General features: G+C 46.1%; 1 protein-coding gene across 1 annotated transcript; it reads left to right on the forward strand.

Moving 5' to 3' along the window:
• Window positions 1-43,861: 43,861 nt before the first annotated feature.
• On the forward strand, window positions 43,862-60,532 carry gstt2 (glutathione S-transferase theta 2). The gene is made up of 5 exons (XM_078227255.1): window positions 43,862-44,130; window positions 48,810-48,897; window positions 50,831-50,981; window positions 56,187-56,363; window positions 60,094-60,532. Exons 1-5 carry the CDS (start codon window positions 43,911-43,913, stop codon window positions 60,232-60,234), a joined length of 777 nt encoding a protein of 258 aa, XP_078083381.1. The 5' UTR covers window positions 43,862-43,910; the 3' UTR covers window positions 60,235-60,532.
• Window positions 60,533-60,948: the final 416 nt, after the last annotated feature.

Raw genomic sequence — 60,948 nt, forward strand, 5'->3', positions numbered from 1 at the left:
TCAAATAGAATCAATGATGACCATCTGAAAGGGCAGATTCGACCCTTATTTTAATATCATCGACCTAAATGAGCAGCACGGTGGCACAGTAGTTAGCACTGCTGCCTCGCAGATTCAGAGACCCGGGTTCAATTCCGGCCTTGGGTGGCTATCTGTGTGGAGTTTGCATGTTCTCCCCATGTCTATGTGGGTTTCCTCCGGGTGCTCTGGTTTCCTCCTGCAGTTCAAAGATGTGCAGGTTAGGTGGATTGGCCATGCTAAATTGCCCCTTAGTGTCCCAGGATGCGTAGGTTAGTTTGATTAGCCATGGTAAATGCACGGGTTACAGGTCGGGGAAAGGGCCTGGGTAAGATACTCTGTCAGAGTTAGTGCAGAGTCAATGGACTCAATAGCCTCCTTCTGTACTGTAGGGTTTCTATAACTCTATTTATTTATTAGTGTCATAGTAGGCTTACTTTCACTGCAATGAAGTTACTGCGAAAATCCCCTGGTTGCCACACTCTGGCGCCTGTTCGGGTACACTGAGGGGGAATTTAGCATGGCCAATGCATTTAACCAGCACGACTTTCAGACTGTGGGAGGAAACCGGAGCACCCAGAGGAAACCCACGCAGACATGGGGAGAACATGCAAACTCCACACCGTCACCCAAGCCGGGAATCAAACCAGGTCCCTGGTGCTGTGAGGCAGCAGTGCTAATCACTGTGACACCGTGCTGTCCTGAAAGGTTATGAAAGGTTAATTCTGTTTCTCTCTCTACAGATACCACCTGTATCTGTACCAAAACTGGTGGATGGAATCACATTACAGATCAGCAAATGATCCATGCCACAAAGGATTCACAGCAGGTTGTGAAGTCAGCCTGTCCTGGTCCCCCCATGCCCACACTATAGTTAAGAAAGCCCGCCAATGCCTCTACTTTCTCAGAAGACTAAGGAAATTTGGTATGTCCACTATGACTCACACCAACTTTTCCAGATGTACCATAGAAAGCATTCTTTCTAGTTGTATCACAGCTTGGTATGGCTTGTGCTCTATCCAAGACCGCAAGGAACTGCAAAGTATCATAAACGAAGCCCAGTCCATCACGCAAACCAGCCTCATATCCATTGACTCTGTCTACTTTCCCACTGCTGGGAAAAGCAGCCAGCATAATTAAGGGCCCCCATGCACCCCGGACATTCTCTCTTCCACCTTCTCCCCTCGGGAAAAATATACAAAAGTCTGAGGTCATGTACCAACCGACTCAAGAACAGCTTCTTCCCTGCTGCCATCAGACTTCTGAATGGACCTATCTCGCATTAAGTTGATCTTTCTCTACACCCTAGCTATGACTGTAACCCTACATTCTGCATTCTCTCATTTCCTTCCCTATGAACGGTATGTTTTGTCTGTATAGCGCGCAAGAAACAATACTTTTCACTGTATACCAATACACGTGACAATAATAAATCAAATCAAATTCTTGTTGCTGAATATCTCGAAGGTCGTTCTCAGGTGAACTTTGAAACTGAAACAGGCTGAGTACATTCGTTGCTTGATGATTTACAGTGATCTTCGGTGTCTGGTTCTCAGACAGGCTGTTGGCTGATGCTACTGATGAATCTGCAGCATCTTGGAGTAATAAGGATGCAGTCCTAGCAACCAGCTCCAATCACACATCTGCTGGGTTAACACCTCTGAGGATCACCCAGTCTAGTTTGAGTGAGGGAGGCCATTATAGTACAATGGGAAGTTGGTAATGACCAATGAGTTTTGATTCTTCCCTTTTGTCCAGTATGAAAAATGGAAATAGGTTGTCAGGAATCTCCGTACTCCTTGAGCGTCTGCCCATCCTTAAACAATGAGACGTGTGAATTCCACAAATGGCTGGGAGGTACCCTCCCCTTATGTCCATATTTAATTTGGTATTCACCAGAGATTTACAGGCGGTGGTCAAAATGGCAAATTTTGCATGATGTGCGGCAGCCATCTTAATAGCTTGTTTGTGTCCAATTTTCAGAATTATTGACTGAAAGTTCAGAATATCATGTGGCCGTACTGAGCATGACACAAGGTAGATATTAAAATGCAACATGAATGCTTAACATGATAGGAAAAAAACTGCTCCCTTTCCTATATTACCAAGGCACAAATCTATTTTGGGTGGCACAGTGGTTAGCACTGTTGTCTTACAACGCCAGGGACCCAGGTTCGATTCCCGGCTTGGGTCACTGTCTGTGCGGAGTCTGCACATTCTCCCCGTGTCTACGTGGGTTTCCTCCAGGTGCTCCGGTTTCCTCCCACAGTCTGAAAGACGTGCTGGCTAAGGTGCATTGGCCATGCTAAATTCTCCCTCAGTGTACCCGAACAGGTGCCGGACTGTGACGACTAGGGGATTTTCACAGTAACTTCTCTGCAGTGTTAACATAAGCCTACTTGTGATACTAATAAATAAACTTTAAATGCTTTAGCACCTGCATTAAAACAGTGGAAGCAATTAATAGCGGGGGAAATAAATAAACCTGTCCAAAAGAACTGAGCCAGATTTGAGCATTTTGAAATGGAATTCTGTTTAGTAAGGTGTTTACAATTGTGTTCCTGAATACTGCACTCAAAATCCCATGACTTTGTCATGTTAATATGTCTGTGTTAAATCCCCTCTCTGTGGAAAAGCAATGATCTTAAACAGCTACATTTAAATGGCCATTTTTGACCCAGTATTTTTCAAGTGGAGATAGTTGTGTTTTCCTGCTTACAAACACTGGGTATGACTGGAGTTTATTGGAGTGATAGTGCAGCTGCCTACACAGGAGCCAAGTGAACGTGGAACAGTTCCAGTACACATGATTCTTTCTCTCCTTTACTGTGTGAGTTCAAGGCTGCTCATGACCCGTTCAAACTGTTAGCAGAGCGTGCAGTTCCTCCATGCCAATAATAGCTTTATTCCATTTTTTGTAGCTGGGATAATCGTTCTGACTAAAATATGAATTACTTCCTGCCATTAATATCACAGCCATTCGTTTGGCAAGTGGGGGTGGCACGGTGGCACAGTGGGTTAGCGCTGCTGCCTCACAGCGCCAGGGACCCAGGTTCGATTCCCGGCTTCGGTCGCTGTCTGTGCGGAGTTTGTAGGTTCTCCCCGTGTCTGCGTGGGTTTCCTCCGGATGCTCCGGTTTTCCTCCCACAATCCGAAAAACGTGTTGGTTAGGTGGATTAGCCATGCTAAATTCTACCTCAGTGTACCCGAACAGGTGCCGGAGTGTGGCGACTAGGGGATTTTCATAGTAACTTCCTTGCAGTGTTAATGTAAGCCTACTTGTGACTAATAAATAAACTTTACTTAAAGTGCAAATGACAACAACATGTCTAACAATTGAAGAAAGCAAAATGCTGTATTTCTTAAGATGTTACAATGACCAAAAGCTCAACTATCCAGTGTAGCTGGAATTTAACAGCCATGCTATTGATTTATTTTCATTCTATCTAGGAGTATTGCATATACATCATCAGTCACTATCTGTTCATCAGCCGTTACGTAATTAGACTAAAATGCATTATTCATGACTTGATTCTTTATTTCTAGATTCTTGATCTAGATATCGATTGTTGTGTAATATTTACGGTGCAGTTATATTGTTACAGTATGTAATGACTCAGGAACCCTGAGTGGAAAGGAACATAGTTTATTACAGAATGCAAAGTTAAACCACCACCGTGGTGTACGCACTACCATTCAGCAGGCCCAGTCCTCGGCCTGCCTTGTAAAAGGTTCAGGTAATGAGTTCCAGTTGGGCAGGCCGCTCACTGCCCGTTACCAGAGGAACTTGTACCCACTAAGGGAGATTAATCAGTGACTCCCCATGAATTTCATGGGGGTTATCACACCACCACCCCACCCCACCGAGTCCAAGGATTCCCCCTCACTCCCATGATGATGGGACCTTCTCCATCCCTTTGCCTGTGGCCTCATCTCCATCGCTTGTAAGGTCTGGTCGGGGCAATGTGTAACAAGTAGGTGAATGCCTCTTCCACAAAGAGTGTCAAAGAGCCACTACAGGGGGCTCATCCTCGGCGACCTCTGACTGGGTGTCCAGCACTTCTGTCTCCATGTCCGAACCAGAATCTTCATCATCCAGATGGCTGGCTCTTGAGTTTTTAGAGGCTGGAGTTTCCCATCCACAGGCCGGCATGAAGAAGGCCGATGGTGGCACATCCGTTAAAGCCGTTGCCTCTGCGGAGGGTTTCCTGTGACGTAAGTGATCTTTAAGGTCTTCTCCCTGGTTTTTACCATGTAAGACACCAGCCCTATTTTCTCAAGAATAACTCTCAGAATTCACGGAGCGCCATCACCAATGTTTCTCACGTGGACTATGGGCCCACTTTTACCATCGCGTTGCGCCCATTTTTGGGCGTGAAAACTTGGTAAAGTTGGGCATGAGGCGAGTAGCGCGATCCGCGCCCACCTCCATGCCCATTCCCCCTTTACCAAGGCCCGGAAATGGCTGTGATCGGGGCCGCATCTGGAACGGGTATGACGGCCATTTGCATTCATTTAAATTGACTTAATGGGCTGCACGTCCAACTTTACCGGCACTTCCCCCTTTACCACCGTGTTCGCCCATCCGGAATCAGTGCGAAACAGTCATGCTCCATATAAGTCCGATTCGGGCGCTCCATCAGTGAGGGTTAGTGGGGAGGTAAGTGCCGAGCGTCCAACGGCTCTCTGCTTGAGATCGGTGGGGAGGAAGGGGGGGCGTCCGCTGCCTCTCTGCCTGTGATCATTGGGGGGGGGGGGGGAGGGGGGGAGGGGCCCACGATCTGCCTGGAGACAGTGGGGTAAGGAGATAAGGGGGTCAGTAATGTTGGGGGGGGTGGGGGGGCAATGTCTGTGGGGGCCAGGGGAAGGCATTATCCGGCCTGGTAGGGGTTCAGCCTTCTATCTTTTCTTTCTGCTAATGCGCAGTTGTAAGCACTGATTAGAGCTGCAGGGTTTTGGATGCATTAAGCCCCGCCCACAGGCTTGCGCAGCCCGATTCGGACGCGCTGATATTTTTGCAGGTAGAGTGCATACATGGGCACCTCAGAACAGGTCTAAAGGCCCTATTTTGCCATTTTGATTCTAAGTGTTGGGCGGACTTGAAACTAGGAGTGTTTCAGATCCGACTTTCAGACCCGTTCTGGCAAGTGGGCCACCCAACATCTTCACTGCCATGGGTAAAATCCCCATGGGGGTAGGCAGGGGTGCATAAACGGGAGGCACATTGCTGCTGCCACAGAGCCCAATTTTATACCCACCCTCCCTGCCATCTCACCTTCTCTGCCATCCTACCCTCTCTGCCATCCCACCCTCTCTGCCATCCCTCTCTGCAGTGGTATTTCAATGAGTGGGAGTTATCCCGGGTGTCCTGGGCAATATTTATCCCTCAGCCAAGGTCATTCAAACAGATCATCTGGTCACCTCACGCCTCTGCTTGTGGGAGCTTGCTGTGCATAAGTAGGCCGTCACATTTCTGACATTACAGCTGCTTTTGAAGTGTAATCGCTGTGGTAATGTGTTTTGTGACATTCTGAGGTTGTGAAGGACATCATATAACAGCAAGCCCTTTGTTCATTTAGAGTGGTTCATATACAATTAATTACTTTATGCTACAGTGGGTGTTTTTCTCAAGTGCAGCATTTTGTCCATGATGGATTATGTATTGGATCATTTCTTGCTGGCTACAACACAGAGAGGGGTCCATTTCATTACTGCCAGTTGTTTCTGTGACCTGTAGGGAATATATATTACATTTTGATATGCCAAGGACCTTGTTACGGAGGCTTATTTAAATGAGGCTCCCTCTTATTCATAGGGGTGCCCCAGTTCCCGGTTTTGAGGCCTACATGAAGGTTGGTGGGTTTTGAAGAGCCAGTGGATATATTTTTAAATAAATTATCATAGAATCATAGAATAATAGAATCCCTACAGTGCAGAAGGAGGCCATTCGGCCCATCAAGTCTGCACCGACCACAATCCCACCCAGGCCCAATCCCCATAACCCCATGCATTTACCGAAGGGGAAATTTAGCATGGCCAATCCACCTAACCCGCACACCTTTGGATTGTGGGAGGAAACCGAAGCACCCGGAGGAAACCCACGCAGACACGGGGAGAACGTGCAAACTCCACACAGACAGTGGCCCAAGCCGGGAATCAAACCCGGGTCCCTGGCGCCCTGGCACAGGTCATTTGCATAACCTGAATGGTTTTGTAAGCAAAAGTAATTTGTCCCTCCTTCTCTCACTCCCTCTTTCTTTGACCCATTACCCCCCCCTCCCCCCCCCCCCCCCCCTCCCCCCCCCCCCCCACCCGCCCCTCTCTCTTGAACCTTTCTCTCTCGCTCTCTGCCTCGGCTTAATACACTTTCACAAGCTTAAAGTGAAGGATACAAGACGTTTAGCACACCGACAATAGCCTGGCAAAGAGGATGACTCACCTGACCCGGCACATGCCTGATTTTTCATCACAGAATCACAGAAACCCACAGAGCAGAAGAGGCCCTTCAGCCCATCAAGTCTGCATTGACGCATGAAAGCCCTGACCTGCCCACCTAATCCCACTTGCCAGCACTTGGCCCATAGCCTTGAATGTTATGGCCTGCCAAGTACTCATCCAGATACTTTTTAAAGGATGTGAGGCATCCCGCCTCCACCACCCTCCCAGGCAGCGCATTCCAGACCGTCACCACCCTCTGGGTAGAAAGGTTTTTCCTCATATTCCCTCTAAGCCATCCTCCCTTGGCCTCTTGTCTTTCAAAATTACATGAAGAGAGGGGAATGGAGCAGGAAATATGAGAATGTCATGTACACATGGCTGAATGATGTTGATGCATTTTGGGGAATTGTGTACACTGTAAATATACAATCCAAATCTGGCTCACTGTGTGACGGATGTGAGCAAGAATTGTCAAAGTGCACGTTACTGGGACAACTTGGGGACTGACAAATAGATCCTTCTGATAATTTCCCATTGGCAATGGGGATAAAAGTGGGTTTTAATGGCCTCCAAGATGACTATTTTTATTCACCTTGGTGATATCTCTTAGTGTGCTCCACTGTATTCCGGGAGGGGTCCGAAACTTTGCATCAAACTGCTTCTAGAAAGAGCACAGAATATACTCCCAAATTGTAAATCTGGTTTAAATGCAGTCTGGGGACTTTGAGGGGGAGGTAGGTGGTGGCATCATAGAATTGCAACAGTGCAGAAGGAGGCCATTTGGTCCATCAAGTCCTCACCAACCACAACCCCACCCAGGCCCTATTCCCGTAACCCCACATATTTACCCTACTAATACCCCTGACACTAGGGTCAATTTAGCATGGCCAATCAACCTAACCCGCACATCATAGTGCTATCTTTGCTGGACCAGTAATCCAGGGGCCCTAGCTATGGGTTCAAATCCCACCATGGGTAGCTGGTAGAATTTAAATTCAATTAAAATCTGGAATACAAAGCTAGTCTCAGTAATGGCGACCATGGCAAAACCCATCTGGTTCACCAATGCCCTACAGGGAAGGAAATCTGCCGTCCTTGCCCGGTCTGGCTGACATGTGACTCCAGGATCACAGCAATGTGACGACTCTTAAATGCCCGCTGTTCAAGAAGGGATTAGTGATAGCTCTTGGGGCTAAAGGGATCAAGGGATCTGGGGGGAAGGCAAGATCAGGATATTGAATTTGATGATCAGCCATGATCAAAATGAATGGTGGAGCAAGCTCGAAGGGCCGAATGACCCACTCCTTCCTCTAGTTTCTATGTTTCTCTGTTTCTATTGATTAGGGATGTGCAACAAATGTTGTTCTTGCCGGTGATGGGCACCGTCAGGTCAGCCTGGATTTTGCAAGTCCACCCGTTGTGCTGTTCCAGTGCAATGCTCTGGGTCTCCTTCACTCTCTGTCAGCTGTGAGTCATACTCCCCGGTCTTATTAATTCCAGCGGCTCATTGTGATGCAGAGAACTGCTGCGGTGATTTTCTTTTAGAAGCTGCATTTACAAAGACATTGCAAATCAGTAAATCACCAGGTGCACCATCAGACAGTCACTCAGCCATCAAATTACCTTAAATCACTCTTCGGAGAAAAGTTAAAAGCATCTAATCATGATGAAGTCAACATGCTCTTCTCTTTGAGTTGGAAGAATCTGATGGGACGCAGAACTGGAAGCTACATCATATTTGTTTTCCAAGGAGTTTAACATTTGAGGGCGGCACAGTGGCACAATGGTTAGCATTGCTGCCTCACAGCTCCAGGGACCCGGGTTTGATTCCCAGCTTGGGTCCCCATCTGTGCGGAGTTTGCACGTTCTCCCTGTGTCTGCGTGGGTTTCCTCCGGGTGCTCCGGTTTCCTCCCGCAGTCCAAAGATGTGCGGGTCAGGTGGATTGGCCATGCTAAATTGCCTCTTAGTATCAGGGGAACTATCTAGGGTAAATGCGTAGGGTTATGGGAATAGAGCCTGGGTGAGATTGTGGTTGGTGCAGACTAGATGGGCCGAATGGTCTCTTTCTGCCCTCTCGGGATTCTATGATTCTGCGATCACCTATCAATTAATCAGTGAAGGAAACCTTCATGATTGGACTTGCAGACAGTTCAGTCAATTTTCAAAGACTTTAGATCGGAGAGAGGGGTGGGGGGAGCTTTCACCCATCTCCGCCGGCAGATCAGCTGCTGTTCAATGGAGTGCCGTTACCTCATTTGATTTGATTTGATTTATTATTGTCACATGTATTAACATACAGTGAAAAGTATTGTTTCTTGTGCGCAACACAGACAAGGCATACCGTTCATAGAGAAGGAAAGGAGAGAGTGCAAAATGTAGTGTCACAGTCATAGCTAGGGTGTAGAGGAAGGTCAACTTAATGCAAGGTAAGTCCATTCAAAAGTCTGATGGCAGCAGGGAAGAAGCAGTTCTTGAGTTGGTTGGTATGTGACCTCAGACTTTTGTATCTTTTTCCCGACGGAAGAAGGTGGAAGAGAGTATGCCTGAGGTGCGTGGGGCTCCTTGATTGTGCTGGCTGCTTTTCCGAGGCAGCGGGAAGTGTAGACAGAGTCAATGGATGGGAGGCTGGTTTGCGTAATGGACTGGGCTTCATTCATGTCCCTTTGTAGTTTCTTGCGGTCTTGGGCAGAGCAGGAGCCATACCCAGCTCTGATACAACCAGGGCAAAGATGTGCAGGTCAGGTGGATTGGCCATGCTAAATTGTCCCTTAGACGTGTAGCTTGGGGGGGGGGGGGGGATTAGCAGGGTAAATATGCGGGGCTATGGGGCTAGGGCCTGGCTAAGATGCTCTGTCGGAGAGTCGGTGCAGACTCAATGGGCTGAATGGCCTCATTCTGCACTGTAGGGATTCTATGATTCTATGAAAATGAAATGTTTTTAGCAGGGAGCACTGTGCGGGACTAATTCTGATTCATTCACACGGCCAAGCAGCCCACTGTCAGCCATAGGACTGTAGATGTCAAAAAGCCTTTCAGAAAACAGCAAGCAGCAAAGTGGGGGTTGGGGGGTGGGGGAGGAAGAGAAAATGCTGGAAAATCTCAGCAGGTCTGGCAGCATCTGTAAGGAGAGAAAAGAGCTGACATTTCCAGTCCAGATGACCCTTTGTCAAAGCTGGAAATATCTAAGCTGGACTGAAACCCACACCGTGCAATAGTATCAGCAAGAAAGTTCACACGGTCATAGTAAGTTGGTTTCTGCACAAGCTTTTGTGTGCAACCACACAGATATTGCAGAGCTTAGCCACATGCTGCAGAGCCAGGCCACCTCCCTTGGGAAGAATTTGCCAACCCGTTCCAATTTGGTCTGGAGATTCCCGAAATTCCTCGGCACTGCCACTGTGTCACCCGCTCGGGCAAGCTTGTCGATACTGCAGTCTGCCCATGTGCAGAGTGGGTCAACCTGCGGGGGGGGAGGGGGGGGGGTGGACAATGCTCTGCCAGCTCTTCAGTTTCATCCGGGTGAGGGTTAGTTGCACCGGGCTCCACATTTCCCATCTCGGGCCTGGTAACATCTCCTCTGTTGCCGGTGAGAGCTGGGATCGGCGGCTGAGGCAAGAACGAAGGAGGGGGTTGGGGGGTCTGGGATTGGGTGGTGGAATTGAGGGAGGGGATGGAAGGAGGGAGTGGGAGGAGTCAGCAATTAAAGGACTTTGGGAGTTGGGATTCAGTGAAAGAATGGGAACTTGGAAGGAGAGATGCAGTGGAGAACGTAGCAACTTTCATTAACTTTTTTTATTCAATTGTGGGACATGGGCGTCGCTGGCTGGCCGGCATTCATTGCCCATCCCTAGTTACCCTTGGAGGGCAGTTGAGAGTCAACCACATTGCTGTGGCTCTGGAGTCACATGTAGGCCAGACTAGGTAAGGACGGCAGATTTCCTTCTCTAAAGGACATTAGTGAACCAGATGGGTTTTTCCAACAATCGACAATGGTTACCTGGTCGTCATTAGATTCTTAATTCCAGATTTTTTTTTTCATTGAATTCAAATTCCACCATCTGCCGTGGCGGGATTTGAACCCGGGTCCCCATAACATTAGCTGCATTTCTGGATTAATAGTCTAGCGATAATACCACTAGGCCATCACCTCCCTTAGTATACTTCTAAGTATATTTGCAGTTTAGTCACTGTTGTACTGTAGCAAATAGGCAGTCACTGTCTACGCAGGAAGCTCCCACAGCAGCGATGTAATAATGATGATCTCTTTAAGTGATGTTGGCTAAGGAATAAATATTGGCCAATACTCAGGTGTCAACTCCTCTGCTCTTCTTCGAACAGTGCCGGGGGATCTTTCACATCCACCCGAGGGGGCAGATGCAACCCTGGTTTAACAGCACATCTAAGAGATGGTGCAGTGTCACCTCGGTCAACTTGAGCATCAGCCTAGACTTTGTGCTCAGGGTCTCTGGAGTGGGATCTCCACAACATTATGGCTCAGAGTCTTCCCTACTAAGGTACAGCCGACAAAGGAGATGAAAGTGCTGGCTTCATTGATTCATGTGTGGCCTACACCTAGTCTAGAGCAGCAGTGCTGGTGTAGAATGAGTTGGGAGTTTAGTACAGCAGTAATATTGTTTGCAATGCTGTGTCTGAGTTGCAGGTTGACTCCAGATACCACGCAGCATGTTGTCTAAGGGCTACAATTGGTTCCCTGCTAACTCCAGGCCCGCAGAAACAGTTATCCTCAGACATTTTTGTTTCTTTCTTTCTATTGCCAGACATGGGCATCACTAACAAAACTAGCATTTATTGACGAACCCTGGCTGCAGTGGTGGTAGACCTTCTTGAACTGCTGCAGTCCGCACGTTGAAGGCAGTTCCGCAGTGCTGTTCGGTAGGAAGTTCCAGGATTTTGACCCAGTGACAATGAAGGAGTGGGCAATATAAATCCAAATTGGGATGGTTGTAACTTGGAGAGGAAGTTGGAGGTGATGGTGGTCCCCACGCACCTGCTGCCTTTATCCTTCCAGGTCATGGACGTTGCCGTTTCAGGAGCTGCCGTTGAAATTAGCAGAGGGTTCATGTACCAAGGTTCATAGATATGGCTGGTGGCCTCATTATAGGAGCAGCCTTGCTGACTTTGTTGGATCAACCATTAGTCCCCCTTGTTCTCTCTACAGATCACAATGACAGGTTTCACAAAAGCAGGAAATATTTGATGGTGGCGTATATGGAACTTCATAGACAGACAGCATAGATTATCATCTGTGCTATACAAGGGAGCAGCTTTCAACTTCTCTCTCTTTCAAGCTCTACCACTCACCCTGGAAAAGCACTTTCCTTTAAATACATCAGTTTGCCTATTTCAAAGGCACATTTCAAAGATAAGGCCTCTTTATCTGCTCTGGAATCCTTTTAAGGACAGGCTATTTACATAAACTATTTCAGTTACTTCAATGATACTTTCAACAACCGAGACTTCCTGATCTATCCATTCCTGAATCCTTTGAGGAATAGTTCTATTGACAACATGCTCTCTATACCACGGTTAACTGATCTCCCTGCCCATGTTTTTGCACACTGGTCACTAAATTTACACATTCATCACTCCTGGTCGATGCCATCCCAGTCACTAATGTTCTTGCTGAGCCATCGCATTGTCCTCTGGTTTATCTTTGGAAAAGTATTTTGTTCTGAAGCAAGATATAGCAATGCAAGTCAGTTTAATTATGAACACTCAATTCGCCAACATGTCCAACAGACATCTCCGCCATGTTTCTTTGTCTTGTTGCAATTCAACCGTGAATTATTACATATGAAGCAACTCCCATTATTATCTTCATCTACCCGATCATTTTCCGATCAGGGCCATCATTTTCCGATCAGGGCCATTGTGATCTCCTGGACTCGTTTCGATCGCCTCAAGGGGTCGGAGAGGAATTTCCCAGATTTTTTTTCCCCATATTGGCCCTGGGGTTTTTCACTCTGGGTTTTCGCCTGTCCCTGGAGATCACATGGTCTGGAATGGGGGGGTGGGGGTGAGTTAATAGGTTGTAATGAACAAAGCATCGTAGCTGTGAGGGACAGCTCGGTGGATAGGATATTGGTATGTAGATAGGCTGGAAAATTGGGCGGGGATCCTGGATTCAGGATTCAATCCTGGACCGGGGAGCGGCACGGGCTTGGAGGGCCGAAGGGCCTGTTCCTGTGCTGTATTGTTCTTTGTTCTTTGTTCTTTGTACCCAAAGATATATGGGTCAGGTGGCTTGGCCATGCTAAATTGCCCCTTCATGTCAGGGAGACTAGCTAAATGTCTGGGGATATGGGTTATGGGGATAGGGCCTGGCTGGGATTGTGGTCAGTGCAGACTCAATGGGCTGAATGGCCTCCTTCTGCACTGTAGGATTCTATGATTTTATGATTCTATTCTATACGCTTGCCACTTGCCACTTTGTCACAGATGATTGTCACGGGGCGGCAGGGTGGCACAGTGGTTAGCACTGCCGCCTTACAGCACCAGAGACCCGGATTCGATTCCAGCCTCGGGTGACTGTCTGTGTGGAGTTTGCACATTCTCTCCGTGTCTGCACGGGTTTCCTCCGAGTGTTCCAGTTTCCCCCACAGTCCAAAGATGTGCAGCTTAGGTGCGTTGGCCATGCTAAATTCTCCCTCAGTGTCCCAAGATGTGTAGATTAGGGAGATTAGCAGGGTAAATATGTGAAGATATGGGCTGAATAAGGTGCTTTGTCGGACCTGCACATCTTTGGACTGTGGGAGGAAACCGGAGCACCCGGAGGAAACCCACGCAGACATGGGGAGAGCATGCAAATTCCACACAGTCACCTAAGGCTTGAATCGAACCCGGGTCCCAGAAGCTGTGAGGCAGCAGTGTCAACCACCCTGGGGTTTACATAACCTGGAAAACAAGAAGCTAGCCAGCTGAGCAATGGAAAAGTAATTTCATAGAGGAGACAAGACTTGGATGAGGGTTTCAGCAACAGCTGGGCTGAGGCAGTGGTGACAGCTGTATGTTATAGAAGGAATAGTTGGTGATATTTGTGACGGAGGATTTGGGGTCACCTAAGATGCCGAGATTGTGAATGACCAGGTTCGCCTGGCGACAGCAGTAGAGAAGGGGTGTGCAGTTGGTGCTAAGGTTATGGGAATTTGACACAAAGATGATGGTTTTGGTCTTCCTGCTGCTTAACAAGAGGGGATGATGCCTGAGCCAGGCCTGATATAAAGGAGGTGTTCTGGAGCACAGAGAGTGAAGGAGTCAAAGTTGTTGTCATCATTGCAGATGGGGATGTTGACTCCCATGGCCACCTGTAGATAAGGGAGAAATTGGGACAGAACAAAGAACAAAGAAAATTACAGCACAGGAACAGGCCCTTCGGCCCTCCAAGCCTGCACCGACCATGCTGCTCAACTTAACTAAAACCCCCTACCCTTCCGGGGATCATATCCCTCTATTCCCATCTCATTCATGTACTTGTCAAGACGCCCCTTAAAAGTCACTACCGTATCCACTTCCACTACCTCCCCCGGCAACGAGTTCCAGGCGCCCACCACCCTCTATGTAAAAGATCTGCCTCGTACATCTCCTTTAAACCTTGCCCCTCGCACCTTAAACCTATGCCCCCTAGTAATTGACTTTTCCACCCTGGGAAAAGCTTCTGACTATCCACCCTGTCCATACCTCTCATAATCTTGTAGACTTCTATCAGGTCTCCCCTCAACCTCCGTCGCTCCAGTGAGAACAAACCAAGTTCCTCCAACCTCTCCTCATAGCTAATGTCCTTCATACCAGACAACATCCTGGTAAATCTTTTCTGTACCCTCTCCAAAGCCTCCACATCCTTCTGGTAGTGTGGCAACCAGAATTGTACACTATATTCTAAGTGCGGCCTAACTAAGGATCTATAAAGTTGCAACATGACTTACCAATTTTTAAACTCAATACCCCGGCCGATGAAGGCAAGCATGCCGTATGCCTTCTTGACTACCTTCTCCACCTGCATTGCCACTTTCAGTGACCTGTGTACCTGTACACCCAGATCCCTTTGCCTATCAATACTCTTAAGGATTCTGCCATATACTGTCTATTTCCTATCTATATTAGACCTTCCAAAATGCATTACCTCACATTTGTCCAGATTAAACTCCATCTAGATTAGATGAAGTTTAATTAGTTTAATAAGTTAGACTAGGATAGATCCTAATCTAACTTATTCTTTTCCATCCACTCCAAACTGTGGACTTCTTCCCCTCCATTGCTTTTATTCCCTCTTATAAGCATCAAGCTTTGAACACCCAACCTTTGCATCATCTCATAGAACCATAGAACCAAAGAACCATAGAACTAGAACCCTTACAGTATAGAAGAGGCCATTTGACCCATCGAATCTGCACTGACTCTCTGACAGGGAATCTTACCCAAGCCCTCTCTCCCACCCTATCACCGTAACCACACACATTTCCCATGGTTAACCCTCCTAACTCACACCTCTTAGGACACTAAGGGGCAATTTAGTATGGCCAATTTGCCTAATCTGCACATCTTTGGAGTGTGGGAGGAAACCGGTGCACCCGGAGGAAACCCACGCAGACACAGGGAAAATGTGCAAACTCCACATAGACAGGCACCCAAGGCCTGAATTGAACCCGGGTCCCTGGAGCTGTGAGGCAGCAGAGTTAACCATTGAGCTGCCCCATGACATCTCATGATGGCTTCTCTCATCTCCCATTCCACACTTTCTACCTTCACTCATCACTTGTTCCATCGGTATTGGCCCTTCACTGAGGGAAATATACTGCAGTGACTGTGTCACGCTGTCTCCAAAGATCTCCTCATGATTCTGCACCTCACTCTTACTGCTTCAAACTGTCTGACTGACCTGACAAACACATTTTTCCAATATTGATTCCTATTTTATTCCTGTTTATGTTCTCGGTTTTATGTGGACTACAACGCTGAATTCCACACTTGAACACAAATGATCAAAACATACTTAATGACTCTCTTGATGCGTTTTACGGGTGCAAATCTTTTTTAAAATGGCCGTAATTTATCATTGTGGATACAAAGTTCCAATAAGTGCAACGGTAGTAAAATGTCTCACACTTAAAAGCAAGTGTCCATTTACCTTTAAGAGAGAGAGCTACAAAGAAGGGGGTATTACTTTTTAAAATATTTTGGGGGTTTATTGTGTTATTCTGTGAAGCAGCCATGTGTGTGAGGTGTGGGGCGGTGGTTTGTGTATTGTGTGGGCTGTGTCTGTGGGGGGTTTGTGTATTGTGTAGGGTGTGTGTGGGTGGGGGGTTGTGTACTGTGTGGGCTGTGTGTGTGAGGTGTGTGTAGAGTTTGTGTATTGTGTGGGCTGTGCCTTTGGGGGGTTTGTGTATTGTGTGGGGTGTGTGTGCGATGCATGTAGAGTTTGTGTATTGTGTGGGCTGTGTCTGTGGGGGGTTTGTGCATTGTGTGGGGTGTGTGTGAGGTGTGTGTAGAGTTTGTGTATTGTGTGGGCTGTGCCTTTGGGGGGTTTGTGTATTGTGTGGGGTGTGTGTGCGATGCATGTAGAGTTTGTGTATTGTGTGGGCTGTGTCTGTGGGGGGTTTGTACATTGTGTGGGGTGTGTGTGAGGTGCATGTAGAGTTTGTGTATTGTGTGGGGCAAACGATACATGGGAACACCACCACCTGCAAGTTCCCCTCGAAGCCACTCACCATCCTGACTTGGAAATACGCCGCCGTTCCTTCGCAGTTGCTGGGTCAAAATCCTGGAGTTCACTCCCTAACGGCATTGTGGATCAACCCACAGCACATGGACTGCAGTGATTAAAGAAGGCAGCTCACCACCATCTTCTCAAGGGCAACTAGGGATGGGCAATAAATGCTGGCCTAGCCAGCGACGCCCATGTCCCATGACTAAATTTTTTTAAAATAGAGGCTGGTAGAGCTCAGCGTCTGCTTCCTTCTCTCCCATCACTTTGCCTCATGGTAAAGATGCTGGAGTTCAAATAAAGATGCAGCTTGATAGACAATTTGTTGCCATTCTGAAAAGGTAACAGATTACTTTCAATCCTTCAGGCCAATGCAGTACAATTGAAGTTTAAAGTTTTAAGTTTATTTATTAGCGTCACAAGGAGGCTGACATTAACACTGCAATAAAGTTACTGTGAAAATCCCCTAGTTGCCATAAACCGACGCCTGTCCGGGTACACTGAGGGAGAATTTAGCACAGCCAATGCACCTAACCTGCACGCCTTTCAGACTGTGGGAGGAAACCAGAGTACCCAGAGGAAACCCACGCAGATACGGGGAGAACATGCAGACTCCGCACAGACAGTGACCCAAGCCAGGAATCGAAACTGGGTCCCTGGCACTGTAAGGCAGTGATGCTAACCACTGTGCCATTGTGCCACCCTAAAGGTTAGAGCAAGAAGTGACCGACTATTCTGAGGACGTTACTGAGCTAGAATATCAACACAGTAAGAAGTCTCACAACACCAGGTTAAAGTCCAACAGGTTTATTTGGTAGCACAAGCCACTAGCTTTCGGAGCGCTGCCCCTTCATCAGGTGAGTGGGAATTCTGTTCACAAACAGATAAAGACACAAACTCAATTTACAAAATAATGGTTGGAATGCGAGTCTTTACAGGTAATCAAGTCTTAAAGGTACAGACAATGTGAGTGGAGAGAGGGTTAAGCACAGGTTAAAGAGGTGTGTATTGTCTCCAGACAGGGCAGTTAGTGAGATTTTGCAAGCCCAGGCGATATTCTAGAATATCAAGCCAAAGAGGAAAGATTATCAATCTTTCCTACCTGAGCTTTTTTATTGGTTGTAAAAGTAGCCTTTAAATCTAGCCAGTGGAAACATAGATATACTAGATGTAAGAGACAGACACCTCAGACTTATTGTTGATTAATTGGGAGCAATAGATAGTCAGGCAACAAGTAAGAATGATGGAACTATTTGGATTCCTATTCAGAATACATAAACGTGTATTCCCCATGTAGCAATGGGCTTTCCAGTAGTGTCCAGTGATACACACAATGCAATATAGGCACTCATCCTTTTCAGATGTTCAAACAGCTAAATCTTTAAAAATTATGGTCTTGACTTTGATTGTATTTTTCACAGCCTCTCTGTCTCAAGTCGAGGGTATTCCATTGTTACTACCATTGTACTACCCTCACATCACACATAATATATATCTACCAGTTGAACGGGATAGATTTTTTTTTTACTCGTGCAGAAGAGTCAGTAACCAGAGGACGGAGATTTAAGGCAATTGACGAACCAGAGGCGATGTGAGGAACCATTTTATACACAGCAAGTCATTATGAGCTGGAATGAACACGGGAACACAAGAAATGGAAGCAGGAATAGACCGCTTAAAAAGCACCTCAGAGGCTGGGGTCCCATCACCAGATTCCCTTCACTCACAAACTCAATTCCACTCTTAAGAGTGCTTCAGGTGCAACTTATTTAAGAGACACCTGGATGGATACATCTGGGGCGGCACGGTGGCACGGTGGTTAGCACTGCTGCCTCACAGCGCCAGGGACCCGGGTTCGATTCCCGGCTTGGGTCACTGTCTGTGTGGAGTTTGCACATTCTCCCTGTGTCTGCGTGGGTTTCCTCCGGGTGCTCCGGTTTCCTCCCACAATCCAAAGAAGTGTGGGTTAGGTTGATTGGCCATGCTAAATTGTCTCTTAGCGTTAGGGGATTAACAGTGTAAATATGTGGAATTACAGGAATAGGGGCTGGTTGGGATTGTGGACGGTGCAGACTTGATGGGCCGAATGGCCACTTTCTGCACTGTAGGGATTCTGTGATACTATGATGAGTAGGGAGGGAATAGAGGAAGATGGGCTGAGTAAGCTTGGAAGGTTTTCTTTTAATTTAGTTAGGGAATCATGATCGGCACGGGCTTGGTGGGCCGAAGGGCCTGTTCCTATGCTGTACTGTTCTTTGTTATTCTTTAAAGTCAGAATCTGGAGTGTGACTAGCCCTGACACTCCTCAATACATATACAGGTTAGACTCCCTGATTGGGTAAGCAATCAGTTCCTCAATCAGGGAGCTCATACTCCAAGAAGCCAACCTCATGGGCCTCATTGAGGTCATTACAACCATACAGCTATTAAGCCTGCTCTGCCATTCAGTACAATCATGGGCACTCCTGGGCATCGCTGTTCATATCCCTGAGTGACCAAAAATCTGTCGATACAAGCCTTAAATATATTCAACAACGGAGCATCCACAATCCTGTGGGGCAGAGATTTCCAAAGACTCACGACCCTTTGAAGAAATTTCTCTTCACCTCAGGCCTGAATGGTAGGTGCCCTATCCTGAGAGTGTGCTCCCACCTTTAGGGTTCCCCAATCAGCACAAACCATCCCTCAGCGTCCATCCTATCAAGTCTATGGCCGAAGGGCCGACTACAACAATGATTACAGCAACAACTACATTAACCTCAGCTAAATTAGCTGTAAGGACAATTAATCTGAATCAACCCCTATCCTTTGGTTTGATGTTACTGAACTAAGTACCTGGAAAGAGATTTAGATTTAAGTCCTTTCAGAGTCTTGCAGATTTCAATGAGATCACCTCCCATTCTTCCAAGCAACAGGGAATATAAGCCCAATTTACTCAGCCTCATCTGAGGACAAGACGCTCATTCCTGGGACCAACTGAGGGAACCTTCTCTATATTGTCTCCAGTCCAAGTAGATCCTTTCTTAAATGTGGAGGCCCAAACATTGGCTGGAATTTTACCGCCACACCCGCCCCGGAATTAGGGCAGAGGCGGCTCGCAGAACAGAATTGTCCATTGGTCTTGGGCGGGATTTTATGAGCCTCGCCTGAGCGAGGTTGTAAAGTACCGGCCAGTGTTCCTGATGCAGTCTCACCAAAACCTTGTATTATTGAAGCAGGGTGTCTTTATTCCTGTGCCCCAACTTCCATGCAATAAAGGCCAACATGCCATTTTCCTTCATGCTGCATCTGTATGCTCACTTTCTGTGTTCCTTCTACAAGAACACTCAAGTCTCTTTGAACATCAACACTTACAAGGTTCTCACCTCTTATACAATATTCTGCCTTCCTATTCTTATCATTGAAGTGAGTAACCTCACCCATCCTTATGCTATACAATAAACTCCCACCATTCGCGGGGTTTCCATTCCCACAAATTCTCACAATGTGTGAAATCGCAAAAGGCAAACTTGCGCATGTGCAGAGTGAGTGCGTGCTTGCTCTGTGAGAATAGCGTAGGAAAGGTGAGAGTTCAGCATTTTAAATTGCGGTTGAGTGAGGTTTTGGGGCCGCAACTACATTGGTGTGGAAAACACGTTCGCGATAGAGGGGATCACGAACAATGGGAATTGACTGAGCTCCATCTGCCTTCTTGTTGTGCACTTCCTTAACCTGCTGTATAGAAACACAGAAAATGGGAGCAGGAGAAGGCCATTTGGCCCTTCGAGCCTGCTCCATCATTCATTATGATCATGGCTTTTCATCCAACTCAACAGCCTGATCATGCCTTCCCGCCCCATATCCTTTGATCCCCTTCATCCCAAGTGCTATATCTAATTGCTTCTTGATAACATTCAATATTTTGGCCTCAACTACTTTCCATGGTAGTGAATTCCACAGGTTGACCACTCTTTGAGTGAAGAAATTTCTCCTCATCTCTATCCTAAACAGTCTACCCTTTATCCTCAGACTGTGACCCCTAGTTCTGGACACCCCCACCATTGGAAACATCCTCCTTGCATCTACCCTGTCTAGTCCTGTTTGAATTTTATGGATTTCTATAATATCTCTGTGTCCTCCCAATGTCTTACCTTCCCACCTAGTTTGGTATGCATTACGTCTCAAAAAAGTGATGGAGGCAAATTTAATGGGATGTTCCACAAGAGAATCACATGGTTTTTGATTTGATTTGATATATTATTGTCACATGTATTAGCATACAGTGAGAAGTATTGTTTCTTGCGCGCTATACAGACAGAGCATACCATTCAAAGAGAAGGAAAGGAGAGAGTGCAGAATGTAGTGTTATAGCTAGGGTGCAGAGAAAGATCAACTTAATGCGAGGTAGATCCATTCAAAAGTCTGATGGCAGCAGGGAAGAAGCTGTTCTTGAGTCGGTCGGTCCGTGACCTCAGACTTTTCTGTCTATTTCCTGACGGAAGAAGGTGGAAGAAAGAATGTCCGGGCAGCGTGGGACCCTTAATTATGCTGGCTGCTTTTCCGAAGCAGCGGGAAGTGTAGACAGAGTCAATGGATGGGAGTCAATGGATGAAAGTGATGAAATTTACATTGCTATGAAGGAAGAGCAGGGGAATGGGACGAATTGAGTTAGCCAAAAGCCACAGACAGAATGTTTTGAATAGTCTTCTTCTGTGCTGTATCATTCTGCAATTCTATATAGTGACACACAATCCTGATCAATCGCATTTTCCATCAAACCTGGTGATTAATTGTTTTTAGAGTCTTGCAATTGATGTTTTTCATCAAATTGCAATTGAGCGTCACAACTTAAAACATAAATGAAAGACCTCTTCAAGACCTCCCCTTGCTTCACACAAAAGGATCTAGATGATCAACTCTCTGAGTAAATGTTGCACTTCTGAAATCATTGGGAGAGAAATGTAAGGCTTACCAAAAAATCTTTAAGTGTCCCTCTGTCCCTTTGACAATATAAATATTTTTAGAGATGATTTTTTTTTTAATACTGTGATCCTTTTGAAAACGACATTAAAAAAAAAATCAGTTGGAACAAATGATAGTGTACGTGAGAGAGTGATTGTTCGTGTCCATCACTCCAGCAATTGATTAGCTGATTGCATTGATCAGGCTGCAGGCAGCTGTGGGCCTATCTTTTTTCATCTAAATTAAGTGAGGAAAATGAGATTCGGACCGATGAAAACACGATTCCTCTGCCTCCCCCTAACACCGACACAAATCATCTTGAGAGAGCTCAATTTAGCTACGTGGAGATGTGTGAGGCAGGTTTTTTACACAGCGGGTGGTGGATGTCTGGAACGCGCTGCCCGGGGAGGTGGTGGGAGCAGGTACGAGAGCGACATTTAAGGGGCAACTAGACAAATACATGACTAGGATGAGAATGAAAGGATACGGACTCCATAAGTGCGTAGGGCTCTAATTTAGGCAGGCATCATGAACGGCGCAGGCTTGGAGGGCCGAAGGGCCTGTTCCTGTGCTGTACTGTTCTTTGGTCTTTGACTGACTACAAGGAGAGCACTGGAAAAGTAGATAAATACCAGATTAGATTATCCAAAAAAAATTTTTAATACACAAATTATCAAACATGCGTTGGAAGAGTGGCAAATATTACTATTAAAATATTTCTGAGATTGAGGTGGTGGTTTGAAAGGCTACATTTGCCATCATGTATTATACACAGTTAGCACCGTGAGGATTTTCAATCAGCCAAAAGGTATTTTGGAGAGACTTAGGTAAAGTTCATAATCTAGGGCACCAGCACTGTAGGGAGCATGGTGGCACAGTGATTAGCACTGCTGCCTCATAGCGCAAAGGACCCTGTTTCGATTCCGGCCTTGGGTGACTGTCTGTGTAGAGTCTGCACATTCTCCCTGTCTGCATGGGTTTCCTCCGGGTGCTCCGGTTTCCTCCCACAGTCTGAAAGATGTGCGGGTTAGGTTGATTGGCCGTACTAAATTGCCCCTTAGTGTCAGGGGATTAGCAGGGTAAATAGGTGGAGTTACGGGGAGAGGGCCTGGGTGGGATTGTGGTCGGTGCAGACCCGATGGGCTGAATGACCTCCTTCTGCACTGTAGGATTCTGTGATTCTTGAGGTAGAGCGGGGAGGGATCTTCCAGAGAAGTATAGGCAGATAGGACTTTAGGAGAAAAGTATGCCTTTCGACCCTTTGGTCCTGCGCTGCCATTCAATTAGATCATGGGTGAAGAGATTGAGGTCACAATTCCACTTTCCTGTCTGTCTCCATCGAGCCCCCTTCCCCACCCCTCTTCCACCCCACCTAACTTGGCCTTGAATAAGTTCAAAGGCTCAGCCTCTGCTGCTCTCTGGGAAAGAGAATTTCACATAATAAAGATCCTCTGAGAGAAAAGAAATTCTCCTAAACCCCATTTTAAATGGAAGAAATTTTATCTTTTAACCATGTCCCCCGAGGTCTAGTCTTCCCCCATAACAGGCTTCCACCTTATCAAGTCCTATCAACTCTGCTGGAATCTTGTGCGACTTGAAGCATATTTATACTGCCCTAAAGGCAGGCAGATGAAGGAAATTGGACAATTATTTGGCAAAGGTATAAATAGAAATGAGGGAATAAAGTTTGTTTATTAGTGTCACAAGTAGGCTTACATTAACACTGCAATGAAGTTATTGTGAAAGTCCCCTAGTCGTCACACTCCAGTACACTGAGGGAGAATTTAGCACGGCCAATGCACCCTAACCAGCACGTCTTTAAGACTGTGGGAGGAAACCGGAGCACCCGGAGGAAACCCACGCAGACACGGGGAGAATGTGCAGACTCCGCACAGTGACCCAAGCTAGGAATCAAACTCGGGTCCTTGGTGCTTTGAGGCAGCAGTGCTAACCACTGTGCCACTGTGCTGGAGTGCAAGAAGAGTGAGAGTTAAGTTGATAGCTGAAAGTCTCACAATGCTACAGGTATGATATGAATGACCACCCTGTGTCCTGTAGTTGCTGTGAGTCCATTCTGATAAAAACACAGAAAGTTTTTTTAAGTTTTATGTTTATTTATTAGTGTCACAAGTAGGCATACTCCGGCGCCTGTTCGGGTACACTAAGGGAGAATTTAGCATGGCCAGTGCACCTAACCAGCACGTCTTTATGATTGTGACAGGAAACCGGAGCACCCAGAGGATTCCCACGCAGACACGGGGAGAACATGCAGACTCCGCACAGACAGTCACCCAAGCCGGGAATCGAACCTGGGTCCCTGGCGCTATGAGGTAGGCAGGAATCTGTGATAGTAGGCAACCTTCCAAGTCATTGATCTGTGTCACTCTGGAATATTGCCACATGTTGAAAGAATTGACTAAGATCAATGTTCCAACGTTACAAGGAAAGCATTGAGATCTTAGCTTCGCACGAGCAAGTGATGAAAAGAGAAGAATGGGGAGCAAACTGAACCAGCAGCAAGGGTCAGTGTTACAAAATAGTCGAGGAAATTGTAAACCAAAGTCCAACAGTTTAACTATGAAATAAAATTGCACTGCAGTACTGAGGGAATACGGCACCGTTAGAGGTGTTGGGCAGGATTCTCCGGCTGTTCATGCCAGTGGGATTCTCTGGTCCCACTGCAATGAATAGGGATTTGGCTGAGAGCCAAATTCTCCATCTTCATTGGCACTGGCAGTGGGGTGAGGTTGTCATTTCAATGATGCCTGCTCAGATGTATGTTAAAGATCCTATCAGAGTCCAGTATCTCGAAGAAGAGAGAGTGAGTTATCCCTGGACAATATTTAGCCCTCATTCAACATCACAAAAAAAAATGTCAGGCCGTTATGGCATTGTTCATGGGAGCTTGCTGTGTGCAAATTGACTGTCCTGTTTTCTACACTACAGTAGTGACCCTGTTTCAGAAAGTACTTTATTGGCTGTAAAGTGCTTTGACATACCTGGTGAAAAGCGCTATATCAATGCAAGTCTTTCTGCCTGTAAGGATTTTAATCAGGCAATTGAGGTTGGCCTGGATGAATATGAACTCCCTGATTAAGGGCCCCCTAAGTTAATTTGATTTTGTTTATTTGGTTGGACACTAAAATATGTCCCTGATTTAGGGCCAAATTGATGGTCTAATCAGGTAGCCCCATACTCTGTACTAAAACAGCAGTGTCAGTTCCTCTGGCACTCCGGATGTAGACTGCACACTGAGAGCACTCTGTATAGCGTTATTGGATCTTGTAAATAAAGGAATTTTGGTGAAGGGACTTCCGCCTCCGAGGACTTCCTTTTAGTGTTTCTCCAAGCAACCAGAAAACACAAGGCAGATCCTGTTTCCTTACCATTCAGTGTTCCACACTCCCATTGGCTATCCTGATCCTGAAGTATTTGCTATTATATTTAATGTTTATAAATGTCCCACCAGGAGCTTTTCATTGATCTATGGCCCTGTAAATGCAACAATAATTATTGAAATTATTCCTGAATAATAATGAATGATTACTCCCAATCTGGGGGTAATATCATCAAGAAATTGGGTGGGATTCTCCGGCCGCGATCACCCAAAAACCGGAGAATCCCACCCGAGGTCAATGGACTTCTGCGTGGTCCGCCCCTCCGCCCGCTATGATTCCCGTGGCAGGCAGGACAAGAGAATTCCCCCAATTACCTGTGTGGCCTGTCTCTGTGTATAGGCCCTGATTTTAAGGTGAAGGGTGTAATGGGGAGGGCATAGCTTGTTCAAAGCCCAAAGCAAACGGCACACCCACAAACTATGAAGACGGGTGACTCCCTGATAGATGTTAATCAGCTTAAGGGCCACATTTGAATTCAAAGAACAAAGAGCAGTACAGCACAGGAACAGGCCCTTTGGCCCACTGACACATGACAGTTTTCTAAACTAAAGACCTTTTGCCTCTACGCGGTCTGTATCCCTCTATTCCCTGCCTGATCATGTATCTGTCAAGATGCCTCTGAAACGTTGCTATTGTATCTGCTTCTACCACCTTCTCTGGCAGCGCATTCCAGGCACTTACCATCCTCTGTGTAAAAAACTAACCTCTCTATAAATGTCCTTCAAACTCTCCCCCTTTTACCTTAAACCTATGCCCCCTAGTCATTGATATTTCTACCCTGGGAAAAAGACTCTGACTATCCAATCTATCCATGCCTCTCGTAATTTCCTAAGCTTCTATCAGATCGCCCCTCAGCCTCCGACATTCAAGTGAAAATGATCAATGTCAGTGGAATTTGGTATCAAGGTCACGGGAAAGATGCAGGAACCGAGGTGGTAGCTGGTCACCACCAGAGACCAAAGAGAGCTGACCCCGAGGTAGTAAGTGCTGGAAGGGAAATGGGGCAGCTGCCCAAACAGGTTCCGGCGTGGGAAGCAAATGGGAAGGCCAGGGCAAGACAGGCCTGAGGATTTCCTCCTGCTGCTCCCAAGATTAAAACTCTTGTTTATCTTGTCCTCTTCTGGCCAGTCTGTTGCAATCCACCAGGTTTCTCTGCCAGTTTTGACACTTTGGTTGGGCCTGCCGCCTGGAATCGTCATAAGAAATCTCACTGCAGCGACATTGAGGTCAGTGGGCCAGGACTTCTACACTTAAGCTTCAACCAATTTTACCTGGGCGGCATGGTAGCACAGTGGTTAGCACTGCTGCTTCACAGCTCCAGGGACCTGGGTTCGATTCCCGGCTCGGGTCACTGTCTGTGTGGAGTTTGCACATTCTCCTCGTGTCTGCGTGGGTTTCCTCCGGGTGCTCCGGTTTCCTCCCACAGTCCAAAGATGTGCGGGTTAGGTTGATTGGCCATGCTAAAATTGCCCCTTAGTGTTCTGAGATGCGTAGATTAGAGGGATTAGCGGGTAAAATATTTAGGGATATGGGGGTAGGGCCTGGGTGGGATTGTGGTCGGTGCAGACTTGATGGGCCGAATGGCCTCTTTCTGTACTGTAGGGTTTCTATGGTTTCTATGGTTTCTAATTTCACAATCCATGAAGATAAAATATCGTCGAAGATAAATAATCTGGTGAAATAGTGCGATGGCAATAATTTCTCCCTCAATGTTAGTACAACGGAGGAGATAGTTATTGACTTCAGGACATGCTCCAGTGTACATCAATCAGGATGAAGTGGAAATGGTCAAGAGTTTCAAGTTTCTAGGTGTCCAGATTGCCAACAACCTGTCCTGGTCCTCCCACAGCAACGCTATGGTTAAGAAAGCCCACCAATGCCTCTACTTTCTTAGGAGGCCAAGGAAATTCAGCATGACCGCTATGACTCTCACTAACTTTTACAGATACACCATAGAAAGCATTCTTTCTGGATGTATCACAGCTTGGAATGGCTTCTGCTGTGCCCAAGACCGCAAGAAACTACTAGGGGTCATGAACGAAGCCCAGACCATCACACAAACCAGCGTCCTATTCCATTGACTCTGTTTACACCTCCCGCTGCCTTGGAAAAGCAGCCAGCATAATCAAGGACCCCATGCGCATCCATTTTCTCTCTCTTCCATTTTCTTCCATCGGGAAAATGATACATAGGTCTGAGGTCACGTACCAACTGAAGAACAGCTTCTTTCCGGCTGCCATCAGACTTTTGAATGGACTTACCTTGCATTAAGTTGGTCTTTCTCTACACCCTAGCTATGACTGTATTCTGCATCCTCTCCTATCCTTCTTCCCAATATATTCTATGAAGGGTATGCTTGGTCTATACAGCGTGTAAGAAACAATATTTTCATTGTATACTAATACATGTGACAATAATAAATCAAATCAAATCAAAATTGTGACAGGGAAGTGGTAAGTGGTTCAGGCTGATCATAACCCCTCTCTCATGTATTATTCTCACTGGGAGGAGAGAGGCAGGCTAAAATCACCCTCATAATGTCTACATGTTTCTGTGCAGGCTGGGAATTGCGCAAAGGTAATACTGAGAGTATCATTCTCCATACTGTGCCGGAGTGGCACAGTGGCACAGTGGTTAGCACTGCTGCCTCACAGCGCCAGGGACCCGGGTTCGATTCTGGCCTCGGGTCACTGTCTGTGTGGAGTCTGTACGTTCTCCCTGTGTCTGCGTGGGTTTCCTCCGGGTGCTCCAGTTTCTTCCCAAAAGAAAAGCAGGTTAGGTGGATTGGCCATGCTAAATTGCCCCTTAGTGTCAGGGGGATTAGCAGGGTAAATACATGGGGTTATAGGGATAGGGTTTGTTGTCGCTACAGGCTTGGTGGGCCGAATGGCCTCCTTCTGCACTGTAAGGCTTCTATGATACCTCTTAGGAGAGGATTAGCTCTTTCCAGCACTATGTTGAAGCACAGAAAATCCCCAAAATGGATCAGCAGCAAATACTGGCTGGCATCACAAGCGATATTTAATGTCGGCGAAAGGGGTCTCACCCGTCAGGTTGGTGAGGCGGCGAAAGCTTCACACCACCTCCTTGCAGGAAGGTCTGCTGGGACTCAGAGCCAATCACTGTTCCAGCAACCACTGGACCAGAAAGTCAAACCTTCGAAGTTATGCTGCTAATAATTGACACGTGACGCTGTCCATTAATGAGAGTGGAACAGATCAGTACATGAAGTATGAAAAGTAAGATCTAAGCTTAAGAGTTTGCACTAATGGGTCATTCAGTTTAATTAGTGCATTTTTCCAGGGAATTCCTAAGCCAATGTACTTTTCTAATTATCTCTACCATTTATTCACCTAAATGCTGATGCACAGTTGCTGGTTTTAATACTCTTTCAACGCCTTGTATTAGTGTTTCATTTGCAAGTCTTCCATTATCGTGTTTTATTAGCATTTAGGCAGAATATTGTTAACCTTTTTCCTCCTCAAACAAATGGATGACACCCGCGAGTCTCTGCTCGATGGAACACAGAGCAGAGCGATGCTGAATTTATGGGCGGAATTTAATCATAAAAGGAAACATGGAGGACGGCTGCACTTAATTGTGGGAGAGGCCACGCATCATCCCCCAGTGGCAAGAAAGGCTCTCGCAATTAATGGAGGAAGGAGTCCATGTCATAGAGTCATAGGGGGGATTTTCCAGCCGCGTTCGCTCCAAGACCAGAAAATCCCGCCCAAGGTCAACGGACCTTTGCATGATCCTGTCCCGCCCGCTACGATTCCCGTGGTGGGTGGGACGGGAAAATACCACCCATAGAGTCATACAGAGCAGAAAAGGCCCTTCGGCCCATCGAGTCTGCACCGACAATAACCACCACCATAGTGCGCTAATCCCATTTTCCTGCACTTGTTCCATATCTTTGAATGTTATGATATTTCAAGTGCTCAGCCAAATATTTTTTAAAGGTTGTAAGGTTTCTGGTCTCCACGACCTTCCCAGGTAGTACATTCCAGATTCCCACCACCCTATGAGTGAAAACGTTTTTTCTCAAATCCCCTCTGAATCTCCTGCCCCTCACCCTAAAACTATGCCCCCTCGTGACTGACCCCTCAAAGAAGGGGAACAGCTGTTCCCTACTCACCCTGTGCTACCCCTCATAATCTTATACACTTCAATCATGTCTCCCTTCAGCCTTCTCTGATCTAAAGAAAACAATCCAAGCCTATCCATTCTCTCCTTGTAGCTCAAATGCTCCATCCCAGGCAGCATCCTGGTGAACCTTCTCTGTACCCCCGCATCACATCCTTCCTATACTGAGGTGACCAGAACTGCACACAGTATTCCAGCTGTGACCTAACCAACATTCTGTACAGCTCCAGCATTACCTCCTTGCTCTTACACTCTGTGTCCCGACTGATAAAAGCAAGTGTCCCATATGCCGCCTTAATTATGCTATGCACATGCTCTGCCCAATTATTCACAGAGATCTGTGAATAATTGCCTCACGATCCCTCTGTTCCTCTGAGCTTCCCAATGTTTTGCCATTCATTAAATACTCCCCCGTCTTGTTTCTTCTTCCAAAGTGCATCACCTCGCACTTGTGGAACCTTGCCCACTCATGTTGGGAAGTCAGATATCAGTACGGCTCATTAATCAACCAATTGACACCCATTATTAAAGTAAAGTTAAAGTAAAGTAAAGTTTATTTATTAATCACAAGTAGGCTTACATTAACACTGCAATTAAGTTACTTTGAAAATCCCCGAGTCACCACACTCTGGTGCCTGTTCGGGTACACTGAGGGAGAATTTACCATGGCCAATGCACCTAACCAGCACATCTTTCGGCCTGTGGGAGGAAACCGGAGCACCCGGAGGAAACCCACGCAGGCACGGGGAGAACGTGTCCCCTGGTTACATGACCCTGGGGAAACAATCGGGGAGCAGGGTGGGGGAATCGCTCTGGTGAGCACGGGATTCCGAGTCATCTCGGAAGCCGATTGCAGCCACAAGGCTGCAAGCCTCTGTGTAGTTTTAACCTGTGAATACACGAGGTATGTTTTCCCTAAACTGGTGAATGAGCAGTTTTATATTTGGTGACAAAGATAAAAAGAAATCTTCAGGCTGGGAGAATCCAGTTCACATTGAACTTGAGTGACGTTGAGAAAAGAAAAGAGTTCTTACCAAGATACCTCCCTTTGGACAGATAGATCCATTTAACTTCTCCGTGGAGGACCGACACAATACATTAGGCACCTTGGATCTTACACTCAAGTGAACGAAATGAGGAAAGAGGCAAAGCACAAGGCGATTTTCCTGAGTGTGTGCAGAACCCAAACTGAGATTCTGATTCGCAGTCTCACAGCCCCAAGTTCGCCAACTCCAAATCATTTAGTGAGATGGTGGGATCAGTGAAGTCACATTTCCATTAGTCATAACCCAGAGACTCAGGTTTAATTAAAGGGGGGAGGAGAGAGAATTGCCTTGTCTTCGCCTCTTCCCCTGTTTCATTCATTTGGAAGTAATACCCAAGGCGCTCTACATATTGTGTCCAGTCCTCCACAGGATAGATCCAGTCAAATAGATCTATCCATCCAAAGAGGGGAGAGGGGGAGGTCAGGCGAAATGATTGTGACTTATATCACTGATATGAAACAGATATCGGCGTATTGAGATTATGGAGCCACTTTTGAATGATATGTTACAGGATAGATTAGTCTGCGGGGTGAACAATGAGGTGATTCAGCAGAGATTACTTGCAGAATTCAACATAAATTTTAAATAAGCAATGGGGACGGTGAGGGCAATGGAAAGCACTGAGAAAGGTCCACAGGAGTTACAAAGCACGCTGAATGAGGCTGCATAGCCTGTATAGTTTTAGCCTATAAATAAATGAGTTGTGTTTTCCCTAAACTGGTATACGAGCATCTTTGCAGCTTGCAGGCAGGTAAGTCTGTTGTACCCTTCCCCACAACATCCTGCTCTGGGAAAATGGCCCAGGGTGGAATTGAGCTGTGAGATTCCACTCTCATCTCACTTCAACAGGAGAAAAAACTTCAGCCTCCCATTGTGACAATAAAACGCAAACAAAATACTGCGGCAGCTGGAAATCTGAAACAAGGACATAAAATGCTGGAAAACGCTCAGCAGGATTCCCTTACCTTGTTTGTGACATCATTTTGATCTTTGTGACTCCTTCAGACAACAGCAAGTGGGGCTGCTCGAGTTAGAGGATTTTTCTTTTTGCTTTTGGAGGCTGAAAACAAACTACTTCTTCGAAATTTAATTTCCTTTCTCGCCAGCGGAGACCTATTTATTCCAGGGAAAAGGGCACCGGCACTGATGAGCTGTCACAGAGAGGGTACGATCAAGGGAGATATTGCTGTGAATGCTTGAATCCGATGCTTTAAAACGCAATGGGCAATTATTCTCCGTGGCCCTGTCATTGAGCTTGTATTTGCACCATCATTAAAATAGGTTGATGCCAATTTAGTGGAAGGGAAGAGGTAAGGATGACTTTTTTTTTTACCAGAGTGAGGTCCCAATTAAGGTATTCTTGCAGAGACGCATACAGTTCCCAGCACAGTTCCTGTCAGAGTTAGATGCCAGGATACGTGGCAGATAGTGTGAAGCTACACTGTGAAGTGGAACTAAAAGGCCACAAGTGCCTTAGTTGCCATGATCACAGTGTTTTACCTTTAGATAGACATTGTAATTGAGAACTGAACTGGGGCACTATTGAAGGATGTGAAAGTTCCTGCTTTATCCTGTATCTCTGTTTTTTTTTAATATAGTCTTTCCCAACACAGAGGGAGGAGTCGATAGTTCACAGAGGAAGCTTTCTAGAGGACAGGCAGATAGGACATGTCTTCTACGAAACACATAACAAAATAAAAAGCGATTTGAAAGGCAAGAGGGCATTTCAAACAGCACAAGCAGCTCCAGTGAGGTTCCCTAAAACTTGTTGATCTGGGCGAGACCCCTTGAATTGTCAGCGTCCAGCTGGGATATCCCCAAATTGTTACAAACCTGGGTGACTGGAACCTTGGGTCCGATTCTCCCATCGCGACGCGCTAATTTTTTGGCGCGTCGAGTTGGGAGATGCGCGTGTCGTTCATTTTGCAGGATTCGCGCATGCGTTCCTGACGCGTGCACGTCTCCCACAGTCGGAGAGCAGGCGCAGTAGAGACCACACTGGAAACTGGCGGGAAGGCCAGGTAAGTGATTTTAATCTATTTGTAATGTAATTTAAATGTCATTATCGGGACCGGTGCTAAATTCTCCCGGCCCGATAGCACCTCCCACCCCACCAGGAGTGTTTCACTCCAGCGGGGTTTAGGGTAGCTCCCCACTTTCAGGGAACGAGTGGGAGAACCCGGTGGAGTGAAGGGGGGGCAATCAGGGCCCCCCCAGGGGTTGGGCGGTGGGGGCAGGGTTGGTGCTGCCTGGGCATGGGCACCCTGGCAGTGCCAGCCTGTGCCCCCGGCAAAGTGCCCATGCCTAGGGGGCACCTTGGCACAGCCCATCAGGCATCGGGCACTGCCAAGGGGGCAGAGCCTACTGTGGGCAGGGCTTAGAGATGATCGGTGGGGGTGGGGTGTCCCGCTGCCACTCTGCATGGTGATCGGTCAGGGCTGGAGGGAGGCCAGTGATCCGGGCAGGGGGGGGTGGTCAGCCGAGGCGGTCTGCCTCCTGGGAGGGTCTACCTCCCTTGGGGTGGCGTCTGCCTCATGTGGGGGGGGTTTGCCGGGGTGGGGGGGTGTCTGCTGGGGTGCGAGGGGTGGTGGGGGATCGTCACTGCTTGGAGGGGGGAGCTGGAGATAGGGGTGCCCCAGGACAGGGGTGGGGTGGGGAGAGGGGTCAGGGCTGGCCCGGGAATTCTCGTGGGGCCACGATCGGGCCGTGGGGAAGGGGCTGCGGGGGGTGGGAGCACTGCAGGGTCTCAGGCTGGCCAGCGATTGAGCTGGCCTGCAAACGGGAGTTTGACAGTACGGGGCCACTGCTCAGGCGCAGAGGCCCGGAACTGTCAGACTGTGGCGTGAATAGACCCCCCGCCCCCCCCAACCTCTTAATGATATTCACAATTGTGATCTCTGCATTGCACAGGGTGTGGGAGATTCGAGTCTGAACTCCCACTGAAAAAACAATCGTGATTTACACCATTCTTCCCGCCAATTCAGAATTTTATGGGGAGAATGGCCTCTGTTGTCTTTATTTAATCCACTCTCTGCTGGTATCATACAGAGGTTTAATCTAACAAGGTTTCCCTTGTCTCAGACACCTTTTCCAACCCAAGAGTTATGGTTAAAAAGGAGTCAACTTAACCAGGTTTTCTTGAGTAAAGAAAGTTTATTAACTACTAAAACGGTAAGGAGAAATGGTAAAACACATGCATCTATATTCATACGGGTTAGCTGTAAGAATTGAGTCCAATTGTGAATAAATATAAATAAAAAATAACAAGGAATAATCCTTGAGGTGCGAGGAGTAGATGGTGGCGCGTTGTGGCTGTGATGAGTGTATTCTTTAGAGTTGGCTTCTGCCGTTCAATAGTTCATTCTTCGGTTCAGGGGTTTTGTGGTTTGTTAGAGATATTTTTGTTCTTTTTCCAGCTGCGATCCATCTGTTGGCTGATTGACTTCCGCAGTTAGCGAGAGTTTTAGATGTTCCTGCAAAAGATAGTTACTTTGCAGGGGCCCTGACTTGGTCACTGTATCACCTTAAGTGTGGCAAATATTGGGCTGCACGCGCATACACACACACATGTGCACACACACACACATGCACACGCACACATGCACACGCACACATGCACATAACACAGCAGCAGGGAGGTCCAGGTTAGGCAGGCAGGCCCTGGGCAGCACTCTCAGCTAGATTTTAACCCCCTTCTTTGTATATGGACCAAGTGCTGGTAAATGGGATTAAACGTGCAAACTCCACACAGACAGTGACCCGAGGCCAGAATTGAACCCAGGTCCCTGGTGCTGTGAGGCAACAGTGCTAACCGCTGTGCCACCGTGCCATCCGTGATACTAGTCTTTCTTTTAATTATAATTTAAACACAAGGATAAGATTTTTCATTGTAGGTGTGTTAAATCTCTGAGACCTGAGGGATCTCCCCAAGAACTACACCACAGCCAGGCAGCAGGGAACACAGATCTTTAATTCAGTCTACTCGCTCCACACTCCAAACGTTGACTGCCCACTCAGAGCAGATCCCAACAGCTCACCCCACATCCCAGGTCAGCTTAGATTAAAGTGCATGATCAGCCACGATCATATTGAGTGGTGGTGCAGGCTCAAAGAGCTGAGCGGCCTACTCCTGCACCTATTTTCTATGTTCCCTTAAAGGTGCTATATATATAACCCAACATACACAACAAGGTGCTACTGTAGGTCAGTAATGCCAGTGTGATGGGTAATGGGTGGCACGGTGGCACAGTGGTTAGCATTGCTGCCTCACAGAGCCAGGAACCCAGGTTCAATTCCCGGCTTGAATCACTGCCTGTGCAGAGTCTGCACATTCTCCCCATGTCTGCGTGGGTTTCCTCCGGGTGCTCCGATTTCCTCCCACAGTCCGAAGGACATGCTGGTTAGGGTGCATTGGGCCGTGCTAAATTCTCCCTCAGTGTACCCGAACAGGCGCCGGAGTGTGGCGACTAGGGGATTTTCACAGTAACTTCATTGCAGTGTTAATGAAAGCCTTAGGGGATAGGGTGAGGGTTGTGGTCCTGGGTAAGATGCTCTGTCGGAGGGTCGGTGCAGGCTCAATGGGTTGAATGGCCTCCTTCTGCAATGTAGGGATTCCATGAAATCATAGAAATCATAGAAACCCTACAGTGCAGAAGGAGGCCATTCGGCCCATCGAGTCTGCACCGACCACAATCCCACCCAGGCCCGACCCCCACACATTTACCCGCTAATCCCTCTCACCTACGCATCTCAGGACTCTAAGGGGCAATTTTTAACCTGGCCAATCAACCTAACCCGCACATCTTTGGACTGTGGGAGGAAACCGGAGCACCCGGAGGAAACCCACGCAGACATGAGGAGAATGTGCAAACTCCACATAGACAGTGACCCAAGCCGGGGATCGAACACAGGTCCCTGGAGCTGTGAAGCAGCAGTGCTAACCACTGTGCTACCGTGCCGCCCTTTAGAAGAAAAATGATGCTGGAAATCTCAATCACAAAATGTTGGAAACACACAACAGGTTCATCAGGATCTGCAAAGAAAAGGAAAGTTCTGACGAAGCCCAATTTATCCCTTCCAGTCTCAAATACTGACAGAACTGCAGCGGTTTTCCAGCTCCTTCTTGTTTCCATTTCACTCCAGTAACATGTTTGCTTTCACAATAATACAGCGCCATCTAATGGTGAATAAAGTTAAATCCAACATTACAAGAATGATCCCTGGAATGAAGAGCTTGTCATATGAGGAACGTATGAGGACTCTGGGTCTGTACTCATTGGAGTTTAGAAGGATGAGGGGGGATCTTATTGAAACTTACAGGATACTGCAAAGCCTGGATAGAGTGGATGTGGAGAGGAAGTTTCCACTAGTAGGAAAAACTAGAACCAGAGGGCACAACCTCAGGCTAAAGGGATGATCCTTTAAAACAGAGATGCGGAGGAATACCTTCAGCCAGAGAGTGGTGAATCTGTGGAACTCTTTGCCGCAGAAGGCTGTGGAGGCCAGGTCATTGAGTGTCTTTAAGACAGAGATAGATAGGTTCTTGATTAATAAGGGGGTCAGGGGTTATGGGGAAAAGGCAGGAGAATGGGGATGAGAAAAGTATCAGCCATGATTGAATGGCGGAGCAGACTCGATGGGCCGAGTGGCCTAATTCTGCTCCTATGTCTTATGGTGGTAAACACAACAAAACCCTGTGTACAAATTACAAGATATCAAAATAATAGATAAGAAAGATGCATTTCAGGAACAAACTACCACAACCCATTGCCTCTGTCAAACCCCCATCTTCAGGACATTGAACTGTTATATAATTCCAGAACCTTCCCCATCCTGTATAGAAACACAATCTGTGAATCGACCCCTCTTTATGTGAAGAGCAATTTCCTGATGTCGTTCCTAAATTTTCCGCTCGCAATTTTGTTTGAAGTAATATTTTTCAAACTAATTTTTCTGTACTACCTACTATCAGACTCCCCACAACTCCAAAGCTCCTTCAACTGCACCTTCCAAGCCCAAAACCTCTGCCACCTAGAAGGACAATAGACACATGGGAACATTGCCAGCTGCAGTTCCCCTCCAAGTCCCACACCATCCTGACTTGGAACTCTTATCTCTTCATAGAGTTTCATAGAATCCCTACAGTGCAGAAGGAGGCCATTCGGCCCATTGACACTGCACCAACTCTCTGACTCTCCTCCCCACCCCCCCCCCCCCCACCCTATTCCAGTAATCTCACATATTCACTATGGCTGCTAATCCATCTATCCTACACATCTTGGGACACTAAAGGTTAATTTAACATGGCCAATTCACTGAACCTGCACATCTTTGGACTGTGAGAGGAAACCAGAGCACCTGGAGAAAACTCTAGCTTGATAGTCAACACCCTTTCCCAAAGGTAGGGGAGTCTAAAACTAGAGGGCATAGGTTTAAGGTGAGAGGAGAGAGATGCAAAAGGGGGGCAACTTTTTCAGAGTGTGGTGAGTGTCTGGAACAAGCTGCCAGAGGCAGTAGTAGAGGCAGGTACAATTTCGTCTTTTAAAAGCATTTAGACAGTTACATGAGTAAGATGGGTTAAGAGGGATATGGGCCAAATGCAGGCAATTGGGACTAGCTTAGTGGTTTAAAAAAAAGGGTGGCATGGACAAGTTGGGCCGAAGGGCCTGTTTCCATGTTGTAAACCTCTTTGATTCGATGACTCATGCAGACATGGTGAGAATGTCCAAACTCCTGAGGCTGGAATCAAACCCAGGTCCCTGGCGCTCGCTAATCCTTCATTGTTGCTGGATCAAAAGCCTGGAACTCCCTCTCTAACAGCACTGTGGGGCATACCTACTCCACAAGGGCTGCAAAGGTTCAAGAAGGTGGCTCATCAGTACTTTCTCACGGGCAATTAAGTATGGGCAACAACTGCTGGCCTTGCCATTGAGGCTCACATCCAATGAAAGAACAAAATAGATCACCTCTGAGATGCCGACTTTCAAGGTTGAAAAGCATGCAATGAGAAATCGTTACTCTGACCTCACAACATTAGGAATCAGTCTTACAGCTACTCTCTGTGACCACTCTTGTGGCTTGATGTCTCTTAAGAACTGGGCACTGTAATCAAGATGTGGTCCAACAGCAGCACTGTATAGTTCGATCGTGGTAGCCTCAGACTTGTACTCTGTGGTTTTTTGAATGTCACATCATATTTGTTCTGGTGATTGCTGCTGCAAGCAGTGATTGAGAGAGGAAAAGCTCAAAAGTAAACATATTAAGAGCTTTGAAGGAATATGAAAGAAAAATTAAGAGGATAGTAGGGGCGGCATGGTGGCACAGTGGTTAGCATTGCTGCCTCACAGTGCCAGGGGCCCGGCTTCGATTTCCAGCTTGGGTCACTGTCTGTGCGGAGGAGTCTGCACGTTCTCTCCGTGTCTGCGTGGGCTTCCTCCGGGTGCTCCTGTTTCCTCCCACAGTCCGAAAGACGTGCTGGTTAGGGTGCATTGGCTGTGCTAAATTCTCCCTCAGTGTACCCCAAAAGGCACCGGAGTGCGGCGACTAGGGGATTCTCACACAGTAACTTCATTGCAGTGTTAATGTAAACCTACTTGTGACACTAATAAATAAAAACTTTAAACTTGAGTAACACTGGCAAAGAATTTCTGATAAAGCTTGACTTGGAGGCTAGCAATGCAAGAGAGAGGTCGTTCATCAGATATCAAGCCTTTCCTTGTATCCTGTCCAAGTTTGTGAGAGAGAGTCTTTAATTGCATGCATTTTGTTTCACAACATTTATTTTATAAAGAAACTATCGCTTAAACAAATACTGCAGAACCAGAGAAGCATTGAAAAGTAAAATTAATATTTTGCACTTGAACTAATTTCATTTTTGATATGAAAAGAAATGGAGACTCAGGCTGATGCTTACAGCTGTGCTCATAGCATTTAATTATTCCATGCAATTATTCACATTTTCACAGCTCACTGTACAATATTTAAATTATTCACAAATTCTCCATGTTTTGTGAAGATGTGTTGACTTGGTAGACTCATTACTGAATTCACTGCGAATCCAATCAGCCTGTTTTGTGGAATTGACCTTGGCTTTCTTAAGAGTGAAAACCTGTGGTTGATCGCAATAAAGCCAGCTCCATAGCAGTTTACAGTTAATTTGCACTCAACTGCACACATTACCACATCTCTCAGGTACAGCTGCGATGCAATTGAAGATTTTCTTTGCTCGGGATGTTACTTGTATAATCCCAAGCCTAATGCAGCCCCCCACCCAATCTTTCTTGAGAGCACTGAATCCTTGCTAAGGTAGGTATCAGCAGACACTCTCCACGATTTCCCTAATTGGCTGAGATTCATGTGTTTTTATAATTCATTTATGGGACATGGGCGTCGCTGGCTGGCCAGCATTTATTGTCCATCCCTAGTTGCCCTTGGAGGGCAGTTGAGGGAACATTGCTGTGACTCTGGAGTCACACGTAGGCCAGACCGGTTAAGGATGGCAGATTTCCTTCACTAAAGGACATTAGTGAATCAGATGGGTTTTTCTGACAATCGACAATGGTTTCATGGTCATCAGTAGATTCTTAATTCCAGATATTTTTTATTGAATTTACGTTCCACCATCTGCTGTACTGAGGTTTGAGCCTGGGTGCCCAGAACATCAACTAAGTTCTGGAATAATAATCTAGCGATAATACCACTAGGCCAAGGCCTCGCCAAGGAAGCAGAGAGGATAGACAAGGGGCAAAGGAGAGGAATTGGGTGATCGTTATGGCTGAATCTGTTCTGGTCCTTATCCTTTGGACTGTAATAGAGAGAATGTAACCCAACCCACCTCCGACACTATCGTTATGAAAGCCCACCAGCGCCTCTACTTTCTCAGCAGACTAAGGAAATTTGGCATGTCAGCTACGACTCTCACCAAATTTTACAGATGCACCATAGAAAACATTCTTTCTGGTTGTATCACAGCTTGGTATGGCTCCTGCTCCGCCCAAGACTGCAAGAAACTACAATCCATCACGCAAACCAGCCTCCCATCTATTGACTCTGACTACATTTTCTGCTAACTCAAAAAAGCAGCCAGCATAATTAAGGACCCCATGCATCCTGGACATTCTCTCTTCCACCTTCTTCCGTCGGGAAAAAGATACAAAAGTCTGAGGTCACATACCAACGGATTCAAGGACAGCTTCTTCCCTGCTGCTGTCAGATTTTTGATGGACCTCCCTCACACTAAGTTGATCTTTCTCTACACCTCAGCTATGACTGTAACACTACACTCTGCACCCTCTCTTTTCCTTCTCTATGAACAGTATGCTTTGTCGGTACAGCGCGCAAGAAACAATACTTTTCACTGTATACGAATACTTGTGACAATAATAAATCAAATCAAACCAAAATTCCCCAATTCTACAACAATGTACATTTACATAGTAGCCTTAACATAATAAAACTTCCCAACCTGCTTCACAGGGACATTATCAAATATAATTTGACAACAAGTCACTTAAGGAGATATTAAGGCATGTGACCACAAGCTTAGTCAGAGAGGTAGGTCCTTAAGGAGCTTAAAGGAGGAGAGAAAGGTAGAGAGATGGAAAGGCTTAGGTTGGGAATTCCAAAGGTTAGGATTTGGGCAGCTGAAATCAATGTTGCCTATATTATAATTTAAAATTGAGGATGCATGAGTCAGAATTGGAGAGGGTAGAGATCTTCAAGGTTTGCAAGGCTTGAGGAGATTGCAGAGATAGAAAGGGACAAGGCATGGAAGAGCTTGAAAACAAGGATGAGAATTTTAAAATTGAGAAGTTGCCAAGACCCAGAGTCAGTAAAGTTCAGCAGGCACTGGAGCGATGGGTGAATGGGACTTGTTGTAAGTTATGAATCAGGCAGGAAAGTTTTGGATAAAAGCAAATTACTGCGGATGCTGGAATCTGAAATCAAAAGAGAAAATGCTGGAAAATCTCAGCAGGTCTGGCAGGTCTGTAAGGAGAGAAAAGAGCTGACGTTTCAGGTCCAAATGACCCTTTGTCAAAGTTTTGGATGAGCTAAGGTTCACAATAGGAGGTCAGTCAAAAGAGCATTGGAACAGGCAAGTCTGAGGGGAGAAGGCACAAAGGATTGTTTCAGCAGCAAGAAAGCTAAAGCAGGGGCAGTGATGGGTGGTGTTATGGAGGTGGAAGTTTTTTTTAAATTAAATCTGATTTATTAGTGTCATAAGTAGGCTTATATTAACACTGCAATGAAGTTACTGTGAAAATCCCCTAGTCACCACACTCTGGCACCTGTTCGGATACACTGAGCGAGGATTTAGCGTGGCCAATGCACCTAACCAGCACGTCTTTCGGACCGTGGAAGAAAACCGATGCGGACACGGGGAGAATTTGCAGACTCCACACAGACACGGGATCAGAGGTGAGCTGGCAAGTTGGATACAGAACTGGCTCGGACATAGAAGACAGAGGGTAACAGTGGAGGGGTGCATTTCTGAATGGAGGGCTCTGACAAGTGGTGTTCCTCAGGGATCAGTGCTGGGACCTTTGCTGTTTGTAATATATATAAATGATTTGGAGGAAAATGTAACTGGATTGATTAGTAAGTTTGCGGATGATACAAAGGTTGGTGGATTTGTGGATAGCGATGAAGACCATCAGAGGTTACAGCAGGATATAGATCAGTTGGAGACATGGGCGAAGAGATGGCAGATGGAGTTTAATCCGGACAAATGTGAGGTAATGCATTTTGGAAGGTCTAATACAGATAGGAAATATACAGTAAATGGCAGAATCCTTAAGAGTATTGATAAGCAAAGGGATCTGGGTGTACAGGTACACAGGTCACTGAAAGTGGCAACGCATCTGGAGAAGGTAGTCAAGAAGGCATACGGCATGCTTGCCTTCATCAGCCGGGGCATTGAGGTTAAAAATTGGCAAGTCATGTTGACGCTTTATAGAACCTTAGTGAGGCAGCACTTGGAATATAGTGTTCAATTCTGGTCGCCACACTACTAGAAGGATGTGGAGGCTTTGGAGAGGGTACAGAAAAGATTTACCAGGATGTTGCCAGGTATGGAGGGCATCAGCTATGAAGAGAGGTTGGAGAAACTTGGTTTGTTCTCAGTGGAACGACGGAGGTTGAGGGGAGACCTGATAGAAGTCTACAAGATTATGAGGGGCAACGACAGAGTGGATAGTCAAAATGTTCCAGTCACACATGCACAAAATGAACCACTCATATATATAAATAAACTAAACTGACTTTGAGACCATGGCAATTGAGGAAAGATAGTCATAGAATCCATACAGTGAAGAAGGAGGCCATTTGGTCCATTGAGTCTGCACCAACTCTCCGAAAAAACATCTTACCCACATCCACCCTATCCCCATAACCCTGCGCATTTACCATGGCTAATCCACCTAACCTACACATCTTTGGACACTAAGGGGAAATTTAGCATGCCCAATACATCTAACCTGCACATCTTTGGACTGTGGGAGGAAACCAGAGCACCCGGAGGAAACCCATGCAGACACGGGGAGACTGTTCAAACTCCACACAGTCATCCAAGGCTAAAATTGAACCTGGGTACCTGGTGTTGTGATGCAGCAGTGTCAACTAATGTGCCACAATGCCATGATGTTTCTGACCAGAGTTGACTTTTGCTTAGCATTTCTGTGCACTGACCAAAAAAGACTTTGGCTCTGCAAACACCTTCTTAGCACGCCCCTCCAAAATTGACAATCATGTAAATCCAAAGAGACATTTCATGGAATCATAGAATCCCTGCAGTGCAGAAGGAGGCCATTCAGCCCATCGAGCCTGCACCAGCAACAAACCTACCCAGGCACCATCCCCATAACCTCTCGTATTTACCCCACTAATCCCCCTGACACTAAGGTGCAATTTTAGCATGGCCAATCAACCTAACCTGTACGTACAATCATAGAATCCCTACAGTGCAGAAGGAGGCCATTCGGCCCTTTGAGTTGGCACCGACCACAATTCCATCCAGGCCCTATCCCTATAACCTTATGTATTTACCCCAGCTAATCCCCCTGACACTAAGGAACAATTTAGCATGACCAATCCACCTAACCCACATATCTTTGGACTGTGGGAGGAAACCGGCGTACCCAGAGGAAACCCGCACAGACACAGGGAGAATTTACAAACTCCACATAAACAGCGAACCCAAGCCAGGAATCGAACCTGGGTCCTTGGTGCTGTGAGGCAACAGTGCTAACCATTGTGCCACCATGCTGCCCATCTTCAGACTGAGGAAGGAAATCTAGAGGAAATTCACACAGACATGGAAGGAATGTGCAAACTCCACACAGACAGTGATCCAAGGCTGGAATCGAACCCGGGTCCCTGGCACTGTGAGGTAGCAGTGCTAACCACTGTGCCACCGTGCTGCCCACATTTATATATTAAAAAAATAGACTGTCAGAATCACAGCCAAAACTTAGTGTGCTCATGCCAGGGAGCTGACTGGCAACTTATACCCCAACATAAGTCTACACATTTAAAAGGAGGAATTGAAGGAAAAGATTATCAAAAAGAATTGGATTCTTTTCAACAAATTGTGGGGACAGCAGTAAGCTCAGGCATTGCCTGAAAAATTAACTTGAAGTGGAATTTAGTAGGCTCCATTTTACAGTCTATCGAGTGCTGTGTTTCTTGTCTACTTTACGCAGGATAACAATCTCAGCACTGGTAAACTGCATGTAGGGTTGGTTCATTTGAAGATATAATGCAGGATGGTTCAGCAGACAGATCTTTATTACAGATTCAGCAGCCATTACCCACAGCAACAGCACAGCTACAATTCGTAGCTACTGGTCGCATGATGCTTTGCATCCTGGTTACTTGCTCAGTTGAATATTCCTATAAAGTGATATCACAACATCGAGAACGAAATAAATAAAGCCCAAGTAGCAACAAAAAGTAAACTTGCACAAAATCATAATAATATTCAGCATAGTCAATGATTCACACGGATCTGTACGTTCTCCCCATGTCTGTGTGGGCTTCCTCTGGGTGCTCGGGTTTCCTCCCACAGTCCGAAAGATGTGCTGGTTAGGTGCATTGACCATGTTAAATTCTCCCTCAGTGAAGCCGAACAGGTGCTGGAGTGTGGTGACTAGGGGATTTTCACAGTAACTTCATTGCAGTGTTAATTTGATTTGATTTGATTTATTATTGTCACATGTATTAGTAGACAGTGAAAAGTATTGTTTCTTGTGCACTATACAGATAAAGCATACCATTCATAGAGAAGGAAATGAGAGAGTACAGAATGTAGTGTTACAATCATAGCTAGGGTGTAGAGAAAGATCAACTGAATGCGAGATAGGTCCATTCAAAAGTCCGACGGCAGCAGGGAAGAAGCTATTCTTGAGCTGGTTGGTACGTGACCTCAGACTTTTGTATATTTAACCTGACAGAAGAAGGTGGAAGAGAGTATGTCTGGAGGGCATGGGGTCCTTGATTATGCTGGCTGCTTTTGCGAGGCAGCGGGAAGTGTAGACAGAGCCCACTTGTGACACTAATAAATACCCACATACACATCAACCAACCCAATATTTTAAGATCAGCACTCTGTCATCTATGCCTTTACCCTTTTACCTATGTTGGCTTTCAAAAACAGACAGGGGGAGGGGGGGGAGAATTGAAATACGCCAGCAATGGATGATAGAATACCCATAGTCCAGTGCATGAGAGAAAGCCCTCCAATCCAACAGTTTGGGCAATACCATTCATGTTTGGTGTAAGTTCTCTGCGTTGTGGGTAGGCAGTACTCTGGGTGAGGAGAGGGGGGGATGCGAAATTGGTCAACACGCGGGTAACAATACTAAAATAATCAATGCAACGCCTCAAGCCAACAACAAGAATGAAATGAGGTGGTTAAAAGCAAATGGTCAATGTTATGAAGTGGGTGGACTGTGCGGGAGAGGGGAGGTGCTGGTTAAGTGGGTGGGAACGGTATTTGCCTGTCTGCACTTTGGTCCCGGCTGTGGAAATGTTGATGCAAAGTGTGAAAGCCATTGGTTTTTGGAAGGGAGGAAATCTGCACAAAGTTACACCCACTTTTAAGCAGAGAAGGGGGGTGTGTTTCTGCCCTGGTTTGATAGTATCTGCGCTCCACAGTGGAGGCTGTATCCATCCCGTGGTTGTCGATTGCAGCGCCTCCTGCTTTGATGTTGCCGCTTGTCGGTTACATTGTATCCAGAGTGCATGTAGCGAGTTGCAGCGGCGCTGCGGACGGACTGCTGCCCACTCTGACACACACACACATGGCTTCACGGCTCCCCCTGCGAGTTTACTACGACCTGCTCTCCCAGCCCTCCCGGGCCGTGCTCATCTTTCTCAGACACACCGGAATCCCCCACGTTGAGAAACCTGTGGCCCTCCGGAAGGGTGAGAAAACTGCAACCACCACCTCTCCACTTGTACAGAATGAGGGGTACAAAGCCAGGAAGGGAGTCAGCACCCTAATATTTCACTCCTCCCTCTCTTAACAATTCCCTCCTCTGCAAAACTTTTATCCTCAGAAATTAGTTCCACCAAAAAAAAATGGCGAGAGATTTCAAAATCATGGAAGCAAACTGCTTTATACAGCGAGTTTCAGGGCCCACGGGTGCATTAGAATGGTATTTAATTGTATAACTAGGCTGTTAACCCAGAGAGTTTTATTTATCCCAGTCACAGGATGTGGGCATTGCTGGCGAGGCCATCATCAGGTGGCACACAGTGGTTGGCACTGCTGGCTCACAGCGCCAGTAACCTGGGTTCAATTTTGGCCTCGGGTCACTGTCTGTGTGGAGTTTGCACATTCTCCCCGTGTCTGCGTGGGTTTCCTCTGGGTGCTCCGGTTTCCTCCCACACTCCAAAGATGTGCGGGTTATGTTGATTGGCCATGCTAAATTGACCCTTAATGTCAGGGGGATTAGGAGGGTAAATATATGTGGGGTTACGGAGATAGGACCTGGTTGTGATTGTTGTCAGTGCAGGCTCGATGGGCCAAACGGCCTCCTTCTGCAGCGTAAATTCTATGATTCTACGATCATTTATTGCCCATCCTTTGGGAAGGTGATGGTGAGTTGCCTTATTGAATTGCAGTAAGAGTTTTAACAACACCAGGTTAAAGTCCAACTGCAGCGCTCCAAAGGCTAATGGCATTTGCTACCAAATAAACCTGTTGGACTTTAACCTGGTGTTGTTAAAACTCTTACTGTGTTTACCCCAGTCCAACGCTGGCATCTCCACATTATTGAATTGCTACAGTCCATGGTGGTGTAGGTACATCCACAGTGCTGTTAGGGAGAGAGTTTGAGGACTTTGACTCAGTAACAGTGGACGGTTACATATTTTCAAGTCAGGATGGTGAGGAACTTGGAGGGGAACTTGCAGGTGGTGGTGTCCCCAGGAATCGGCTGCCCTTGTCCCTCTAGATGGCAGTGATCACGGGTTTGTAAGGCGCTGCCTAAGGAGCCTTGGTGAGTTCCTGCAATGCATCTTTTAAAGGTACAGACTGCTGGCACTGTGCGCTGGTAGTAGACGGATTGAATGTTTGTGGAACCATAGAACCATAGAAAATTACAGCTCAGAAACAGGCCTTTTGGCCCTTCTTGTCTGTGCCGAACCATTTTATGCCTAGTCCCACTGACCTGCACTTGGACCATATCCCTCCACACCCCTCTCATCCATGAACCCGTCCAAGTTTTTCTTAAATGTTAAAAGTGACCCCGCATTTACCACTTTATCCGCCAGCTCATTCCACACTCCCACCACTCTCTGCGTGAAGAAGCGCCCCCTAATATTCCCTTTAAACTTTTCTCCTTTCACCCTTAACCCATGCCCTCTGGTTTTTTTCTCCCCTAGCCTCAGCGGAAAAAGCCTGCTTGCATTCACTCTATCTATACCCATCAAAATCTTATACACCTCTATCAAATCTCCCCTCAATCTTCTACGCTCCAGGGAATAAAGTCCCAACCTATTCAATCTCTCTCTGTAACTCAGCTTCTCAAGTCCCGGCAACATCCTTGTGAACCTTCTCTGCACTCTTTCAATCTTATTTACATCCTTCCTGTAACTAGGTGACCAAAACTGTACACAATACTCCAAATTCGGCCTCACCAATGCCTTATATAACCTTACCATAACACTCCAACTTTTATACTCGATACTCCGATTTATAAAGGCCAATGTACCAAAGGCACTCTTTACGACCCTATCCACCTGTGACGTCACTTTTAGGGAACTCTGTACCTGTATTCCCAGATCCCTCTGTTCAACTGCACTCTTCAGAGTCCTACCATTTACCCTGTACGTTCTTCTTTGGTTTGTCCTTCCAAAGTGCAATATCTCACACTTGTCTGCGTTAAATTCCATTTGCCATTTTTCAGCCCATTTTTCTAGTTGGTTCAAATCCCTCTGCAAGCTTTGAAAACCTTTCTCACTGTCCACTACACCTCCAATCTTTGTATCATCAGCAAACTTGCTGATCCAATTAACCACATTATCATCCAGATCATTGATATAGATGACAAACAACAATGGACCCAACACCGATCCCTGCAGCACACCACTAGTCACAGGCCTCCACTCAGAGAAGCAATCCTCCACAACCACTCTCTGGCTTCTTCCATTGAGCCAGTGTCTTATCCAATTTACTACCTCCCCATGTATACCCAGCGACTGAACCTTCCTAACTAACCTGATGGAGTGTCAATCAAATGGACTGCTTTGTGCTGAATGGTGTCAAGTTTTTTGGAGCTACACTCATCCAGAGTTGCAATTGGAATTGGACACTAAATCACTAGAATTAAATGAAGTGAGGAGTATCCCATCGCACTCCTGACTTGTGCCTTGTAAATTCTGGACAGGCTTTGGGGAGTCAGGAGGTGAGTTACTCACTGCAGGATTCCTAGCCTCTGACCTGCTCTTGTATTTATATGGCTAGTCCTGTTAAGTTTCTGGTCAATGGTAGCCCCCCAGGATGTTGATAATAGAAGATTCAGTGATGGTAATGCCAAGGGGAGATGGTTAGCTTCTCTCTTGTGGGAGATGGTCATTGCCTAGCACTTCTGTGGCACGAAAGTTACTGAACCATCCGTCAGCCCGAGTCTGGGTATTGCTCAGGTCTGTCTGCATTTGAACATGAACTGTTTCCATACCTGAGGAGATGCGGTTGGAAGTGAACCCTGTGAGCCATCAGTGAATATTTCCACCTCTGGCTGGTTGAAAGATCATTGATGAAGCAGCTAACGGTGGTTGGGCCTGAGGAACTTCCGCTGAGCTGACTGCCCTTCAACCACCACAGCCATCTTCCTTTGTACCCGGTATGATTCCAAGAACAGAATCTTCCCCCTGATTCCTATTGACTCCAGTTTCGTGGAGCTCTTTGATGCCACACTTAGTCAAATGTGGCTTTGATGTCAAGGGCAGTCACTTGCCTCACCTCTGGTGTTCCGCTCTTCTGTCCATATTTGACCCTGGGCTGTAATGAGGCCAGTAGCTGAGTGACCCTGGCAGAACCCAAACTGAGCGTCAATGAGCAGGTTATTGCTAAGCAAGTGCAGCTTGATAGCACTGTTGATGACCTATGAGAACACAGCCCATCAAGGAGAATTTCAGTTCAATTAATTAAATAAATCTGGGATTAAATGACTAAAAAGCCAGTATCAGTGATGTGACCATGAAACTACCAGATTGTTGTAAAAACTCATCTGGTTCATGAATGTCTCTTTAGGGAAGGAAATCTGCTATCCTTACCAGATCTCTCTGAAGTAGTGATTCTGTTTGCCAGACTATATAAAAACTGTAACAAAATTCAGACCACTCAACATTGAGCAATTTCACATCCAAAGATGTGCAGGTTGGGTTGATTTGCCAGGCTAAATTGCACCTTAGTGACCCAAGATGTGTAGGTTAGGGGGATTGGTGGAGTAAATACCTGAGGTTACGGGATTAGGGCCTGGGTGGGATTGTTGTTGGTGTAGACTCGATGGGCCGAATGGCCGCTTCCTGCACTGTAGGGATTCTATGATAATGCAGAATTCTACAAGCTAAAATCTGGAGATATGTGCCGAAATCTGGGCATGTTGCATTAAGTAACTTCCTGGTCAGTAATGCTCACAGAACCCTAGCGTCCAGCCAAAACCGCAGACACCCCCATCATCACCATCTTTGAGCTTGAGAGCGCCGGACCTTCAGTTGGGACCGGGTGGAATCCTCAACATTGACTCCAAACCCCATGAGGTCCGGCATATTTTCCTTCCGTCCTTATATACTCAAACTTGACCAAGGCAACGCGCTGCTCATTTCCATCGGCTGCCCACTCTGATGGAGGAATCGGTCTGCTCCATGTTGAACACCACTTGGAAGAAGCATCAAGGGTCAGTAATGGCTGCACTGGCTTGCTGAAGGGTTACCCGGCAGGTCCACCCTGCTGCTCATTCCTCATCACCTTTGCAAATGTTATTATTTTTTGTCTGAAAGTTCATTTAGAATCTGGCTCCACCTCTCGGTGCCACATGCTCCCCTCTAACCCAATTAGTTCACTTTGAAAAAATGTTCTGGATAAACATTATGTGGACCATTTAGTAATTTGTTGCAATTCTGACGAGTAGGGCGGCACAGTGGTTAGCACTGCTGCCTCACAGCTTGGGTCACTGTGTGGAGTCTACATGTTCTCCCCGTGTCTGCGTGGGTTTCCTCCGGGTGCTCCGATTTCCTCCTACAGTCTGAAAGGCGTGCTGGTTAGGTGCAGTGTACCCGAATAGGCGCCAGAGTGTGGCGACTAGGGGAATTTCACAGTCGATTCGTTGCAGTGTTAATGTAAGCCTACCTGTGACTAATAAATAAACTTTACTAGAATACACTTTTTTTTAAAATGTGGCTAAAGTCTGGGACAGACACGTTTTGCGAAAGCTGCAGAATTAAGGAACTGGGTGGGGTGGGGTGAGAGAGGAGGGGGGCAAAGTTCACTACAGAGCCACTGGTGAAGAGGCATTGTTTCCTTTGGCTTTCAGCCATCACTTTTATTTATAACTACTTTGGTTCCGAGTTAATCATTATCTGTTTCATTTGAACAGGTGAACAGCAGAGCCCAGAGTTTACTAAACTCAACCCTATGCAGAAGGTGCCAGTGATTGAAGACAATGGATTTGTTCTGACTGAGAGGTGTGTTGCCTTTTTATTTGCTTTTTTTATTTTCCTTCCGTCCTTATATATTTTGTCTTGCTGTGATAAAGAGCCACACCTTGCATTACAAAACATGTTCCTCCTATGCAAGTCCAGACAGTTAGTAGGCTATTTGGCCATGGGGAGATAAGTGAGAGTAGCCGTGCCTGACAAGCACTCTCACTTATCCACCTGTCTACACTTTTCACGGTGGCACAGTGGTTAGCACTGCTGCCTCACAGCGCCAGGGACCTGGGTTCGATTCCCGGCTTGGGTTACTGTCTGTGTGGAGTCTGCACGTTCTCCCCGTGTCTGCATGGGTTTCCTCCGGGTGCTCCGGTTTCCTCCCACTGTCTGAAAGACGTGCTGGTTAAGTGCATTGGCCATGCTAAATTCTCCATCAGAGAACAGGCGCTGGAGCGTGGCGACTAGGGGATTTTCACAGTAACTTCACGGCAGTGTGAATGCAAGCCTACTTGTGATAAATAAATAAACTTTAAACTAATTAGTGCCTGATTGCCCACAACACTGAGGTGGTTACTTGTAAGTACCATAAGAGCTTTTGCTACTTTAAAGGTGCTATATGAATGCAAGTTGTTATTGTTGGTACACTTGACAGCAATTATATTTGTCTCACTGCCATGTGAAACAGTGAACCTCGGACTGAATACAATCAGTGCCACAACTTGCTGGGGATGCTAATGTAAGCAGTAAAAATCTTATGCTTGCAGGTGGTTGGAAAGAATCAGGAAGTTAGCAGATAAATATTTTCTGAAGGTTTCAATAAAGTGAGACTCAGTTTGAAGATGTAGGCACACACAAGAGACTTTGGAACAGTATATCTCTAGGAAAGAACGTTCAGTTCCTGTCCCACAGAATTCGATATGATACAAAACAATGATATCTGTAGAACTCCTTTCTTTTCTTAGTTTCCAGTCGCTCTTATATATGTTGCAGTTGGGGGTAGTTCAGTTTGAGTTGGGGGGTAGTTCAGGAATGTCCATAATGATGTATGGGTGGCATTTGCCGCCTCACAGCACCAGGGGCCCGGATTCAATTCCGGCCTCAGGTGACTGTGCGGAGTTTGCACTTTCTCCTCGTGTCTGCGTGGGCTTCCTCCGGGTGCTCCAGTTTCCTCCCACACTCCAAAGATGTGCAGTTTAGGTGGATTGGCCAGGCTAAATTGCCCCTTAGTGTCAGGGGGATTATCAGAGTAAAAATGTGGGGTTACGGGGATAGGGCCTGGGTGGGATTGTTGTCAGTGCAGACTCGATGGACCGAATGGCCTCCTTCTGCACTGTAGGGATTCTATGATTTGACTCTTAACAATAAAATGACAAGCCATGAATGCTGGAAGTTGGTAATAAAAGCTGTAAATGAACAGCACGAATTATACCGACTGGACACCGGCGGCACAGTGGCACATTGGTTAGCACTGCTGCCTCGCAGCACCAGGGTCCCGGGTTCAATTCCGGCCTCGGGTCATTGTCTGTGTGGAGTTTGCCCATTCTCCCCATGTCTGCTTGGGTTTCCTCCGGGTGCTCCGGTTCCCTCCCGCACTCCAAAGATGTACAGGTTAAGGAGATTGGCCATGGTAAATTGCCCATTAATGTCCAGTGATGTGTAGGTTAGAGGGATTAGTGGAGTTAAATGCGTGGGGTTACAGGGATAGGGTCTGGGTGGGATGCTCTGTTGGAAGGTCTGTGCGGACTCGATGGGCTGGGTTGCATCCTGTTGCACTGCAGGGATTCTATAGATAGTAACACCTGGTTTTAAAATATCTAAGCAAAATTAGAGGATGAGGGAGGACTCCAATGCTTGGTTTGCTTCATGGCACATCGTGAATCGGCAGGTTATCATCAGATAGGTCGAAGCAGACTCAAATGGGAAGACAGTGGTTTTGTTTTACTGGTCTTACGAATTTTGTTTGCAGTGTTGCTATCCTGAAGTACCTGGCAACAAGGTACAATGTCCCACAGTACTGGTATCCTGAAGACCCAATGCACAGGGCTAAGGTGGATGAGTATATGGCATGGCAGCACATCAACGTGAGGTATCATGCAGCTAGAGTCTACATCCTTGAGGTAGGTATTAACGAACTCTCCAGACCCTGTAGTTTTCTGATCTGTAATTTGCCTCTGGATACTTGTATTAAAGGAATACGTTCAGTTGAGGTTCATATGCTTTCATGCTGCAGTTGTACCTGCACCACATGGACTGCAGCGGTTCAAGAACGCAACTCACCTTCCTCTTCTCGGAGCCATTTAGGGATGGGCAATAAATGCTGGCCAGCCAGCGACACCCATGAATTAAAAAAAACTTAGGCTGTGCCAGAGTTCTAAATCTGAAAATCTAGGTGAAGAGTTATGGTCTAAACACAGGAGGGCAACAAGATTAGAAGCAGAGGTGAGAAGATGGGGTTAATTGAGGTGAACTTTGATGTGTCACACTCAGGAGGTTAAGAATGTGAAATGTACAGCCATGTTCTCAATGGGCAACAAGACATCCAGCACTTCATAGCACCAGCAGTAACATTGCAATCTCCTGGGAAAGGCAAAAAGGGTCCCCATATCAAAAGGGAAAGCATAATACTAAACAGTTGCTCCAGGCAAGCATTAACAGTGATAGTTCATTTATTAGTGTCACAAGTAGGCTTATATTAACACTGCAATGAAGTTACTGTGAAAATCCCCACACTCTGGTGCCTATTCTGAGGGAGAATTTAGGATGGCCAATGCACCTAACCAACCTTTGGATTGTGGGAGGAAACCAGGGCACCTGGAGAAAACCCACGCAAACATGGGGAGAACGTGCAGACTCTGCACAGACAGTGACTCAAGCCGGGAATCGAACCGGGGTCCCTGGCGCTGTGAGGCAGCAGTGCTAACCACTGTGGTAACACTGATAAATAGATTTGTTCTGTTTTGTCCAATTCTTAAAGTCAAATGTCTGTCAGATGAAGTACATTGCATTGACCTCATGAGTTCAATGTCATAAAGCGGATTTAAATTAGACTAATTAGGGGTAATTTTAACTTTGAGGGATGATGTAAATTGGGGAGTAATGAATTGCCTGCCTGTTACGCACTTTCTTCAATTGCTCCTTTGTATTGATTTCAACAAAAAGGGAAATTCAAGCAGACTGCATACGGCTGGCCGTTGCACAAAATAAAACTCTCATTTTTTAGATTGCTTATCATCAGTGAGCACTTTTAAATTAAACTTTAGAAAAGAACTCCTTTTCTTATCATTCTGGATCTGTTACCTTTAGCTTTATTTTTAAAATCTTCTTTCTAATTTCGTGACAACTACAGATTTGTCAAGTGGTGCACAATCTACCTAAAACTTCCCCCTTTCTCATGGTTTCAGTGCTGAATGTCCTGACCAGTGTGAAACTGAGTCTTTCAGAGTGGGGAAATACCGAGTTTGGGGCTGTGGTTCTCTGCTGAGCTAGCTGACCTCAGCGAAAGTGGCGGGAAGTGCTGTACAGCTGGGCAAGAAATGGAGGGACCGGACAGAGACAGGCACAGGCAGAGAACTGGCTCCCAAAAAAGTTTCCATCGTGCATATTACATGGCAGGGTGGCACAGTTTTCCTTCCTTTCTTATATATTTTGCTTTGTTGCGGTAAAGAGCTTTACCTTACAATACAAATATGTTACTGTAGGTCTAGACAGTTAGTAGGCTATTTGACCATGGTGAGATTCACAGCCGTGCCCAACAAGCTCCCTCACGTTACCTACCCGTCCATACTTTTCACGGCGGCACAGTGGTTAGCATTGCTGCCTCACCACACTAGGGACCCGGTTTCGATTGCTGGCTTGGGTCACTGTCTGTGCGGAGTCTGCATGTTCTCCCCATGTCTGCGTGGGTTTCCTCCAGGTGCCCCCACAGTGCAAAAGACATGCTGGTTAGGTGCATTGGCCATGCTAAATTCTCCCTCAGTGTACCCAAACAGACGCCAGATTGTGACGACTAGGAGATTTTCACAGTAACTTCATTGCAGTGTTAATGCAAGCCTACTTGTGACTAATAAATGAAAAAAGCAGGGGAGGCAGTATTCCACACCCACGCTAGATTCACAAGTAAAATAAAAGTGTAGCTGTAAGTAACTGGGGTGAGGCAGACAGTTTATATCATTGCTGAGGGGTGCATATACAAGCTAATGACTTTCTTGTGTGCTTTTTATCAAACGTAACTCCCGTACCAGACAAAAAGTTCATTCCACGAGGTCCTGTTTCTATGCAGGTATTTTACAAAGAATGAGAATCAAGACATAAGAGAAAATGAAAGAACAATATCACAACCGTGTAAAAGGCATTTCCTTAAAATGGTCCGTGATCTAGGAATTTGTTTGTGTATGTAGACCCCTTTTAAGTGATTCAGTGAGAAATAACTCAGCAGGCGAGCTCGAGGCTTAGACGAGATAAAATACTTATTTATTACAAGACTTTGGTTTTGATTTGATTTGATTTATTATTGTCACATGTATTAGTATACAGTGAAAAGTATTGTTTCTTGCGCACTATATAGACAAAGCATACCATTCAGAGAAGGAAAGGAGAGAGTGCAGAATGTAGTGTTACAATCATAGCTAGGGTGTAGAGAAAGATCAACTGAGTGCAAGGTAAGTCCATTCAGAAGTCTGACAGCAGCAGGGAAGAAGCTCTTTTTGAGTTGGTTGGTACATGACCTCAAACTTTTTCCCGACGGAAGAAGGTGGAAGAGAGAATGTCCGGGGTGCGCGGGGTCCTTAATTATGCTGGCTGCTTTTCCGAGGCAGCGGGAAGTGTAGACCGAGTCAAAGTTTGTTATATATTTTGCTTTGTTGTGCTAAAGAGCTTTACCTTACAATACAAAAATGTTACTGTAGGTCTAGACTGTAGTGTCACAAGTCGGCTTAACGTTAACACTGCATTGAAGTTACTGTGAAAATACCCTAGTCACCACACTCCGGCGCCTGTTCGGGTGCACTGAGGGAGAATTTAACATGGTCAATGCACCTAACCAGCACATCTTTTGGACTGTGGGAGGAAATCTGAGCACCCGGAGGAAACCCACGCAGACACGGGGAGAACGCGCAGACTCCACACAGACAGTGACCCAAGCCAGGAATTGAACCTGGGTCCCTGACGTTGTGAGGCAGCAGTGCTAACCACTGTGCCACCCTGCAAGTTATTTAAGTATAACTAAAAAAAAAATACAAAGTACAAAGATTAAAAGTAGATTTAAATCGTTATCTGTGAGATATCATTGTGGATCTGTTGCTTTGAGTTCGTTCTTTCCAAAGTGAAGGATTGGAACCTTAAGTTCTGTTGAGCAGCTGTGATGGCTTCTATAGTCGCCTGTCTGGAGGCTGCCAGTCCAGGTGGGTTCAGCAGCTTTGGGGAGCGAGTATGGGTTCTGTCAGTAGATCAAAGATCACCTGGTTTCCTTTCCTTTCTCTGCAGCTTCAGGTGGCAGGGAACACCAGCTCTCGCATGTGTTTGGCTGAGAGCTGGTAAGTGTGTCCCAGAACCGCCACAACAAAATGACTTCTTGCAGCCTGTTTATATATAATCCAAAAGAAAAACACACATTGGCTGCTACGTCGATTTATTCCACCGGGCGAAGAATTAAATTGTGCCGAGGGCTTTTGAAGTCCCTTCCTGTCTCAAAAGTAAAAGGATTTTTTTCACACCTTTTAGGAGATTCAATTATGTTGTCCAAGGCGTCTTTGAATTTCAAGTCTCTTGTGACCTTTTCTTGAGAGGAGGACAGTCTGGCTGACAGCCTCTGGAACCCACAAGAGAAGTCATGATTAAAGACCCTCTTTGTTAAAAGAAAATTACAATTTGTTACATAAGCTATAATATAACAATTACAAGTCCACGACATCAAGAAGGCAGAATACACTAAGGGAAAGCAATTTGACTTCAGTAATAATCACTGTCAAGCAGGGAAGGTGATTATTACTGAGAAGTGTTCAGTAAGTGCCGTGCATTTCTCTGGGCACCATGTGGTGTGATTTGCTGCCTGGATCCTGCCACTTTGCATTGACAGTCCCCAAGCAGCAGATACCAGTCTGAGTGAGCGTTAACAAGATCGTTTTGCCCAAAGTGCAAGAGGAAGTAAACTCAACGAGGTTAGGAAGCAAAATGATAAATCAACATCATGAGCTGAGTGTGCAATTGTCAAACAGCTCATTATTTGAGTCTGCCCGCCACTAAGGGCGGCACAGTGGTTAGCACTGCTGCCTCACAGCGCCAGGGACCCGGGTTCGATTCCCGGCTTGGGTCACTGTCTGTGTGGAGTCTGCACGTTCTCCCCCGATTCTGTGTGGGTTTCCTCCGGGCGCTCCGGTTTCTTCCCACAGTCCAAAAGATGCGCTGGTTAGGTGGATTGGCCATGCTAAATTCTCCCTCACCGAACAGACGCAGGAGTGTGGCGACTCGGGGATTTTCACAATAACTTCATTGCAGTGTTGATGTAAGCCTACATGTGATAATAATAAATAAATAAATAGTTCTCATATTCTCCTCTTGTTAAAATAATCTGCACTCTTGACCAATGCCATACTTGAGTCAGATGGTGTGACTGTGGACTCGGGTGATATATTTTTGATATAGTGGCGATGAAGGGAAATGTTACTCACTGAGGGACGGCACAGTGGTTAGCACTGCTGCCTCACAGCCCCAGGGACCCAGGTTCAATTCCAGCATTGGGTCACTGACTGTGTGGAGTTTGTACATTCACCCCATGTCTGCGTGGGTTTCCTCCGGGTGCTCCGGTTTCCTCCCACATCCAAAGATGTGCAGGTTAGGTGGATTAGCCATGCTAAATTGACCCTCCGTGTCCAAAGATGTGTAGGTTAGAGGGATTAGCTCTGGTAGATGAGTGGGGTCACAGGTTTAGGGTTGGGTGGAGGAGGGGAGGGAATCTGGGCTTGGGTAAGATTCCCTTTTGGTGAGTCGATGCAGACTCGATGGACCAAAGGGCCTCCTGCACTGCAGGGATTCTGTGGTTTTACGAGTTGTCAAAATATGGAAAGCGCTACCTGAAAGGGCAGTGGAAGCTGTTTCCATAATTCTAAAAGGGAGTTGGACAGGTTCCTGCAGGTGAGGATTATGGACAAAAAGGATTGGTTGGAGCTAAGCATGACTGCTCTTAAGAGCTAGCATTGGTAAGATGGACTGAGTAGCCAGCCTCCTTCCACTTTGGAAGTTTCTATGATTCTGGGCTTCTATGATTGGAGAATTTGTACAGTATTTTGGAACATCGCTCATTTATTTCTGCGATTATATCCATGCAGGTTCTGATGCCTCGGATGACAGGCCAGCCAGTTGACGAGGCCAAGCTGACCAAAGCTCTGTCTGAATTGAATGGAACCTTGGACATATTGGAATCGATGTTTCTGAAGAAACAAGCCTTCCTCTGCGGTGATGAGATGACACTGGCTGATCTGTTGGCCATCTGTGAACTAATGCAGGTTTGATGGTCAAAAGCCTTGCTGATAATTGGCATCGGGTAACTTGGCTGACATTGACAGGACAAAACAAAAAGTGCATTCTGGAGGGGAAGAGGAGAAAAGGGCCACATTCTGAGAGGAGTGAAAATTTCTATATTTATCACACACAATTCCTACAGTGCAGAAGGAGGCCATTCGGTCCATCAAGTCTGCACCGACCACAATCCCGCCCTCTCCCCGTAACCCCACATATTACCCCACTAATCCCCCTAACACTCGGGCAAATTAGCATGGCCAATCCACTTAACCCGCACATCTTTGGACTGTGGGAGGAAACCCAGACATGGGGAGAACATGCAGACTCTGCATAGACAGTGACCCGAATCCAGAATTGAACCCAGATCCCTGGCACTGTGCCACCGTGTCGCCCCTGTATGTATTATATCATAATACATGGTATTAATATATATTTTAATACCGAGCAATAATATTTTAATACATGGTATTAATATATATCTTTCTATGATTTATTCTCGGTCCAAGTTGGGAAAGTTTCCAAATAATCCAACTTCCAAGTTGTGAATTTAAGCATGGGTTTATCATCTACACCTCTGCCATTGGACCGAGAATTCCCAAACAAGAAATCCACCCAGCCTCTTTTGCCCGAACCTACAATGGATTAACAATCCGGCAGCAACAACGTTCTGCCGTGGGGTAGCTATACCACAAGAGACAAGTGTTTTAGATGTACTGATACAACTCGTGCTGTACTGTTATTGATAAGCCACCTCAATATTGCATCTAATCAGTGCCAGTTGCTCTTTAAGTAGTTAGGATGGACTGCAGCAGTTCAAGGAAGCCCACCACCACCTTCACAAGGGAAATTAGGGATGGCCAACAAATGCTGGCCTTGCCATTGATGCTCACAGCAAAGGGAAACATCAAAAAGTAGGCTTAGCTCTGCCGATTCTGCTCTTAATTATTTGTGTAATTATTCATATGTAGTTGATGTAATTGATCATGTGGTCCTGGACCAGTGATGGGCACACGGCTCATCTGCGTTCTGAATATGTTGACCATTGCCCAAGTTGCCACATTCCACTGAATTCCATCTGCGGAGCTTTTTTTCCTATCAGTGACTGAAGTGATAAGCACAAAGTGAGGGCAAGTGAAGTGAGGTGCGTGCTGATTGCTCTCTATATTGGACACAGAGAACGCAGTTAAACAATGTTTCTTTTACCATTTGAAGTCAATGATAGTTCTATTAATATCTAAATGATGAAGCATTTTCTATAACTCGTTATGAAATATTCGGCGTGTATTGAATGTATTTAATCTTATTCATGGGGTCATGGTTAATGAACCAGCATAATTTCAATCTTGCGGCCCACTGAGATGGAGGGGGGGGGCACTCGTGCGGGCCACTCGTGCAGCCCACTCACTAGCCTAGGTTGCCCATTACTGTGCTAGACTTATTTATTTACCCCATGCTAATTAATCTCCAAATTAGAGCTCAAAACCTGTTCAAATTGGGTGAGATAAGTGACAGCAATTGTTACCAAAACGTGCCACTTGACATTTCATAGAATCCCTACAGTAAAGGAGGCCGTTCAGCCCATCGAGTCTGTACCGACCACAATCCTACCCAGGCCCTATTCCCTAGGCCCCTACACAGTTACCTTGCTAATCTCCCTGACAGTAAGTGACAATTTAGCATGGCCAATCAACCTGACCCACACATCTTTGGACTGTGGAAGGAAACCAGAGCACCCGGAGGAAACCCACACGACATGTGGAGAAAGTGCAAACTCCACACACTGACCCAAGGCCGGAATTGAACCTGGGAGTGCTAACCACTCGGCCACCGTGCTGCCCCTTGGCCTAAAACAGGTTGGGTCAACAGGTTGATAGCTGTTCTTGGATTGTAGCCATCTTAGTGAAGAAAGCCTGTTGCCATGAGGAATGTGATGGAGCTGAAAAGCAAGATGGTGCTTACCTACACACCAAGAGCTGAGCAAAATGGCTCAGGTAGTTACAGGTGGACTGGTGATCCTATAGAAACAGGACAGGGTAAGGGGTAGATTTTTTAAAAAAGACAAGGCAGTTCAGAGAATTACAGTTTATTACAGCAAGGAGAAAAATCTTATATTTTTTTACAGGCTCCCAATTGTTTTGTATATGTAAACTTTATTAAGTTAGCCTTTTAGCACTTTACAAGACAGAGTCCATCCATCGTACCCAGAATCACAGAATTGTTACGGTGCAGAAGTAAGCTATTGAGTCTGTATCCAGAGATCATAGAATACCTACAGTACAAAAGGAGGCCATTCGGACCAGTGAGTCCGTACCGACCTCAATCCCACAGCAACCCCACACATTTATTCTGCTAATCCCCCTGACACTATTGTCAATTTAGCACGGCCAATCAACCTAACCCACACATCTTTGGACTGTGGGAGGAAACTGGCGCACCCAGAGGAAACCCACGCAGACATGGGGAGAAGGTGCAAACTCCACACAGGCAGTGATCTGAAGCTGGAATTGAGCCTGGGACCCTGGCATTGTGAGGCAGCAGTGCTAACCACTCTGCCACCGTGCTGGTCAGTATAAGGAATCTTTAGGATCGCTGCACAGAACATTGAAGATATTCTGGGTATGTGTACAAGGCAATCTGTTCCCCTTTTGATGACAGTCTACAATTAGTTTTAACCAACTTGCAGTTTATCTTGCAAGTGACTGCAGAATAAAAGGCAAAAAGCAGCAAATCTACCATTTGATTCCTAGGGGATTTTCACAGTAACTTTGTGACACTAATAAATAAACTTTTAACTCCTTTAACCTCCCATTAAGCTGAAGTCATCCAGTCATGGGTAGGAATAAAATCGAACTGGGTTCCACCACGGGCATTCTGCAGCAGAGTGGCGATTGGCAAACAGTGCTGCCCACAGTTCTAAAAAATGTATATATTTTCAATATCTTAGGGAACTTGGAGATTTGGTTATGGGGAAGGGTCATGGGAAAAAGATGTTGATCTAGCCCCAGTAGGATCAGTGCTTAAATTAGAAATATAACAAAGCAATGATAAATGCAAAATATTGCAGATGCTGGAATCTGGAACAAAAACAGAAATTGCTGGAAAATCTCAGCAGGTCTGACAACATCTGTGGAGAGTGGAGCCAACTTGTCAAGTCTGGATGACCCTTCATCAGACGAAGGGTTCTCTGGATTTGAAATGTTGGCTCAATTCTCCACAGATGCTGTCAGACCTGTTGGATTTTACAGCATTTTTTCTGTTTTTGAACTATATCAATGACTTGGCTGTGGCTTTTGCTCCATGGGTGGCGCAGTGGTTAGCACTGCTGCCTCACAGCGCCAGGGACCTGGGTTCAAATCCAGCCTCAGGTCACTGTCCGAGTAGAGTTGACACGTTCTCCCATGCCTGCATGGGTTTCAGTTTCCTCCCACAGTCCAAAGATGTGTGGGTTAGGTGCATTGGCTATGCTAAATTGCTCCCTATCAGGGGGACTAGTAGGGTAAATACATGGGGCTACAGGGATAGGGCTTGAGTGGGATTTTTGTCTGTGCAGGCTCAATGGGCCGAATGGCCTCTTTTTTGCACTGGAGAGAGTCTGTCTTTCCAGAGCGATGCGCTTAGGATCAGAAATCAAGTCTTCCTGTTCTTGTAAAACAAAAATGACTGGAAACATAACATTCGGAATAATTTACATCTTTTGTTTTTTTTTAAATTTAGCCACTTGGAGCAAATCGTGACATACTGAAAGATCGTCCGAAATTAAATGCCTGGCGGAATAGAGTTCAGTCGGCATTAGGGGAAACGTTTGATGATGTGCATTCTTTCCTATATCAACTGAGAAATAAAGCCAGACTTTAAGTCAAACCACCTGGATTTTCAGTAAATTTCATTGGAAGTTACTGTACACTTAATCAATTTTACTCTTGTAATATAACATCTGTACTATTTAATGATTCAATAATATTAACAGCCATACAAGTTAACTAATTCAACAAACCAGCCAATCCGGAGGTCAAATGTTACCACCATAAACTCACATCTTCAAACTAACTTGCAAAACAAACTTTGGAGTGGGTTTGGAAATAATCGTAACCTCGCAGATATAATTGCTGTTGTAACAAGGTGTTTCAATAAATTAGATTTTAATTGTTTAAAATCTGGTGTTGTACAACTTCCACTCCAGCCACCAGTCAGTGCTGGACTGGTATTTTCCAAGGGGTTTCTTGTGTATTATTAACTGTGTTTTATTATTTTATCTGTTTACTCAAGTTTCATCTTTCTCGTGCTTTTCCTAAGTCAGTGTCTTTGACCCGTTTCATCTTTGTGTACCTTTCCCACGAGTAACTTGTATGTTACCACTCCACTCTATTGGATTGCTAACTCGACTCTGTAATTGCAATTAATATCTATTTGTGCTATCAATTCACCAACTTTGAATGCATGCAGCATTCGCAACAGATACCGTTTTAAGTCTGCCTTAACATTCTGTATTTTGAATGTATTTGATGCTGGTAATAGTTTCTGCTGTCTTCCACTTTTGTTTACTACTTATTACTTACTGTGTTTCTTTCC

Source organism: Mustelus asterias, chromosome 13, assembly GCF_964213995.1.
Source record: "Mustelus asterias chromosome 13, sMusAst1.hap1.1, whole genome shotgun sequence".
Taxonomy (NCBI): domain Eukaryota; kingdom Metazoa; phylum Chordata; class Chondrichthyes; order Carcharhiniformes; family Triakidae; genus Mustelus; species Mustelus asterias.

Excerpts from the sequence above, each read along its gene's own strand:
- gstt2 (XM_078227255.1), top strand. The coding sequence starts at position 43,911 with ATGTTGCCGCTTGTCGGTTACATTGTATCCAGAGTGCATGTAGCGAGT. Across the intron at positions 48,898-50,830 it reads GGATTTGTTCTGACTGAGAG|TGTTGCTATCCTGAAGTACC; the intron begins GTGTGTTGCCTT and ends TTTTGTTTGCAG. Across the intron at positions 56,364-60,093 it reads CCATCTGTGAACTAATGCAG|CCACTTGGAGCAAATCGTGA; the intron begins GTTTGATGGTCA and ends TTTTAAATTTAG.